The sequence below is a fragment of the Oryctolagus cuniculus genome, chromosome 5, assembly GCF_964237555.1.
Source record: "Oryctolagus cuniculus chromosome 5, mOryCun1.1, whole genome shotgun sequence".
Taxonomy (NCBI): domain Eukaryota; kingdom Metazoa; phylum Chordata; class Mammalia; order Lagomorpha; family Leporidae; genus Oryctolagus; species Oryctolagus cuniculus.
The window spans coordinates 63,477,104-63,548,152 of NC_091436.1; the positions used below are offsets into that span (position 1 = coordinate 63,477,104).

Sequence of the window (71,049 nt, forward strand, 5' to 3'; positions counted from 1 at the left end):
GGAGAGTGCTTACCTCACCTTCCAGATGGTTCCACCCACAGGTAATACATATGACAATAATAAGCTGACACATATGACAAGAACACTACAACACAACGAGAAAGGCTGACTTTGTGCCCTGCGCTTGCTGGGAGCTCGGAGGGCCCTGAGCGGAGGAAGACGGCTGTATGGATCCCATCGGGGATTTTTAATCAGGGGTCCTGGTAGTGTCTGTGCGGGGCAGTCGGGTGAGGCCTGCCTCTCACAGTGCACCCATGTGGGCTTCATTTCGGATCCCCGGCAGCCGTTCAGGGGCCTTGCCAGGGCAGGGGTCTGGCACAAGGGGAACATGAAGGAAGTAAGAGGAGGACGAGGAAGAAGGTGCTTGGTGCGCAGGCGTCCAGCGCTGATTAGCCGCTCGCTGTCAGCGCCCAGAGCCTTTGCCCGCGCCCCGGTGGAAGCAGAGGTGGACAGAAACGGACAGACCCCTTGCGTTTTTAAAAGGCTCCTCTTATTCTTCCTACCTTCTGTCATTTGGCTTGAAGACCACGAGAGAATAAAGATCATAAGTCAAAGGGGGAAAAAAAACCCGTTAGCATTCACAGCCCCTGAAATTTATGAGTGTTAAGTAGAAAAGGCTTAGGAACATTTCACCACGTAATTTTTCCGTCCCCTAAGACACGTTTGCATTCCTCCGTCTCCCTCCCCCAGTGCTGGGGGTCCTGGCTGCCAGCTCTGGAGTGCTGGGGAGCACCTGCCTGAGGGCGGCTGATTCTTTCCGCCTGCGGCCCCCAGCTTGGCCCAGCTGCAGCACCACGTGGGCGAAGGGCCAAGAACGCTTGGTCTGCAGTGCAGCCAGGGGAGTGGCTGCGTCCATCATCTCTGGGGCTCAGTCCCCTGTCTCTTTTGCCTTCAGTCCTGGGACTGGAAGCAGGAGCTGGGCCAGTGTGAGATGGTGGGCTAATTGGGGGCCGGGGCACCTGGCCAGGCAGGGCGAGGACGGAATGCTCAGAGCTAGGTATTTCTGCGGTGGTTCAGGGAGGTGAGTGCTGACTTTGGCAGCCCAGTGTTGACTCCAGAAAGGCCTGGTACAGAGGAGTGGGCCCACCAGACTGGTGTCCAGGAGCAGAGCCCCTAATTTGCTATGGGTGGTGGTTAGTGCATCCCACACCTCCATGTCAGTGGAGAGGAGCGCTGGCGCTGTTTGTCTTTATTGGTTAGTTAATGAGCTTAGTAAATTGTTATGCGGGGGAGGAGGGCTGGCGCTGTGGTGTAGTGGGTTAAACCTCTGCCTGCAGCACCGGCATCCCATATGGGCGCTGGTTTGAGTCCTGGCTGCTCCACTTCCGATCCAGCCCTCTGCTATGGCCTGGTAAAGCAGTAGAAGATGGCCCAAGTGCTTGGGCCCCTGCACCTGCGTGGAAGCCCTGGAAGAAGCTCCTGGCTCCTGGCTCAGATCAGCACAGCTCCAGCCATTGCAGCCATCTGGGGAGTGAACCAGCTGATGGAAGACCTCTCTCTCTCTGCCTCTCCTCTCTCTGTGTAACTCTGAATTTCAAATAAACAAATCTTTAAAAAAAAAAAAAAAAAAAGAAGTGGGCCTCCTGCCCCTCAAGGCTCACCTCCTCTGGGAAGCCCCTGCCCTGCTTCAGCCACGTGCTTACTCCTAGAAGGCCGCTCAGGTCCACACCTTAATCCCTGCTCCTTTAGGTTGGGCTTTAACTATTTTGTGTGTATGAATGAGCATGTGTGCATGCGTGTGTGTGCATGTGTGTGCATGCGTGTGTGTGCGTGTGCATGTTCTCCCCACTTAGGGTAACTCTGAGGACAGCTTCTGCCTCCCCTCCTCACATACCGAGGCTCTGTGGATCAGCCTTAATGATGGGAGCTTGGAACTGCAGCTCTGCCACTGCTAAGTGAGCAACTGACTTCATTTCATCTCTCGGAGCGCCAGCTTTCTCACCTGTAAGGTGGAGATAACAGGGCCAGGCATTGTGAAGGGCTCACGCCACCATTTGGGATGCCCACTTCCCATAGGGCAGTGCTACTTGGAGCCCCAGCTCCTCTAATTCCAGTCTGATTTCTTGCTAATGGACCTGAGAAGCAGCGGATGATGGCCCAAGTACATGGGTCCCTGTCATCCATGGGAGACCCAGATTGAGTTGTGGTTTCCTAGCTTCAGCTTGTCTAAGTCCTGGCTATTGCAGGCAATTGGAGAGTGAATCAGTGCATTGAAGGTCTGGTTATGTCTGTCTGTCTCTGGTGCTCTGCCTCCTAAGTGGATGAAAATAAAAAAATAAAGAAAATGAAGATAAGAAACTTCTATCATAGGGTGCTGTGAGGAACAAATGAGTTATATGAGGGGACTTCGAAAGTTCATGGAAAAATGGAATTTAAATATGTTTATGATCCAGCATTGTAGCACAATAGGTTAAGCCACTGCCTGGGTGTGCCATCTGAATGCAGGTTCGAGTCCTGGCTGATCCACTTCCCATCCAATTCTGGGCTAATGTGCCTGGGAAAGCAGCAAAAGATAACCCAAGTGCTTGGGCCCCTGCACCCATGTGGGAGACCTAGATGGAATTCCTGACTCCTGGTTTCTACTTGGCCCAGCCTCAGCCATTTGGGGAGTGAACAAGCAGATGGAAGATTCTCTTTCTCCCTCTCCCCCACCCTCTTTCCCTCCCTCCCTAACTCTGCTTTTTCAAATTAATTAAATAAATCTTTAAAAACAAAACAAAAAAGGGGTAAGTTATTTTGGTGCAAAAAATATTGAAATCTACACAGTTTCTTTCAGAATGCACATTTTCCATGCATTTTTTTGAAGACCTCTTAGATGCATGGATTTCAAAACTTTTTTTGTGCCAAAATTAATTTATCTTCTAATTCCACCTCCAGGAACTCAAAGTCTGTTCAGGCTGTCTCCTTCCCGAGTGAAGAAGGGAGCTGCCTGCACCCTCCCCACGTGGGCAAAGCCAAGAAGGCTGCAGGCCTGAGCATCTCTGTGGCACCATCTGGCCCCAGGCTAAAGCCCTGTATCCAGTGAGGAAAGAACTGGAAGGAAGGGGCCTCCCCCGAGACACCCTCCCCAGGCTGACCAAGAACTCATCAGTGGGGTGGGCACAGGGCCCATGGCGGCTAAGACTCCACTCGGGAGGCCTGAACCCCACACCATTGTAGGGGGTTCACATTCCAGCTCCACTCCCTACTCCAGTTTTCTTCTAATGCAAGACACAGGGAGGTAGTGGTGATGGCTCAGCTAGCTGGGCCCTACCACCCACCTAAGGGACCAGGATTGAATTCCTGTTTCCTGGCTTTGGCCCAGCCCAGCCCAGGACCAACCATGAGTGCATCTGGGGAGTGAATCAGTGGATGAGAGATCTCCCTTTGGCTGTCTGTCTCTGTCTCTGTCTCTCGCTCTCTCTTTGCCTTTTAAATTAATAAGGTAAATGAATTAAAGATTTCAAGAGGAAACAAGGAACTCATAACCACGGCCTTCTGTACATGAGGCTCTCAGCGCCTGTGTCCCTCCACCCCCACTGGTCCCGGTTCTTCCCCCAGTGGATGCAGATCCCAGTGCCATTGTCCTGTGGTATAGAAGACTCAGGCTGCTTGCTCACCAGGCCTCCTTGCCAGCGTTAGAGCTGTGCTGCTGGGCCCTGGGCTGATTAAAGCGCTCTTCCCTTATGGGAAGCTTGATGTCAGACTTTGCTAAGTTGGAAAATGCATCGTTTATAGGAACGCAGAATCCAGTGGTTGATGTGGCCCTGGCTGGGCCTGGGCAGCAGGGGGCTTTCAGGTGCAGCTGGACGGCTGTCCTCTCCCAGGACCATCAGGGACAGGGAAATCCCACGGTGTCGTGGGGCGGGTTCTTGCCATGGCTGTGCCCCTCACCCATCTTTCCCCGGGAGCATGAGAGTGGCGGCGGGTGCTGCTTTAGACGGGCTGTGGCCTCAGTCTCCCCCACCCCTGGTGAGAATCAGCACGTTCTTGGGACAGGCGGTGCCTGGTGTTTCTGTTTTACACCCATTTTCTTGATGTCTGTCACCACCCCCGTCTTGGGGGCACCGTCCTGGAACAGAAAACAAGCTGGCCGCAGCCTTTGTGGAGCCGACTCAGCTCTTTTCTTGGACATTTGGTTGTCCCCTCTGCCTTGTTACACAGTAAGGTCTCCTCTGTCTCAGAGGGAGCGGGAGGAGGAGGAAGAGGAGGAGGAGGAAGCACCCACGCCCCTATTTGACTGGCTTTGACCTAGCTCAGTCAGTCCTGGCTGCTACATGCATTTGGGATGTGAACCAGTGGATAGAAGATCTCTCTCTTTCTCACTCTGCCTTTCCAATAAACTAACAAAAATTAAAAAATAACACACACACCAAGTGTATTTAAAAAACCTCAATTCCCAGTAAGGCACCTCTTTTTCTGAATTTTGCTGGGAAACCCACCGGGGGAGGGGTTGGTAGAGAAAAATCAGCTTGTTTCCAACATTTTACTAGATTCTGGGATCCTGTAGGAGGTGAATTCAGAAGTAACAGAGAAAAGACGAAACTGATTGGGCGAGAGCAAATGACAGGTCAATGAAATCTAAAGATCGGCACAGCTCAGCACCAGCTCAACTCCAACGCAGGCAAATCCGAGGGACTGCCGGAGGGGAGGGCTTGCAATTCTGGAAAATAAATAAGCGAAGCGAAAGTTGCTGTGTTCCATTTTCCCTAATTTCTGAGCAAAATACTCTTAAGGATAAACTTAACAAAATATATGCAAGAGAGCTACACCAAAATTATAGAACCATTTCCGAGAGAGACTAAGGAAGTCCTAAACACCGAGAGAGCTGTGCTGTGTTCATGGACTGCAAGTCATGATGTGGCTGAAATTCCAGTGCTCCCCACACTGACTTACAGATTCAAGAACTTCCCAAAGTGCCAGCAGATTGTTCTGTACTGCATGGAAATCCAGAAGTAAACTGCAAAATAATCTTGAAAAAGGAAAATAAATTTTTTTTAAAAGATTTACTTTATTTGAAAAACAGAGTTACAGAGAGAGAGGTAGAGACAGAGAGAGCTCTTCCATCCACTGGTTCTCTCCCCAGATGGCTGCAATGGCTGGAGCTGCGCCCACCTGAAGCCAGGAGCCAGGAGCTTCTTCCGGGTCTCCCATGTGGGTGCAGGGGCCCAAGGACCCAGGCCATCCTCACTGCTATCCCAGGCCATAGCAGAGAGCTGGATCAGAAGAGGAGCAGCTGGGACTAGAACCGGCACCCATATGGGATGCCGGCGCTTCAGGCCATGGTGTTAACCTGTTGAGCCACAGTGCCGGCCCCAGGAAAATAAATTTGGAGAATTCCCACCACCTGACTCTAAGACTTACTATCAAGCGAAATTAACCAAAAGAATTCAGTATCAGCATAACAATAGTTAAATATGTCTTTGAAATAGAATCAAGTGTTCAGAAATGACTGAAAGTCAGGTAGTTAATTGATTTTGCCAAAGGTGCCAGAGCAAATGAGTGGGGAGAGGGAAGCTTTTCCCAGCAGTTGTATCAGGATGATTGCATGCCTGAATGGAAGAAGAATGGAACCCGAATCGCACCTAACATCATACACGCTCATTAATTTGTATCATGAATCTCAAACTGTAATAGCTGAGCTCACCAAGCTTCTAAGGTAGAAGGAAACACTAGCAATCATCTTCCTGGTCTTGGAGTAGGAAATTTTTCTAGAAAGGACACAGAAACTATGAATTGTAAACAAGAGGTTGCAAATTGGACTTCATCAAAATTCAAAAGTGCCCATTACCAGACGCTACTTGGAGAGTGACTGGGCAAAGCGCAGAATGGGAGAGAAATGCTGCAGTACATGTATCTGACAAAGGACTTGTCTCCAGAACATAAAAGAACTCCAGTGTTCAATGAGTTCAACAACAATTCAATCCAGTTCGGGCGAAAGGCACGCACAGGCAGTTTAAACAGAATATATGTGAATGGCCAGCACACACATAGAAAGGTGCTCAGCATCTCCACTCATGAATAAAACGCAAATTCAATTCCACCTGCAAGAATGGCTCAGATGAGAGAGTGACAGCCTCAGTGTTGTGAGATTGTGGACAACTGGTCCTCTCTCACACTGCTCGGGAGTGAAGATGGTGCCACCATCGAACAGCCTCGGCAGTTCCTTATAAAGTGAAGCATAAACCGATCTGCTGCCCCAAGACTCTTGGGAAATGAAGACATATGCTCCCAAAATACCTGCATGGGAATGTTTTTGACAGATTCTTTTTCAAAATAGCTTAGACATGGAAACAGTCCAAATGTCCAGCATTGGGTTAACTGAGGAATGGGTTATGGTATAGTCACACAGTAGGATACCACTCAGCAGTGAAAAGAAGTGGGCTACTGATATACTCTAAAACACTTGAGTACGAGCTAACAGAGCCAGAAACAAACCCGGACATACGGTCTGGGTCCACTTATGTGGACCTGAAGAACATGAAAACTAACCCACAGGGATAGGAAGTAGAACAGAGGATGCCGTGGAGTAGAATTGACTGGAAAGAGGCTTGAAGAAATTCCTAAGGAATGAAAATGTCCAATCTTCTGATTGATCCACACTTAGTGTACACACTGGTGTATACATTTGTCAAAAAAAAATGGTAGGGGCTGATGTTGTGGTGTAGCAGGTTAATGACCGTCTGCGCCTCTGGCATCCCATACGGGTGCTTGTTCGTGTCTCAGTTGCTCTGCTTCCAGTTCAGCTCCCCGCTAATGTGTGTTGGGACTTGAACTTAGGCATTCTGATGCGGAGTGAGACCGACACCCCCAAAATGCCTTTAAATGCTAACAGAACATTTCTATAAAAATCCACGTGTGAGTTAATTAACACACAACTATACCTGTTAAGATAAAGGGCAGTATTTCCCTCAACTGAAAGGCTGACGCATTCTGTCTGTGCCAGGTTCAAGAGTGCAAGCCTTGCTTTCCAATATGGATCCACCTTGAGCCTCAAAATATGAACTTACTTGGAAGTAGCGTATTTTCAGATAGAATTAGGCAAGGTGAAGTTGGGGGCTGTATACCCAACAGTTAGTGTCATAATAAAAAGGCCACGTGCAGACACAGAGACACAGACAGAGGGCAGGCCACGTGGCCATGGGAGTGAAAGAGCAAATTTCTGACCTCCTGTGTGAGAAGACATTTCTGTTCATCAAAGTCACCCCATTCGTAGTCGTGAATTCTGACAGTGCTGGGGACCCACACACTACCCAGCTGGGTGAGCAAAGAATAAAGTCTACATATTCAACCCTCTGTCTGGTACGCTCGGATACATTTGAATCAATAAAGCACGGATGCGCTCTAAAAATATTCACATACGAGTATAGACAGATAGCAACTTCCCCTGTTGCTCAAGTCCCTTATATAAACTGGCAGAGTCTTTGCACCTCCTGCTTCCTTTACATCACCTCTAGATCGATCACCTGTAATATTTAGTGCAATGTAGATACTATATAAATTGCTGTTATACCGAGCTGTTTAGCAAATCATGACCAGAAAAATAAAATGTGTGCATGTTCAGTGCAGATGCTACTCTTCAAAAACATTTTCTATCCCAGCCTGTGTGAATCTGCAGAAGAGAGACCTGTGGATACAGACAGCTGCCTGCCTGGATCGAGGTGTGTGCCTTTCCTGTGTACGTTTTGAATAACATGCCAGGGAGGCAACATGTCCAGGCCTGTGTGCTGCTCCTTACTGTTGATTGCTGACAGAGTGAGAAATCCTGAGGACGGTTCCCTGTTAGCACGCGGAGGAGCCTGACTGGTTTCCCTCTGGCTGCCTTGAGACCCGGGAGATGATCACTCCTGAAGGAGGTATGGTGTTCCAGGGTATAGATTTATCATGATTTATCTTGGCAGCACAGTTCAATTAGACGAAGGGTTATTAAATGCCTCGCCCTGAGCATTTCAATTTAAATCTGCTCAATTCAATCCAAGCCAGTGCAAACCCCTTCAACCAAGATCCAGGGAGCCCCTTCTTTGTGAGCCTCACTCTGCTGTGATCACATCTTTTGGTTTCATTTTAATCAACCACACTGCCCCTGAGGTGTCACGGCAAAGGCACGTTTGGAAAGCCCATTATGAAAATGAACACGAGACTGATGACAAGACCGTAAGAAGAGACTGATGCTTGGGATGAAGGAAATATTTTTCTTCTCCTGTCCTCACCTCCTTGTTTTAATAGACTCTGGTATCCTTCCTAAAGCGTGCTTCTTAGCCTTGGAGATGTGTCCTCACACAGAAAGGGACAACTCCCACCATGGAAAGAAGTGACAGAGGGAAATGGCGCAGTCCCCACTGAGAAGTGTGCGCTCCTAACAGCATGGGGGAAGTCCAGCGTCCTGCGCGCTGCGGTGATGCGCAGGGTTGGTCGGTCCTGCACCTTGGCGTGGCGGGTCCACGTGGCGTGTCTCCGGCCTGCCGTTCTGCACAGTGAATGCCCTGGGCTGCGTGGACCCCGCTCTCTCGTCTCAATCTTGCTGCCGAGATGCGGAAGCCTTATCAGCCGCTGCTTTCCCACTTGGGAGTTAGCATCCCAGGGGGAGCTCTGAGAATCATCCTGTTACTTACCAAGTTTTACATTCTTGGTAGATCGGCGGTGGGGATCCTTGGCAGCTTCTGTGTGTGTGTGTGTGTGTGTGTGTGTGTGTGTGTGTGGAGGGAAGGGCGGCTAGCATACTGCGGTTCTACTTCGTGGGGCCACGTGGAGCAGTCTCTGGCTCTCCAAGCTAAATGACCTCAGCCATCTCGACTGTTCCACGAAGGGAAGTTCCAATGCCCTGCTCTTCCCTCCTTTTGGATTCAATATTCGTTTTGATTCTCGCCCCCAGAAACAAGTGTAAAGTGGCAGATGTTCGGTGGACAATGGAGCTGCTGTTCCCTTTGATCTAGACAACACACAGTCAGTGGTCACATGAGCTTCTTGACGAAATGACCCTCACACCATCTAAATAAGGCTTGTCCTTAACGCCAACTCCTAAATCTTTTTCACACAGGAGATTTTTCATGCCGAGTCTCTCCTACGTTTGTGAATGATACTTTCGGTATTTTATCTTTCTGAAATCTCCCTGGATTGATTCGGCCTGCTCGCCTGCATTGTTTTGAATCTCAATTCTGTAACCTGGAGCATTAGCTGTTCCTGCATCATCTGCTTATCTGATCGGCCTGCTTTGCTGATCTTCATCTATGTCTTCCAGGCAAATGTTAACTAAAGCCAGAGACCTACGGATTGCTGCTAGACAATCTGCAAACTGGCACCATTGTTAAAAAGGCATCTTGTGAGGGCTGGCGCTGTGGTGCAGCGGGTAAAGGGCCCGGCCTGCAGTGCTGGCATCTCATGTGGGGGCTGGTTGGAGTCCCAGACGATCCACTTCCAATCCAGCTCTCTGCTAGTGCGCCTGGGAAAGCAACAGAAGATGGTTCAAGTCCTTGGTCCCCTGTACCTACGTGGGAGACCCAAAAGAAGCTCCTGGCTCCAGGCTTCAGATTGGCCCAGCTCCTACCGTTATGGCCATTTGGGGGGGGGGGGTGAACCAGAGGATAGAAGACCTCTCTCACTCTCTCTGTGTCTCTACCTTTCACTGTAACTCTTGTCTTTCAAATAAATAAAATAAACTTGATCTTGAACTTGGGTGGTGTCTTGTGTTACGATTCTACCCAAGGTATCATCTCTTCCCGTGTTACTCTCTGATCCTGAAACCGCCTTTTGAAAACGTGTCAAATACTTTGTGATAACTAAGATGGCCCATGGTTGTAAAATTTCTCTGATTTCCAAACTAAATATCTTCAAACCCCAATAAACTTAGTTAGATTAACACATAAACTTTAAGGGAATTTGCTCGTAGGGAGACATTGTCCCAATAAAAGTGATGATCCCATTCTTTTATAGCTCGTTTAGTGATCAGTTCTGTAACCGATTAGTCATGTCCACCACCCGAAGTATTTTGAAAACTGGGATAAACTATGCTTCTCTCTGCTTTCCTGGAGTTTCTGCTCTCTCCTTTTCTCCTTCCCTCCTTCCCTCCTATTTATTTATTTATTTGAAAGTCAGTTACTTGGGGCCAGTGCTGTGACACAGCAGGTTAACGCCCTGACCTGAAGCGCCGGCATCCCATATGGGTGCCGGTTCTAGTCCCAGCTGCTCCTCTTCCGATCCAGCTCTCTTCTATGGCCTGGGAAAGCAGTAGAAGATGGCCCAAGTGCTTGGGCCCCTGCACCCACGTGGGAGACCCTGAAGAAGCTCCTGGCTCCTGGCTTCAGATAGGTGCAGCTCCAGCCATTGCAGCCATTTCATTAATTAAATCAACTAATTTAGTTTTAAATTAATTTAAAAAGGCTTTATTTCTTTTTCTAAATTTATTTATTTATTTGAAAGTCAGAGTTACACAGAGAGAGGAGAGGCAGAGAGAGAGAGAGAGGTCTTCCATCTGCTGGTTCACTCTCCAATTGGCCGCAATGGCTGGAGCTGCACTGATCCGAAGCCAGGAGCCAGGAGCTTCTTCCAGGTCTCCTATGCGGGTGCAGGATCCAAAGGACTTACGCCGTCTTCTGCTGCTTTCCCAGGCCACTTGGACACCAAAACTCGGGGTCGCTCTTTGCTCTGACTGAAAGCCAACTCTACTGGTCCTGGCAGAATCAGAGTCCTCGTCTCGCAGAGAAGCAAAGATTTTGGCTACCAAGTAGGGAGAAGCGAATAAATCTGTTTCAAGGTAACTTTGCATTGCTCATTCCTTTCACCTTAAAAATGCCTCTTTCTTTGCTGGCACAAGAGGCGAGGGCCTGGGTGTTGGTGTAGTTTTCATGACTGCTTTCTGCTGCCTGCTGTGTCCCGCTCCCCTGGGCCCAAGGTGGTGGATCTCTCAGGCAGTGAGCTCTGCAAGGACAACAGCTCATCCGATAGCCCTAACAAAGTGCCGTGGGTTCTTCAGTGCTGCCTGAAGAGCATCCTGATGAAGATGGCACGGTAACACGTGTTGTGTTGGAAAGATTGGCGTCTAACGGATGCTTGTCCCCGAACAATTCACAGACCCCCAAGGCTGGTGAATAGATTCCTACACGGTGACACGCTGACATGAAGAACTGTAATTACTGTCATTTGGATCTTGTTGCCCTGTTTTTGAACTTGTAAGGATTTTTATTAGCAAAATATTTGAAAGCAATGTTGGTCTATAGTTGGTTTATATTACCAAAAAAAAAAAAAAAAACCCATCTTGAAAAGAGAGTTTGCTTTATAGGCAAAGATTGACCTAGAGATAACCCAAACACAGAACCACCAGTGCTTTCTCAAAACTAAATGTAAAGTATAAATAGAGAGCAAAACAGGAATTAGTGGTTTACAGAGAAAGAAAGATTTGTGGCTTGTAGCTGCTCGGCCAAGTGCTTTTCCTCACCCTGTAGGATGCAAACTCAGAGTCAGTGACAGAGATGCAGCCGGCTGCTGCCTCCGTAGCGGAGACAGGTGACTTCCAGCAAACGCTGCCTGCAATGACGCATTCACAGTCCTCGTGCACTGTCTGGGCGCTTCTGAAAGCTGTAGGCACTGACTATGCGGCTGTACTCTCCATCTACCCGTTGCCGTGTGGGTTACCTCGCGCCACGTAGGCTTTCCCCTAGTGTCAGTGCATTTCATTACATCCCACAGAGACATGTGGATGTGGTTTAGGGGGTCAGGTTCTCCTCCCATCCCCCTGGTCAGCTCCATTGTTGCCGACCTGAATTCTACCCAAGGCAGACCCAGGAGGACAGGTGTAGGGAATTGTGTAAAAGCCTTGGGTGGGACCTGAGTGGGTGACCTCACACAATCTCTCTGGGCCTCAGCTCCTCACCTGTGAATCTGAGGATGCCAGCACTTACCTCTGACTCATGGTGAAAATTGGGAGAGAAACTGAGGACAGTCCCAGCTAAGCAGTACATGATGCACTAAGACTTGCTGGGGTGGTCTTGTTGAAAGGTGGTTGTTGTGTGCTCCACGGGAACAGTTCTGAGTCTGATAGCCACTATTATAAAGTAAAAGGCCATGGGGCCAGTGCTGTGGAGAAGCGGATAAAGCCTCCACCTGTAGTGCTGGCATCCCATATGGGTGCTGGTTCAAGTCCTGGGTGCTCCACTTCCAATCCAGCTCCATTTAGTATGCCTGGGAGAGCAACAAAGGATGGCCTAAGCCCTTGGGCCCCTCCACCCATGTGGGAGACCAGATGAAGCTCCTGACTCCTGGATTCGTTCTGGCCCAGCCTGGGCAGTTGCAGCCATCTGGGGAGTGAACAAGTGGAGGGAAGATCTCTCTCTCTCTCTCTCTCTCTCTCTCTCTCTGCCTCTCCTTCTTTTATAACTCTGACTTTCAAGTAAATAAATAAATCTAAAAATAAAATAACAAGAGGCCAGTGCCTGGGCTGGATGACTCAGAGCTGGAGAGTGGGAGGAGTCCTGGAAGAAGGGCTGGTTACTGATTGTTTATTCATTTGCTCATCAGTTATTCAATAAACATTCATGAAATCCCCATGATGATCCCCAAGACAGTAAATTAGGTGGGGATACATGGATCAAGACACAGAGTCCCCTTCAAGGCACTAAAGTACGTCAGGAACGAGACATGGATGGGAAGAGACGGAGTACCATGTTGTAGGAGCTGTGTCAGAAATGGTTCAGGCCAGCCGCAGGAAAGGCAGTAGAACAGACCAATCCCGTCAGAGTAGCAGCTTCCAGGCAGAGATGTGGGGAGGAGACTTTGGAAAGCCACCCCTTAAAAGGCAGGAGGTTCTGCAGGTGGCTCTTGTGCCGCTAGCCAGGGCCGAATGCCTCTCTCACACCCCAGGCAGACGCTGGCGCGTGTAGGAGAGCGGGACAGCTTCTGTCTTGAAAAGCTGAGCAGAAACCTTGCAATGCCACACCTCTGCAGCCTCAGACTGCACCGAGCGCCTTCTGCAACCTGCCATGAGCCGAATCTCACCTTGCGTTTTCCTTCCACCTTTGGTTGCACCTGGAAGCGGACCAGTTTCATTATTAAGTCCAAGTCCTTGAAAGGCTTCTGAAGCGAGCTGATAGTGGGGGACTTAGGGGCTGGATCTGGGGGAGCCTTCTGTTTAGGTGTCCTGTAGGGTCAACAGCACAGAGGGAGCGGCCAGAGGCTCCCTTGGCGCCCCAGGCGACAAGGGCTTTGGAGGTTTTGTGGCCCTGGGAAAGCTCAGCCCCTGGGGACCCTTTTCCCCTAGCATCCTGGGCTCCCTGGCCCTTATCCTTAAGATCCAAGATGCTCCAGAACTGTCCACCTGCCACGGCGTGGAGACAGGTCTCTCTTCCCCTTCCCGAAGGCAGGAGGGGAATGCAGGGGACCAGCTCCACCGTGTCATCCCAGCAATCTCGCACAGGCCATGTAAACCAGCCCGACCACAGCTAATCTGAGTCTGGCCAGAAACCCTGGGACCCTCCTGGGAGGCTTGTGGGAGCTGCCCTGAGGCCCTGTGCCTCTCGCCTCCCTCTCTGCCTGGGAGGCTGTGGCTAGGCAGGGTCTTGTGAGCTCCTGGGTGCTAGGAGAGGGGAACCTTCTGCCTGCCCTGTCCTAGCACACAGCTGCCAGCCGTGGATATGCAGAGCTGCCGCAGGAAACCACTCCTCAGCCACTCCTTTGCTTCAGTGTTGTTCTGTGGGAGACATGGTGGAGTGGAGCCCTTTTTTGCTTTTGTTGTGTACATGAGAAATCGGGTCTGAAAAAGGTTTATTTAAAAAGTGAAATAGGCTGCTCACTAGGCTAATTCTCTGCCTGTGGCGCCAGCACACCAGGTTCTAGTCCCGGTTGGGGTGCCGGTTCTGTCCCGGTTGCCCCTCTTCCAGGCCAGCTCTCTGCTATGGCCCGGGAGTGCAGAGGAGGATGGCCCAGGTCCTTGGGCCCTGCACCCGCATGGGAGACCAGGAGAAGCACCTGGCTCCTGGCTTCGGATTGGCGCAGCGCCTGTCGTGGCGGCCATTAGGGGAGTGAACCAACGGAAGGAAGACCTTTCTCTCTGTCTCTCCCTCTCACTGTCTAACTCTGCCTGTCAAAAAAAAAAAAAAAAAAAGTGAAATAAAAATCAGAAGTGTGTTGTCTCTCTATTGGTCTGATCGGTCATGGGATCCAAACCTGCACAGGCAGGGGCTGAAGCCTGGAATAGTGGGGTCACTGTCTCCACCTCCTAGCCAGTTAGGGGCAGAGTCAGCTCTGGAGCCTGGCTTTCTCGTGTCCAAGGTCATTTCACCAGCACCAGTACTGAGTCTCACGTGCCGTAGACTGAAGTGGTTACGGTACAGCCAGCCAGACCCTGGGGTCATTAGCATCTGAGTCAGCACAGCTGCACCTCGTGCAGGGTGTGATGGCTGTGGCACCCACATACAAGCTTGAGATTGACAGGCTGTGGGGGGCCCAGAGCACCTGCCCCAGCCCATCTCCCACACACTAGTGCAGCCAGTCCTGGCTGGCCCATGGCTGTGGACATCGCATCTGCTCACTTGTTTCCATTAAATTTATTATGTTTTTTTGAGTACATATAAAATTCAGAAGGTAGAAAACAATGTGCAGAGAGTTCTTTCATCTCTCAGCCCTTGAATCCCCAGTTCCCCTTCCCACCCTAGCAGGAGACAATTGCCACCATCTTTAAAACACTTTCAGAGATGTTTTATGCATGGTAAACATCTAGGCATTCATATATATAAATATATATATTTATGTGTTTCTTCCTCACCTACCATATGATAGCACATCATACATGCCGCCATGTAAATTTAATCATCTATCTCAAATATTATTCCCTCTCATTCTTTTTCTCCCATGGTTCAGTTGATTACATCAATAGCAGAGAGCCATATTCTCTCTCCTTCAAGTTCCTTCTCATCACCCATGGGTTTGCCTGTAAACCTGTCTCCAGGTGGGGCCACAGACACGATCCCTAGAAATATCAGGGAAGATGGGCAATTCTCCCAAAGAGCCTTTCTTCCAAGGTCTCCCATTCACTAACTCACCTGTCTAAGGAGAAGGCAGATGCTATTCTTTTCATGCGTGCCTCTTGGGGTCCACGTAGGAAATCTTTCAAGTATTTAAGGCGTTTGGATATTTTGTGCAGGAGGATGGGAGAAACAAACAGGAGACGGGGCCCTGTGCTATAGTCCCTGCACTTGCAACCACCCTAGGCTTGAGGGAGAGGGAAGGTGGCAGAAAACAGGACAAGGTCACCCAGGAGACCCAGAAGACTCAGAAGAGATGGCAAGCACATGGCCTTTGTCCCAGATGACCAAGAATTGGCCAAGAGTTAAATCTGGTGAACTCCAAATATCTCACATAATAACCAGGGAGAAACAGAGTTCTAAAGAGTGTCCAGCCTTGTTCTGATAATAATGTGATGTTGTAAGCTAATCCTGACCCTTCTCTGTTCCCCAAATACAGAATCAGTTGTGTCCTGGGTTTATTTGCAGTGTAGGATAGTAAATGAGAGCATATGTGACTGCTGGCTTTGGCTTGCGTTGATCAAATTTTAGTGTCAGACTTGGAGGAAACTGTGCATGGAAGGAATTCATTTCCCGAGGTTGACATTATACTGCTCTCCTGACTGTTCTTATGGTCTGAACATACTGCTGGTGGTGAAAGCATTCTATTATATTGTATAGACTTCTAGCCAAATGTATTGAATCCATGTCTATCCAAAATCTAAGAATATCAAGGCATGTCTCTGAGGTCAGCGGTGGGGAGATGGCTGGACTCCAGGGTGAATAGTGTCACCATGGGCACAGGTGCCAGGTGCATTGTATGGGTGCAGTATTGTACTAAGGTTCTGTGATGAGCACAGCGACGTGAAACATGGCCTCTGGCCCCCAGGAATGCAGAGAAACCATTTCTGCGCACGAAACAATGAGAAAACAATATGAATCTTCATTTAATTAGGACCTGATGGACAGGTGGTAAAGAAGCTAAGAGATCAATGTGTGGTGGAGGAGAGGTTTTGAGGCAGGAAGGCTTGGGACACCTTGGAGAATCATTGACTTTTATTTTATTATTTTTTTAAAGATTGATTTATTTATTTGAAATGCAGTTACAGAGAGAGAGGTGAGACAGAGTTCTTCCAACCACTGGTTTATTCTCCAAATGGAAGCAAAGGCCAGGCCTGGGCCAGGCTGAAGCAAGGAGCCAGGTGCTTCTTCTGGGTCTCCACGTGGGTGTCAGGGGCCCAAGCATTTGGACCAGCCTCTGATGTTTTCCCAGGTGCATTAGCAGGGAGTTGGATTAGAAGTGGAGCAGCTGGGACTTTAACCAGTGCTCTTATGGGATGCCAGTATTGCAAGAGGTGGCTTAATTGGCTACACCACAATGCTGAGGCCAGTTTAGACAGATGCCAAGGTGCAACTTCATCACTGGGCACCACCTCGCATTCAGCCCTAATCGCCCACAGAGCCAGAGGGTTAGGGTACGTGTGACGCTGCTGGCAGGAGAATGGCACCAAACATTGGCTCACCATGAGCCCAATGTGGTGCGTCAGAACAGGAGAAAGTAGGATTCTGGATGTGTTTTGGAAATGGCAAAGAGAAAGAACATTATAGTGAAGTCAGTCACCCATTCCATGCTGTTACTAGAAGGAAATCATTTAGGGGCCAGTGGAGACCAGAGCGCCTTGTGACTCCCTGCCCTCGGTGCTTGTAGGGACACCGGAAAGTCTCGGGGCCTGCTCCCAGCCAGGCCGGCCGGCTCCTTCACACACTGCCACGCAGCCCTGCTCCCACCTGCGCTACTACCCGCGCCAGGCATTTAGCTCGCTCTGCTCTGCAGGGGAAAACCCTGGCTCGGATGTCACCCTCTTGTACATTTCCAGTCCCCTCGCCTCCTGTTCCTGCCAAAGGAGCTGAGTTCTCTCTGCCGTGGAGTTTTCATGGCATTTCATAGAAAACTTCTGTTATGCCATCTATGTCAACAGATATTCTTTGGGTGAACCAGTAACTGACTGAGCGAATGAATGAGTGGATGTATGAGTAAATGCCTCATGATAACTCCAGGAGGACACAGTGGCCCCATGAGATGGGTGCATGCTTTGAAGGTCCCCATTTCTTTAGTTTTTCCAAGTATATTATTTATTTATTTGAAAGAGTTACAGAGAGAGAGAGAGAGAGAGAGAGAGAGAGAGAGAGAATCTTCCATCCACTGTTTCAATCTCCAAATGACTGCAATGGTCAGGGCTGGGCCAGGCTGAAGCCAGAAACCTGGAGCCAGGAGCTTCTTCCAGGTCTCTCATGCAGGTGCAGGGGCCCAAGCACTTGGGCCATCTTCCACTGCCTTCCCAGGATCATTAGCAAGAAGCTGGGTCGTAAGTAGAGCAACCGGGTCTTGAACTGGCAACCATATGGGATGCTGGCGCTGCAGGGGGCAGTTTTATCTGCTGTGCCACAGCGCCTGCCCCAAAGCACACCATTCCTTGACCTTTATCTTAGGAAGCACCATTCCTCAGGAGCTTGCTTTAGATCTGCAAGGCTGACAGGAAATCAGCCCCAAACCCGAAGCTGAGACGTTGCACTATTTCTAGCCAAGCCTGGGTTTGATAAGCAGCAGACTTAGGCCACCAAGGCAGCAGCTGACAACCCCTTAAAGGTTACAACTTGGAAACGTAGAGACAGGACGACTGGGCACTCTGGGGACAGCATGCTGTGATGTTTACTGGAGCTCTTTGCTCCAAGACCTGGCTCTCCAGCCTGACCTGCCCCAAGGCTGCCTGTGTTCCCTGCCATCCACAGCGGGGTGATTCAGAGGTGTCATATGTACCTCCAGGATTTTTAGGGTTCTCCAGGGAATTGTGTATTTGGTTGTATCAAATCATGGCTGTGGATGGGATGTCTCGGGACTGCCTTTGAGGCCTTTCGAGGTCTTTGGAGATGGAGGAAACCTTTAGGAGAGCGGAAGTCACCCAGGGCATCAAGGTAGCTGGTGTTAAGGAGGGTGAGGGCAGGGGCTGGTGCTGTGGCGTAGCAAGAGAAGCTGCCACCTGCAGCACCGGCCTCCTATATGGGCCCTGGTTCAAGTCCCGGCTGCTCTGCTTCTGATCCAGCTCCCTGCTAATGTGCCTGGGAAAGCAGTAGAAGATGGCCCACATGCTTGGGCCCCTGCACCCACATGGGAGACCCAGAAGAAGCTCCTAGCTCCTGGCTTCAGATCCTCCAGCTCTGTCCATTGCAGCCATTTGGAGAGTGAATCAGCGGTTGGAAGATCTCACTCTCTCTTTCTCTCTTGCCTTCTCTCTGTCTGTAACTCTGTCTCTCATATAAATCATAAATAAATCTAAAAAAAAAAAAAAAAAAAAGACAGTGAGTGGCCCAGGAGGAGCCCATGTCCACCATGTTCACAGACTACCACTCAGCTCAAAAAAACCTTCTGTGCTATTTTAGGGGATGACACCTCTCTTTGCCTTTCTGTTGTTTTGGTTCGGGCTGTTAGAGCCCTGGCCAGGGAAATACAGCAGCCCAGGAGTGGAAACCATTACCCAGGAAAACAAGAGGCGTCTACGGGAGCGAAGATTTTCCACAGACACCCTTGGGGGATAAGAACTGGCCACTCACTGTTTACTTCTTGTTCGTGTTCTTTTTCTACCTCTGATTTTAAAATGTCTAACTGATGCCAAATGGTATGAGGAAGAAAGAAAAAAATATGTGGGGAAAAATAAAAATACATGATGAGACACACTATTTATGCTGTTTCACAGTCTCCACATGGGTATGCATACGTCCAGATGCATACACGCACACTTAAAATTACAAAGTAATCTAATATATAAATTAAAATTAAATTTTAGATTAAAATTACAAAATAATCTAATATGTAAAATAATATATTAAACCAGGGCTGTTTGGAGGGATATTTCAATATCATGGTAACACTGCAAAGAATGCCCTTGGCCCCATATCTTTGTGCTTTTTCAGATTTTTTTTTTTTTTTTTACCATAAGCCCTAGGAGCAATAGAGCTGAATGGGAAAGTGTGTGCATGTGTTCAATTTTTAAGAGGTTTTCAAATTGTCCTTCAGAAAGCTAGCCAGTGTGTCTCTCTGCGCATTTCGGCACTCTCAGCCCCCAGTGTAGGGTCTGGTCAGGGCTTCTCACGTTTCTCCCTCTAATCATCCATACTTTTCTGAGGGCACTGGCAGGAAAGTTCAGAATCTTTCCTTATGATAATTGGTCATTTTTCCCCTTCTTCTCCTCACTTCCTTCCTCCTCTCTTCCTTTCTTTCCATGGTCTCTGTCCTTTGGCCATTTTTTTTTTTAATTGAGGAGGAGGAGTTTCCACTTTTATTTTAACCATTTGACTTGGTGCTAACCTTTTGCTGGTCCCCAAGGAGCAGCTGGCTTCCTTGGCTGACCTCCGTCTTCACTCACTGTCTTTCCTGGCGCCACAGGAAGGCGTGGAGATTCACGTAGTCACGTCTGCAGCCTTTCAAGTTCTCCTCCCGAGTCTTCTGTCCCACTTAGAAAGCCCACCCCATCCAGACAGCAGAAAAAGGTGCGCTTCTATTGTCTTCAATACATTGTAAAGTTTTTTTTTTTAAAAAAATGTTTATTTAGGTCTCTGATATCTCTAGAATATTGTGTTGAAATACACCTAAAATTTTCTTTGTTAAAGGAAAATTTATTTATTTTGAAAGTCAGAATTAGACACATACACACACACACACACACACACACACACAGGTCTTCCATGTGCTGGTTCACTCCCCAGATGACAGCAATGGGCAGGGCTGCACCAGGCCAAAACCAAGAGCCAGGAGCTTCATCTGCGTCTCCCATGTGGGTGGCAGGGATCCAAGCACTTGGGCCATCTTCCACCGCTTTCCCAGGTCACCAGCAGGGAACCGGATCAGAAGTGGAGCAGCCGGGACACGAACCAGCGCCCATATGGGATGCCGGTGCTGTAGCAGAGGCTTAACCTTCTACGCCACTGTGCCGGCCCCATAAGTAGAATTTTTTCAAATCTTCCTTTCTTCCTTTGAGATCTTCCACTTGTTAAATCTTTCTGAACAGCAGTGAAGGGTCCGAGATTTCTCTCCTCTGCAAGCAAACAAGGTGGCCGGGTGCAGGGTCGTGGGTGCCGGGAGAACACAGGGTGCAGCAGGCTGCGGAAACCTCAGGTTCCCGTGGGTTTCCTCGCTGTGTGCAATACACGTGGTGTGTGGCACCGTGCGGGGCTTTCTGTCACAGCTGACGCACTCCAAGTGAGGAAATCCTAATGAGTGATCAGGGCCAGCTTCCCTGAGCTAACTGATGGCGACCGAAAAGAGTAAATCAAGGGGCGGTGCCGCGGCTCACTAGGCTAATCCTTCGCCTTGTGGCACCGGCACAAGGGGTTCTAGTCCCGGTCGGGGCGCTGGATTCGGTCCTGGTTGCCCCTCTTCCAGGCCAGCTCTCTGCTGTGGCCAGGGAGTGCAGTGGAGGATGGCCCAAGTGCTTGGGCCCTGCACCCCATGGGAGACCAGGAGAAGCACCTGGCTCCTGGCTTCGGATCAGCACGATGTGCCAGCCGCAGCTACTGGCTGCGGTGGCCATTGGAGGGTGAACCAACGGCAAAAAAAGGAAGACCTTTCTCTCTGTCTCTCTCTCTCACTGTCCACTCTGTCTGTCAAATAAATAAATAAATAAATAAATAAAAAAGAGTAAATCATAGGAGGAACAAAGCATTCCAAGCAAACAAAACTATATGTGCAAAGGCCCTGTGGTGGGTAGAAATGTGACAACTACAATTAACTAAAAAATCAGCCAGTATACTGATGCTATCTTCTCTGGCTAACTGCACTGGAGAGAGTTCATCTGTTTATTTTCCCTACTGTGAATGACCCATTTGTTCTGTTTAAATGCTTATAGATGTTTTTTCCTTTGCCTTTAATTGAATGAATTTATCGTTCATTCTTAAATTTTCTTAAGACACTGAGAGCCTGTTTGTTCTGCATCTTACCACAAGAGGACTTCAAAAAGTTCATGGAAACTGCATGGATTTCAAAATTCCTTCCACCAGAATAAACTTATCTTTGAATTCCATTTTTTCCATGAATTTCTATTTGAGGCACCCTGGTATACACTTGGATACTCTCATTTTCTATTCATTTTTCACGATTCTTTCTACATCATCTACCGTCCCTAACTGCTCCTCCCTAAAAATATTCCCTCTGTGTTGGTACCACTCTGCTCCCAGGTCGAGACCCTTCCTTTATCTTCATATCTACCTTTGCTCTTTTCCTGGTTTTGTTCGTCTTGGTTTTAGAAAGGCAGATTTGGGGCCACTTGCCCTTTTGCAACATCTTTTCTCAGGTGTCAGGGTCTATTATCGAAAAAAAAATTTTTATTGTCCTTCCCCTCCTCCACCCCCCAATGCTTTAAAATTAGTCCAAGGAGACATACAAGGAATCCCCCTTGGTTAAGCGGACTCCTTCTCCAGGGCTGCCTCTGTGGCGTAGTAGGCTAAGTCGCCATCTGCAGTGCCGGCATCCCATATGGGCATCAGTTCCAGTCCCAGCTGCTCTTCTTCCAATCCATCTCTCTGCTGTGGCCTGGGAAAGCAGCAGAAGATGCCTCAAGTGCTTGGGCCCCTGCACCCACCTAGGAGACCTGGAAGAAGCTCCTGAGTCCTGGCTTTGGCCCCACACGGTCCTGGCTGTTGTGGCCACTTGGGAAATCAACCAGCAGATGGAAGATCTCTCTCTCTCTCTCTCTCTGCAACTCTGTCTTTCAAAGAAATTTTTAAAAACATCTAGAAAAGACAGTTTAAAATGGCTTTTTTTTTCTAGGGATTTTTTCTAACATCTTGAGAAATTTGGGGGAAGTTCAATGGATCCGAATGGTAGACATTGCCGGGATACTTACCGATTGCACTCCCTTTACTCTACAGAGCTCATTAACAAGTAAAGCCGGGTGAGGCGGTGTCTCCACCGGGATCACAGCTCCCCAGTAAAGGGATTCACCTTCCGGGACAGGAGGCTCATTCTTGAAAGAGCAGGAGGACAGCCAGTGCCTTCCCGGGGCGTGGGCTGTTTATTGCTGATTTTGATCTTGAGGGTAGTGGATGTGTGGCTGACCTCTTCGCTAAAGACAAAGTAGACAGGTAAAGAACCACATCCTAGACCAGAAAGATGCGTGTTTCCGAAATCTGTAAAAATAAGCCGACAAAGCAGACGTAGAAGCTGGATACTGGGAGGTCAAAAATGAAACTCACACCAGCTTGCACACAGCACAAATCTTGTTGAATAAATTTTTGGTGGTTTTTCAATGTTTTGGGAATTCTTTTTTGGGGAAAGCGAGTATCTTGGGTATTTGTTGGCACCATGCAGTGTAGACACTAAATCGAGAAATAGAATGATTTTTTTTTTTAGTTCATGCTCACTGATCAGAATTCATTGATTTTTTTTTTTAAAAGATTTGTTTTATTTACTTGCAAAACAGAGTTACAGAGAGAGGTAGAGACAGAGAGAGAGAGAGAGAGAGAGAGAGAGAGAGAGAGGTCTTCCATCTGCTGGTTCACTCCCTAGATGTCCACAAAGGCCAGAGCTGTGCCAATCTAAAGCCAGCCAGGTCTCCCATGCGGATGCAAGGGCCCAAGCACTTGGGCCATCCTCTGCTGCTTTCCCAGGCTATAGCAGAAAGCTGGATCGGAAGTTGAGCAGCTGGGACTTGAACTGGCGCCCAAATGGGATGGTGGTGCTGCAGACTGTGACTTTAATATGCTGTGTCACAGAGCTGGCCCCTAATTCATTGATTCTAAAATGCCTTTCATTCTATATAAAATCACTGCTATGCACTAGTAAGAAAATAAACTCTCCCCATGGAATTCAGACATTCTTAAAGTACTGTAGGTACAGCCTGGTTTCAGAGACGTTAAAGTGTGAAAAAATACATACCTTAGGATCAATAAGACAAGGTATTTTTCTTAAGCTCACAAAAAAACAGGGGAAATCAACATTCTCAACAGTTTGTCCATTCATTTGAAATGTGTAACAGTGCATTCAAGAAATAAATTTATACTATATGTGGCATTTGTAAGAACAACCAAGATTATTCATAGAACACTTATATGCAGAGATTTAAGGAAATTAAATCTATAAAGGATGCCCAGGATTTCTCCATTAGGTTTTTAAGTACTTTCCCTACTTTCTGTCTTCCTTCCTGGTCGAAGCACTCATTCCATAAGTCCCTGCAGCACTGGCCAGACCAGGCTGCAAGGGCCGCCCCCTGGCCTTTCCCCATTCCCTCTGCAGCTTTTGAGAGAAGCCTCTCATTGTCACCGGGAGGTCCCACTCACCTTTAGAATTGAATGCTATCACCCAACGGCCGCCCCTTCACTCCACTCCTCCGAAGATGGCAGGGCGTAACATCTACTCTGCCTCAGCGGGTTCTTTACCAGCAGTGAAGATCCCAAAGGAAAGCGGGCGCAGACCTGGGTTCAAGGTATGGCCCCACCATCTCCTTCTGCGCAGTGCTGCCTGGCTGGGGCAAGGTGCATGGGCAGAACATCATGGCAAAACACCATCAAAGGCTGGCCACTCAGCAAGGACAGCAAGAGAAATCAGTTGCTCTCAGTGAGGCATGAGACAGACAAGCTCCGTGTTCCACACAGCACACCATGCATGCTGTCGTGTGCATCTTTACAAGCGGAGAAAGCAAATGACAGCAGATGAGGAAAGCTGTTCGGTGAGCAAACGTGAGGATCGCGGCTAAACTACACATTTTTTTAAAAAGATTTATTTATTTATTTGAAAGTCAGAGTTACACAGAGAGAGAAGGAGAGGCAGAGAACGAGAGCGAGAGAGAGAGAGAGAGGTCTTCCACCTGCTGGTTCACTCCTCAATTGGCCACAACAGTCGGAGCTGTGCCAATCTGGAGCCAGGAGCCAGGAGCTTCTTCCCTGTCTCCCACACAGCTGCAGGGGCCCAAGGACTTGGGCCATCTTCTACTGCTTTCCCAGGCCGTAGCAGAGAGCTGGATCAGAAGTGGAGCAGCTGGGACTCAAATCAGCACCTATATGGGATGCTGGCACTACAGGCAGCAGCTTTACCTGCTATGCCACAGCACCAGCCCCATAAACATACATTATTAAACCTTGCCTCTGGATTCATGTTTCGGACAGTGACTGTTTCAAACTGGACGGGCCTCAGCCATTCTCCAAGACTCACCCGCCCTGGATTTCAGCAGAAGCAGAGTAGTTCCGCAGACATTGACACTAACAACTCGAGCAGCCCAGGGTAAAGGACACGGACGACTGTTCCCAAAGACAGCCTCATTACAGGCGCTCAGAATGCAGAGCCGGGGCGCTCCTGCAGAGTTTCCCGCTCTTAAACGGTGCCGATGTCAAGTTTGGCTACCAGGAGGCAAATCGGGCAAAATTTAAGCCCGGTGACCCTTTTAAGAACTACTAATTGGGCTGGCGCCGTGGCTCACTTGGTTAATCCTCCGCCTGCGGCGCTGGCATCCCATATCAGCACCGGTTCTAGTCCCGGCTGGCTGCTCCTCTTCCAATCCAGCTCTCTGCTGTGGCCCGAGAAGGCAGAGGAGGATGGCCCAAGTGCTTGGGTCCCTGCACCCGCATCGGAGACCAGGAGGAAGCACCTGGCTCCTGGCTTCGGATTGGCACAGCGCGCCGGCCGTGAACCAACAGAAGGAAGACCTCTCTCTCTCTCTCTCTCACTGTCTATAACTCTACCTGTCAAAAAAAAAAAAAAAAAAAAAAAAAAAACTACTAATGATTTAGAGAGGGTGGGAGTGGAGAATACATCCCCCGATACAACCACAATCACACAAACCAACCCAAACCCTAGGGAGAGCTCCTTCTCCAAGCTCCTGGGGAGACTACCGGAGAAGAAAGGATATTCAACTGGTTCCCCGCGAGCCTTTCGGGCATTAGAAAATGAACTTCAAAAGTTTTCCTTTGTTTCTTTTTCTTATAAGAAAAACTTAGGTTTCCATCTTGAGACCTGAATCCTGAAACCAGAAGGCAAATGGGCAACTAGCTCCCATATATTTAGGGAAACGTATGGAAATCATTTCAAGTCAGCAGAAAGAGCTTCTGGAAGAGTTGGTGACGGCTTCAGCCTTCATCCCTTTGGTTCTCCGTAGCTCTTCCAAATACTGGAAAATAAAAACAGCAGGTGGGGGAAGTTCCTTGAGGTCATTGGTTTTAGTAAAAGCAGCTCAGCCATCGCACAAGGTCAAGTCTTCTGTCCCTGGTTGTTTTGCTAACAGAGTGGGCCTCCTTTATCTTATGGGCATGCCAGGTTTTGCACGGGGGTCTCTGACAGGTGCCACCTGCTGTGGTACCTGTGCAGATGCTAGATTCCGGGAATGACTTCTGCAGGGCTGCAGCAGGGCAGCCCTCAGGTTCACAGAACCAGGGAGCAAGTCCAGGACTGGAGAAACCTAACAGAACACGTTTCTCTCCTATTGGGCCTTTTTCCTACTCCCCTAGGGGCTGTGACCCAAGAATGAAAATTACCAACACACACAGGGTTTCTGGGCCAGGAAGGATGGAAATTCACACCATGGAAGGAACCCAAGTTTGCAATTGTCCTGTCGCCCACAAGGGGCAGTTTTCAGCTCTCCTAACCCTCACAGGCTCCTCAGATGGCGACAGAAGCATTTGGGTTGGTCGGTTGCCCATACAGGCTCCGCACAAAGCAAGCAGGGCTATGCCCACTGCCTCACAGTTTCTTTTCTGGGGAGAACAGCCCACAGCTCTTTTCTGAATGCACTTCCTATATATTTAGGAAAATGAATGGAAATTATTTCAGGCCATCAGCTCCCAGGCAGCTGCCCAAGCCGTGGGCTTCGTGTTGTAGAAGAGCAGCTCCATCCCAGGTGCCGGTCCGCACCGACTCCCCACCCATCCATGATGACGAGAGGAAAATAAGAATAATTTGAGTCTTCAGAAAGCTAAAACGATTCCCCTTAAAGGACTGCCCTCTGTTCGGAAGCACCTGTTTCCTGTTATTTTGGTGATAAGATGTTCCTTGTTGGGGCAGGCTCTTAGACTCACAGCTCAGATGCCTCTGTCCCTGTTGGAGTGCTTGGTTCGATTCCTCACTCTGCCTCCTGACTCCAGTTTCCTGCTAATGCAGACTCTGGGAGGCAGCTAGGATGGTTCAAGTAATAGCTTCCGGCCACCTACATGGGAGACCTGAATTGTATTCCCAGCTCCTGGGTTTGGCCTAACCCAGCTCCAGCCATTGCATGCATTTGGGAAGTGAACCAGTAGATGGGAGATCTCTCTCTTTCTTTCTTTCTTTTTTTATTTTATTTTTATTTTTTCTCTCTCTTTCCTTTCTCTTTTTCTCTTTCTGTCTGCCTCTCAAATAAACTTAAAAAATAGCATCATGTAAACTTTTTTCTTGGTTTAGCTAAATGTTGTAGGCTGATATGGTGTGGTAGCTTTAAGAAGTATCCTTAGTTGGCAAAATAAAGTTGGCACCTTATTAAATCTCCTGTTTTGACAACTTCCTAGACCCTGGCACCCCATTTTACCATTAATGAAAGGACTGTGATGGTGGAGATGCCAGTAAGGAATGTACCGTTTCACTCCATTTACCCAGTGACCAATAATGTGACAATTTTAACTCTTTGGGACATAGCTGGAGAGGCAGAAGTTGTTAAAAAACATCCTGATCCAGCAAGATTAGATATCACATGGGTGGTGGGTGGCTGGGCATTGTGGCGCACCCCATTAAGCCACCTCTCAGGACACCCGTGTCCCATATCAGAGTGCCCATGGGAGCGCTGGTGCCTCTGCTCCCTATCATGCTTCCTACGCATGCGCCCAGGAAGGCACAGATGATGACGCAACTATTTGGGTTCCTGCCTCGACTGAGTTCCTGGCTCCTGGTCTTGTCCTGGTCCAGCCTCAGCTGTTGTGGGCAACTAGGGCGTGAAACAGCAGATCCAAGATCTTCTCCGTCTCCTGCTGCTCTCTTTGTCACTCTGCCTTTCAAGTAAACCTTCTTTAAAAAAAAATCACTGACCTCAAAGATTCTGTATTTTACTATAAGAAAACGCTGCTGGAGCCAGCGTTGTGGCACAGTAGGTAAACCTCTGACGCTGGTATCCCACAAGGGCACTGGTTTGTGTCCCGGCCGCTCCATTTCCAATATAGCTCCCTGCTAATGGCCTGGGAACAGCAGTGGAAGATGGTTCCTGCCACCCAAGTAGGAGACCTGGAAGAAGCTCCTGGCTCCTGGCTTTGGCCTGGCCGAGCCCTGGCCATTGCAGCCATCTGGGGAGTGAACCAGCAGATGGAAGATCTCTCGCTGCCTCTCTGTCTCTCCCTCTTTCTCTGTAACTCCTTCAAAATAAATGAATCTTTGAAAAACAACGACTCTGCCAAGCCCTGCACCAAAGTCCATTGGCCTTGATTATAAACATAGACCTTGCAAGCTCAATTATAGCCATTTCCAGCCTTACACTTGAAGGGGAAGGAGCTTGGGGGAGAAGGCCGCACATACAGCTGCCCTGAGCTGCTTTGTCACCCAGCTCAGGGCACAGGGAGGGACTCTCTCTGACCTGGGGATGGACGCAGGCCACTGCCTTCAAGACCCAAGCCGGTATATAGAGGCTGTAGCATGTAACTGCATCTCCAGGTCTGCAGGCTAAGAGGAGTGAATTGTAGGCAGAAAAGAAAGCATTCAACTGGCAGTCGGAGGTCAGCCCTCTGAAGTTCATAGGTCATAGGCTTACAGTTCATAGGTCAAATAGAGTCACCATTGTATTTTCTGCCGTGAACCCTACTCCAGTTGCCCCAAATGTGCCTCTTCATTATCAGGCAACATTTCTCTCTCAGTTTGCAGTGTCTGCCGTTAATAGTAAGTATTACAGGTTGTGGAGGGGAGGGCGGTTGCCAGAGCAAGTTTCATGGGTTCTTTTCCTCAGCTCAGTATAGAAATAAAAAGCCAGGAAGCAATTTGCAAAGCAGCAGAAACTTTTATTTGATAAAAAAAGTGTCTGGTCCAAGAGGAGAGTAGGCAGAGTGCCCTAATGGACCCTGGCTTGAGAAAGTGCCCAGGGTTTTTAAGGCATCCTATGGGGGTGCCCATCAGACGGGGGGTTTCACGTACTGTATGTTGATGGCTTAGGGCTCATGAAGATTGTGGGGGTCTCTTGGGGACAGCCCACCTCCTTAGGGGCTCAGCCCCCTCCTCTGCCAGCTCTGGGTGAGAGATTGCATCCACCCTGAAGGTGTGATTTAAAGCCGTAAGGTCACATATGCAGCACAAGAAAGCTACGAGTGGGGGAGATGCCAGTTGACCTGGAGACAAACTTTCCAGCCCCAGTGGCAGCCTGCTTGTGAAGGACATTCTACCCACGTCCGAGGGGCCCATCCAGCCCCAGTGGACGGCCTGAGTATATCCTGGGTTCAAAGTCATCCCAAGATGAACAGGTAGACTTTCCTTAAATTTCATGACCAAAAAGACAACTGAGGACCTTTTTAGAGAGACCCCAAAGATTGGCGCCGAGGTCAGATCCTAGCTTTGACTGTATGGATGCAGCTGATGATGCAGTCTCCAAATAGTGGGGATTCCAGCTTGTGTGTCTTCCTGGTTGGGATTCTGATTGAAGCAGGAAGAACAACGTGCCAGGTTTAAAGACAGCCATTTGTCCTTAATAGACAGTAGTCATAATGTATACTAATAGCAGTCAGAGCTTTTCTGCCTGCCTTCATTTCTTATGATTTCATTTCTTCCTTTCCCACACACTAGAAGTACAACACTTTGCTTTGAGTAGTATTAACAATTGCTGTGGGATAACAGCATCCTTAGGTGAGAGTCCTGGCGTTAGTCAGATGACGAGGCCAAGGCAACTTCGGCTGGCTGACAAGGTCACAGCAGAAGGTCTGTCTCAGCAAGGCATGAGAAGGACAGCTGTGGTCCTCTTGGTGGTTTTAGGTTTGATGAGAACTACAAGCCGGAGCTTCCTGGTGGTCCTGCTAATGATTGCTGTATTCCTAATTTTAGGGAAGAGCACTTAGTCTCATAACCTCCAAAATATCCATTGCTTCGTAGAATTTTAATCAAGCAGAATGTTGGTGTAGGAGGAAGGGTTAATGCTTTATGCAAGGTTGAGCTATTTGTGGAAAAGAATTAAAAGGCAACAGGCTCTCTGGTATATACTTCCCACTAGAATAAAATAGATGTTAATAAAGCTTTAATTCACTATATGCTACAACTACTATAATGGTTAGGATGTCAAAACTGTAGAATAGAGCTAAGTGAACCTTTAAATAAGTGCAATAAAGAAATTAAAGAATTGGAGAAAGAACTGCAAAGAGGAGATACATTTTAAAAAGGGTCTACTTTGAACTTGGGGCTTCTAGTAAAGATTAGATTAGAAAGGTACTATTCTAGCTTGTGTAGCCAATTTCTGCATAGTTCAGCAGCACTCGAGGCCTTGGCTTGTGTGGGCAGCCTGCTATCTCACACCTGTCTGTGATTGTAACCCGTGCTCTAAATATGCCCTTGAAAATCAAAGAAATTGTAAGTAGAAAAAATGGACAACAGGCTTTTCATTGTAGGAAGAAAGAATCATTATGTGGCTTATGATATAAAAATAAAGTCTGGTGCTGGCGAGCCAGAGCCCTGCCATCAGCCTTGCTGTGAGTGTCTCTCATTTCTTTGAGCGCCAGCACCTCTCACACCCTGGGGCCCCTGGACTGGCTGGAGCTGGTCTCCGGCAGTCAGCCATACCTTCACTCTGCAAGGAGCTTGGTGCACTTTAACACCACTTATCTCCCTACTATACATTACTGTTGTGATACATTTTACTTCTTTCTGGCTTCTTTAGTCCCTTCAAGGCATAATTATTATTGTTTTATACAGTCACTCTTATTTACCTTTAGATGCACTTAATCAGTTACCACTTTTTAAAAAGTCTTCATTTTTTCATATCAGACCCTCTAACTAGGGTCACTTACCTTTTGCCTGAAGTCCATCTGTTAGCAGTCCTTTTGATATAGGTCCTCTCCTAATGAATTCTTAGTATTGTTGTCTCGAAGTGTTTTTGTCTAATCTTAATGTATGGAAAAAAATGTGCTGAGGGTAGAATTCTATTTTTAATATTTATTTATTTACTTACTTATTTGAAAGGCAGAGTTTCAGAGAGGCAGAGGCAGAGAGAGAGAGAATCTTCCATTCACTGGTTCACTGCCCAAATGGCTACAAATGGCTGGACCTGCACCGATCCGAAGCCAGGAACCCAGAGCTTCTTCCAGGTCTCCCACATGGGTGCAGGGGCCCAAGGACTTGGTCCATCTTCCACTGCTTTCCCAGGCACATTAGCAGGGAGCTGAATCAGAAGTGGAGCAGCCGGGACTCAAATGGGCATATGGGATGCTGGTACTGCAGGAGGCGGCTTGACCTGCTATGCCACAGTGCCGCCCCAGTCCCTCAACACAGGGTATAATTCTAGGTTGTCAATTATTAATTATTTTGGTGCAGCACAGTGGAGGTATTACATTTGTCTTCTGGTCCATTGTTGAAGAGAACTCAGTTACCCATGTTGCTTATTTGCCATTCTTTGGAAGGTAACTTACAGGTTTTCAGCTAATTTTGAGATCTTGGTCTTGGTGTTCTACATTTCACTCCGTCTACACATGGATTTCTTTTCTATTCATCCCATTTGGATTTGTTGGGCCTCTTCAATCTAGGGGTTAGAATCTTTCGTGAGCTCTGTAAAATTCTCAGCCATTATTTTTTCAAATATATCCCATGTCCAGTCTCTACAACTTTTCCGTCTGAAACTTGCCTGCTAAAGCTTTTCGTATTCTCCGTGTGTTGTAACCTCTTCTACAATTTGCATTTGTGTCTGTGCTGCTTTGTGAATAACTTCCCCTGGCACAGCTTCCAGTTCACTAATTCTTTTTTTGGTTATATTGCCTTTACTATTAAATTTGTCTGTAACTTTTAGTTTTTGTTATTGTGCTTTTCATTTGTAAAAGTTGAACTTTAATCTTGGTCAAAATTGTTGGGGTTTGTTTTTACACAACTTTCTGCTCCCTAGAGACACTTTCAGACTTGTCCCTTATATTTTTACATATAGCACTCTGATTATTTTAATAGTCTACATATTAACTGAAATATCTTAAGTACTTGTGAGATTTTATTACTGTGGGTTTTTATTTCTCATTCTGTCTTTAGATCCTTGCTTCCCTGAGTACTTTGGTGTTTTGGATTATTTTTAGGACTTCTTCGAGGACTTTCTACAGAAATTATTGCTTTCCCAGGCAACTGGGTATTGCCTTGTGGGGTAATTTTTGAACTAAATTCACAGCCTGGAATTTTCTCGATAACCTAAGTCCCACGATTTTGGGCTGTAAATCCTGGTGAAGTCTGGCTTGTGGGCCCATCTTCTCTGGGCTTCTGCACGCCCCTCCCCTAGTGTCAAGACGACGTTCCCTCTCACCAGGTGAAGGCGGGGAAGGTATGCAAGGAGTGCACAGTTGGCTCACCCTTCCCTGAGGTTACAGCCCTGCGGGTGAGCCCTAGGCTCCATAGCGACGCCCAAGGGCTCAGATTTCACTAATATTTGGCATAATTAGTTTTTATGTATTATCAGCTCTTCCGTACTTCCATTTTTCTAACATTTTATCCATTATTTTTTGATATTTCAGTTGAGCCAAAAGACTGTGCTTTCTCTGTTACTAGAAGCAGAACTCCAAGAGCGTTTAGGATGCCGCATTGCTTGTGACTAGCATCCAGAACACGGCACAGACTCTGGTATGGTCTCCAGTTCTTCATGTTTTCAAAAGCAGTCTGATGTCAGGTGTATTCACAGCATAGGAGGTGGAGGAGCCGTACGTCTGGCAACTCTAACCCACCTAATGGTTTCGGAAGGTGAAGCTCAGAAGCCTGGCACGCATTGCTGACTCCCACAGAGGACTGGAGTTAGTTACTGTCTGGGTCCTGTGTTCTCGCCACTCCCCTGCTGTGCAATGGGCAGTATGGAGCTGAGGACCTAAACCACACCTGTTCTCCGTGGCCGCTCCCCAGACAAGGAAACGTGGGTGCTCGCCTTCTCTTCCTGTCCTCTCCCGCAAGTTCTGCACAGAAATTTTCCTGTCCCATCCTGAAGCTTTACCACTTGAGCTCCAGAGGAGGTGGTGACACCTTATTGGCTCAGCCAGTGTTACTTTTTTATAAGAGATTTTTAAAATTTGTTCTTTTTGAAAGTCAGAGTTACAGAGAGAGTGAAGGGGAGAGGGAATGAAACAGAGATCTTCCATTTCCTGGTTCACTCCCCAAATGGCCACAGTGGCCAGGGCTGGGCCAGGCCGAAGCCAGGAGCCAGGCTGCTTTCCCAGGCGCCTTAGCAGAGAGCTGGACAGGAAGAGGAGCAGCCGGGACTCACCAGCACCCGCAAGGGATGCCGGCATCCCATGCTACACACAATGCCGCCCCAAAGTATTACTTTATAAAGCAAAAACTAGGTGTGTGTTTCTCTGCTTAAACTCCTCCAATTATTTCTATAACTCACACAGTGGAATTCAGACTCCTTATCCTGACTGTATTTGTTTACCTGGGTGTCTGTTAAAAAGTCTTCCAAACCGATTGGCTTAAAACACCGGACATCCAAAATCAAGGCATCAGCAGGGCTCTCCCCCGAGGCTCCGACCCCTCCCTGCCCCTTCCTAGCTTCGGGTGTGTGCCGATAACCCTGCTTCCCGTGGCTGTCTCATACTGGTCTCTGCCTCTGTCGTCACGTGGCACTCCCTCTGACTGTGTCAGCTTTCCCTGCTGAAAGGACACCTGTCACTGAGTAAGGACCCACCCTGCTCTAGCGTCCCCTCGCTTTGCCTTGATGTCATCCACCAAGACCCTGGAGGTTAGGACTTGAACATAGGAGTTCTTAGGGTGACTCAGTTCAAGCCCCAGCACTGACTTCAGATGCGCTCACCATGGACCCTGACCACCCGGCTGACCTCAGCTTGCACTTTCTGCCTCTTGCCCACAGTTCCAGTCGCCCTGGTTTCTCGGTGCCTTCAGGATGTTGACAGGAGCCACTGTGTCAGGCTGGAAAGCTATGCCTCCAGTCACCACAGGCTACAGCTCGCCATTCAGATCCTGATCGAAATGTCACCTCGCGGGCCCACCCTGGCCACCTGGTTGTCTCACTGTGATTTCTGCTCTATTGCTTAACCCTCTGTGATGTGCAGGCTGCCTCTGTAGATCCTCATACTTCCCCAGGCACATTCTCCACCCTCAGATACCAGCCTTTCCCTGCCAGTTGTCAAATACTGTAAGTAGGAATTCCATTACTGCTGAACTCACTTATTTCCAGAAAAAAAGAAGAAAAAAAATCGGATTTGACATCCACTGACTGTTTCCAGTGTAGACTCCCCCTAAGCACACATTCAGTCTGCAAATCCTTTGCAGTGATTCCCAGAAAATTCTTAGAGAAGTTTCTCTCTTGAAAGACAATTGGAGGGGCTGGTTCCAGCGCGGTAGGTTAATCCTCCACCTGGGGCATCGGCATCCCCTATGGGCGCCGGTTCTAGTCCCAGCTGCTCCTCTTCCAGTCCAGCTCTCTGCTATGGCCTGGGAAAGCAGTAGAAGATGGCCCAAGTCCTTGGGTCCTTGCACCCACGTGGGAGACCTGGAAGAGGCACCTGGCTCCTGGCTTCAGATCAGCGCAGCTCCGCCGTTGCGGCCGTTTGGGGAGTGAACCAATAGACGGAAGACCTCTCTCTCTGTCTCTCCTTCTCACTGTCTATAACTCTACCTCTCAAATAAATAAATAAATAAATAAAATCTTTAAAAAAAAAAGACAACTGGAGTGAGAAATCCCTCTGCCCCTTACTTTGGACTTCTACATGGAAAAGAAAGATGAGCCGATCCCAGGGTGCCAGCCCCTTGGTGGAGACCCCCGCTGGCAAGGATGGACACTGTGCCCTCTGCTGTGCCTACTGGTGCTTTAACAGGACAAAGTGCAGCAGCTCCAGCAGCACTGACAGCCATGCTCTGGGTGAGGAGTGTGACTGAGGTTTTACCTTTCAGTGGAAGGTGCCAGCTGTGCTAACATCTGTCCAGGGTTGCTAGCTTAGAAGGTCAAAGATTAACTCCTGTATGTCAGAGCAAAGCCTCCTGGAAGCAAGTCTTCTGGTCTTACGCTATCAAGACAAGGTCTCACTTCTCCTCTCCATGTACCCAGCTTATTCTACCAGATCCTGTTTTTAATATTTTTTTTTTAAAAATCTACATTAGAATAGTTTTGGATTTGCTGAAAACTTGCAAAGACAAAACAGAGAATTCTTATAAAGCCTCACCTTCCTGTTGTTAACGTCTTACTATTGGACATTTGTCGCAACTAGTAAACGGATAACATTATATGATTATTTAATACAATCCATGTTTTGCTCCTGTTTCATTGGCTTTTGCCTATTCTTTAGAGAGCCCCACCCAGCATGCCCTACTGCGCTTAGTCGTCTGGTTTCCTTAAGCTCCCCTGGGCTGGGGAAGTTGCCTGGACTGTCCTTGTTCTTGATGACGTGGGCATTTTGTGTGTGTGCGTGTGTGTGTGTGTTTTTTTTTTTTTTTTTTTTTTTTTTTTTTTTTTTTTGACAGGGAGAGTGGGCAGTGAGAGAGAGAGACAGAGAGAAAGGTCTTCCTTTGCCATTGGTTCACCCTCCAGTGGCCGCCACAGCCGGCACGCTGCGGCCGGCACACCGCGCTGATCCGAAGGCAGGAGCCAGGTGCTTATCCTGGTCTCCCATGGGGTACAGGGCCCAAGCACTTGGGCCATCCTCCACTGCACTCCCTGGCCACAGCAGAGAGCTGGCCTGGAAGAGGGGCAACCGGGACAGAATCTGGCGCCCCGACCGGGACTAGAACCCAGTGTGCCAGCGCTGCAAGGTGGAGGATTAGCCTATTGAGCCACGGCGCCGGCCCATGGGCAGTTTTGAGGAGCACTGGTCAGTGACTTTGTAGAATTTCTGCAGCGTGGGTGTGTCTACTGTTTTCTCAGTATGAGCCTGGGGTTATGGGCTTGGGGAGGAAGCTCTGAGAGGTACTGTGCTATTTTCACCATGCCTCATCGAGAGTGTATGCAGTCAACTTCGTTGTTGATGTCGACGTTGACCACGGATTTGTTGAGCTTCCTCACTGTACACTTGCTTCTCCCCCCATTTCTATAACATGCTCCCTGGGAGGGGCCACCGTGCACACGGCCCACACCTAAGGAATGGGGAGTTGCGCCTCACCTACTTCAGAGTGGAGATTACAGAAGTTAGAATTTTGTGCATGGGAGATTTTTCTAGTCTTTTCCATTCATTTACTTAGTTAACCTTTTATATCAGTATAGACTCTTGGGTTTCTAGTATATTCTTTGAGTTATGATCCATTACTACATGATTCATTTGTTGCTTATATTGGTCTGGATCTGGCCTTTGGAAGCTCTTTCAGGTGGCACCAGGACCTGTGGCCTACCTCCATTGCTAGTTGTTCCTGAGTATTTTATTACTGTCGGGGGCTACAGGAGACTCCAGGCCCCTTTTGTGTATTCCCAGCTATTTCTCCACGGAGCCCTGGCCCAGCAGCCCCACTGCCTTGCCCAGCCCTCCCACCCTTTGGCTCATTAACACGCCCACTCCCTCATCCTGCTTGGCTTCCTGGATCACTGGGAAATGAGAAGCCACCAGAAGAGACCTTCTGCTAGCTCCCACTTCTGCATCCACCCACCGTGGCATTCAGACCTTTCTGTTTTGACTTCCTTCCTGTTGATAGATGGTCACTGCCCAGACGCCTGCCCACTAAATCCCTCCTCCTCGCACCTACTCCAAGCCCCGATGCCAGCAGCCTCCAACTCTCCCCTGGGGCATCAGTTTTTCTCTCTTGACTGCATTATTGCTCTCAGCATCAAGACACTGTTATTTCTCTCATCTCAACAAATGTAAATTGTGGTTAAAAACCCATAAAACTTACCATTGCAACCATCTGTAAATTCAGTAGTGTTCTGCATATTCCCATTGTTGTACAACTCATCTCCAGGACTTTTTCAAACCTGAAACTCTGAACCCATTGAACAATAACTCCCCAATCTCCCCTCCTCCCGGTCCTGACACCACCCTCTACTCTGGCTCTGTGACTCTGACCTTTAGCTGCTGTACATAGCACTGCTATGAACATGAACATACAAATAGCTCTTTGAAACCCTGTTTTCAATTCTTTGGGATATATGAGGGTACTTCAAGAAGTTAGTGGGAAAATAGAATTAAAAGATAAGTTGATTTGGGTGCAAAAGTTTTGCAAGACATGCATAGTTTTTTCACAATACACATTTTCCATGATTTTTTTGATTCCTTTGTATGCTCAAAAGTGGAGTTGCTGGGTTGTACCATACTCCTATTTTTGATTCTTTGAGATACTGCCACACTGTTTTCCACGGTGGCTGCCACCACTGAGCATTCCCACCAGTAGTGCACGAGGACACCGGTTTCCCTACCTTACCAGCATCTGCTATTTTCTATTTTGTTGATAGCAGCTATCTTCATGGGTGAGGAGGTATCTCCCTGCAAGGTTAAAAAATCTTTTCTTTGTATTTGATAGGGGGGTGGGGTGCAGGACTGGGGTCAGGCTGAGGCTGAAGTCGGGAATGGGGAACTCATTCCAGGTTGCCCGCGTGAGTGACAAGAACCCAGTGACTTGAGACAGCCCTGCTACTTCCCAGTCTGCGTTGGCAGGAGCTGGAGTCAGGAGTTGGAACCAGGAGTTCAACCCAGGCACTGCAGTATGGGACATCAGCGACTTAGCCACTGGGCTAAGTGCCTGCTCCCTAAAAAGTCTCTTAATCCCACTTTTCCCTCTGGCTAACGCTGTTCTTTGCTATTCTCTATGACAAAACCCCTTGAAAGAGTTAACTTTATTTTCCAATCCCACTGCCTTCTTCCCGTTATTGCCAAACTTTCTTCCAACCAGGAAGAAGTAAGTTTTAAGATTTCATCACAAAGTACAACTCCTCGATTGCACTTCCAGGCTCCTTTCCTCCTTATCTTCACCAGCAGCTCTGACCACCGTCTAACATTTCCTCATCCGGCTGTTTCTTGTCTGACTTCCCCCATTAGAGCGTCAGTTCCAACAGGGCAGAGATGGAAAGCTTGTCTCTGTACTCCACTTGTTGGTATTGCTACCACCCACTAGTCGTCTCCGCCTTGTTCCACAGAAGTAACTTTCAGCTCTTCGTTTGTGATTTCAGGTGGGATCTTCAAGGTGCCTGCTGCTCCCCTCCACCTGCAGGCTGGCTTGGGCAGTGCCTTCTGCAGGAAATAACTGTAGACAGCAGGCAGTGCCGGGAGGGATGGCCACTGCTCTGTTTTCTGGCAGGATCGTGAGATCCCTGTGGCAGAGAGCTCAGCAGAGAGTGAGCAGGGCTTTAGGGTCAGTCTCTAGGTGGGTGGAGGGCAAGCTCTGTCCACAGGATCCCAGGGAGCACAGGGATGCAGGCAGGGAACTGTCTCTTCCAACCTGCACTAAAGGGCTCATGGATTTCAACTATTCACGCCTCTGTGTTCTCTTACACCCACTGCCTGACGCTGTTTTTTCCTGGGGGCTCCACTGTAGGGGGCAAAGCTGACCTCTGAGTGTGACCTCAAATACAAATCTTGAGCATGAACTTGAAACTGAAGCTCAACCCCCAAAGCCACCCAACAGAAAGGCGTGGAGGCATGATAGAGTGGCAATGGTAGCTGACACTCAGCAGAGAGCCGCTGAGTGTGTAGAGTATTTCTCATTGATTTTCATTGACCAGGCGGGCTCTCTCTTGCAGCTCAAGTCTCAGGTTCTCCTGACTCCTCTAGCCTGTCACCTCCGCCAAGGACCCTAGAGCCCGACCTCAGCTCCATCCCTCAGGACACAGCCACCATCCCCAACCTGGCAGTCCCACAGGTTCTCACAGGTAGGTCAACAGAGTGAACGCCAAGTGGCAATGGGGAAGCTCACCAGTGAAGAGCTACTTTGTGAGCTTGAGGGATTCATTTAGATCCCGGAGGGGATGAGCAGATTCGCTGACAATAGCAGCTTAATGTCTTGCAGCCTGAAAGTTGTGGAACTTGGTTTTCAGTGTATCTTGAGTTTAGTTGGTTGCCTGGGGTGGGACAAGAGTGGCCAAGGTCAGGTGTTATTTTTTTTTTCCCACAGCCAGAGTTCCTTTGCAGCAATGGAAGCCTGCCCACCTGAAGAGTATTTCCATTCCTCCGTAGGTGTTTCTGGATCTCTTCTGGATCCCTTGGCCCCTCCAATCCAGGCAGGGAAGAGAAATTCCACCTCTGTCTCTGCTGGGGCATCCACCAACCATTTTGACATAGCAGTGACAGCAATCTGACAGTGTGGCGTGCGCACGCACATGCATTCAGACATACATAAGAGCCCCTCCATCCCCCACTCCTGTCTCACTGAGATCCCTTCAGCCCTGTCTCACTGTTCTTAAGTAAAAGCCAAGCTTGTTAGAGTGGCTGACAAGGCCTTGCAGGCGCCATGCCCCTGCGGTCCAGCCCTCTGTCCCTAGCAGCAGCCATAGGGTCTTGGCCTTCCCTTTGGGTCACCCTATTCGTGCATTGTATCTCATCCCAGGCATGCCACTCTCCAGGAAGCCCCCACTGCCTTTCCTGCCAGGGCCCCCGAACGGACTCCCCTAGCACCTCCCTAATGAGCCCACAGCCGTGGATTCACACTCAGTCTCTCCAGCTCAGAGATGCTCTGATTACACCTGCTGCCCCCAGTGGGCCATAAGCTCTGTGGAGGCAGGGGCATGGGTTTGTCCACTGTTCCTCCACAGGGGCAGCCTAGGCGTGAAGGTCCCTTGTTCATTGGGCTTTCCTTATCATCTGCCCTGAGCGCCAGAGAAGGCAGCCTGGGAGAGTGAAAAGGGCCCTCATCATGAGAAAGGTAGGAGTTCGAGTCCCTCTTGCACCCAGGCTAGACTCTGGGCAGTCCTCTGAGCACCAAAGACTCAGTTTCCTGGTAGGGCAGTAATAATAATCATAGTAACATGAAAACTCAACTCCCAGGCTTGCTTTGAGAAGCAAACAAGATAAAGCACCTGGCATACAGCAGGTACTCAACAAAAACCAAGGTTCTTTACCTTTTTATTACTACTGAATGTCTTGAAAATCCTGTTGCTTTGCTCTTAAAGTCCCTCTCCACTTTGCACCGGTGATCTCCAAGGTAAGATGCTCATAGAATGTGGGGGCTGGGTGGGGAGGGGAATGGATGAAGTTCCATTTCTTGAGTACGTTTTGTTAGCGCTTTACCATATCGGTGGACGGACGGGAAATAACTTCTCTACCTTCGATCCAAATTTGGGGTAGTTTTTCTTGAGGGGAAGGCTAGGGCACTCTTCGTTTGTTAAGGCACCTGGCTTGATGTCCAGGGTAACTGAAAATCCTAAGCGAGGTCACAATAACATCAGGGTTATTTTCAAATCTTAACTACGCTGACAGTGGGGATAGGATGAAGTGTATGGAGTACAATGTACTGGGGCGGACCAGTTAGGCAACTGTTGGCAAATTACAGATGAGATAGCTGGGAGTGGGAATGTATGTCCTTGTCATAGGGCAGAATTAAATCAAACTTGTGTCAATCAGCCAACTGACTAAACCAATTATATTGATGACAATTAACTCATTAATTAGTCTTCTCAATACACAGTTCTCTACTAACAGGATTTATGAAATATTTCATTTTCTTTTGAATGATAAAACTCACAAAGATCTCCCCAGGACTTAGTAAAATCTATTACATTTGGTAAGCAACCTTTGTGACATTCTAACATCTTTCTGAAGACCTATAGTACCGAAATGTGATGCTTTTCCAATAAAAATGTATGTGCAATATATTAACACAGTTAAGAATGCATATGCTCTAAAAAATATATACACTTAAGGACATATGTTAAATTTTTTTACCGATGGGGTGCAATAGAAGTGTGGGGTCCATTGGCCAGGCTCACCTAAGGAAGGGGTAGAACACTCATTTTCACTTACGTTTTGAGTACTGCGTACAGTCTCTGGAGTGATCGGCTCATGGTCTTTAAGTCATAGGAGGTTAAAGGGGTGGCAAGCTTTAGGTGTAGGAGGGCAGTCCCTCTGGGTGGGGGGCAGGTCTGTTTGTACACTTGCCTGGCACAGAAACACCTCCGTATACACATGGGCCACCTGGGCCACCATAACTGTCCCCCGTTCAGCTTTAAGAGCAGAGCCACCTGGCAGCTGGAGTATGTGCGTCAGACACTGAGGGCCTTGTGGTCTGTTCCCACAGTCTGCCTCTACATCAACAAGCAGACAATGCAGGGCCCTACCTGGAGAGGAGGAAGGTGCAGCGGTTGCCCCCGCACTTCAGGCCTGAGGGCTGTCGGCCGTCCTGCAGCAGGCCGTCCAGGCGTGCCCACCAGCAGAAGTTCGTCTTCCCCCCGGGTCAGGCAGGGCTATGGGGGCGAGGTGGTGTCAGGTAAGGCCCCGGGGCAGGCTGTATGAAGGGGGCCCTGGGTGTCTCCGAGGAGGACAGCAGCCATCCTCAGGCTTAGGGACAGTGGGAGTGGCCAAGGTCTGTCCACCTGCTGGGCTCTGGCGCCTTGATGAGCCTGTGTGCTCAGGCCTCTGTCGGGACTCCAGGGGATCATGCTTGCAGACCTAGACAAGAAGACCGGACATCTGAATCCTCACCCTTGAACCTTCTGTTCGTCTCCTCTTCACTGCCAACCATCAGTGAATCCCATTGCCCAGCCTTCAAAATTCACCAGAATCCAACACTTGTCATCCCCCATAGTGACTATGCTGGCTCTTTCCAAATCGAAGTCTTAACCCTCCAGTGGCTCCCATGTCATTCAGAGGAAAAGCCCAAGTCCCTGCAAAGGCCACAGACCTGTATGAACTGCCTCTGGCTGCTGCCGCTGCCTGCTGCTGGCCTCTCTCTGGCCCCTACTCTGCTGCTGCCACAGTGGCCTTCTTGATGTTCTCCTTGCAGCCCTCCTCTGGGCTCCTGCCTCAGCTCCATTGCACCTGCTCTGCTCTCTTTCTGGAATGTTCTTCCCTCAGCTGTCTACATGGCTTGCTCCTGGAAATCCCTTGTGTTTCTACTCAAATCCCATCTTATCCAAGAGTCATTTTCCCCATATCTGAAATGCCAGCCCCTGTCTCTCTGTTCTTCCTTACTTTGCTTCATTCTTTTTTTTTCTTTTTCTTTCTTTTTATAAAAGATTTATTTATCAGTTTGAAAGGACGAGTCACAGAGGGAGAAGGAAAAACGGGGGAGGAGGAGAGAGAGAGAGAGAGAGAGCGCTCTTCTATCTGCTGGTTCACTCTCCAAGTGCCCACAATGGCCGGGACTGGACCAGGCTGAAGTCAGGAGCCAGGAACTCCATCTGTGTCTCCCACTTGAGTGACATGGATCCAAGCACTTGGGCCATCTTCCACTGCTTTCTCAGATGCATTAACAGGGAGCTGGATCAGAAATGGAGCAGCTGGGACTTAAACCGGTGCCCACATGGGATGCTGGCTTTGCAGGTGGTGGCTCAACCCACTGTGCCACCATGCTGACCCCCTCCATTCCTTTTGCTTGCACTTCTGACTTGCAGGGAAGTGCCATGGAGAAAGCTCGTGCCTTCAATCTCATCTCAGGGGGGCTGAATTATTTTAACAAGGCCCTTTGTCCAGGGTCACAGCCCCCTGCCAGGTTCAGCCCCAATGCAACTGTTTTCAGAGGGATCCTGTTCTCCCCTCTTAGGGGGAGGGGGCAGAACAGGGAGCTCCAGCCCCTTCATGCATTTTCCTGCAGAGGCTCCTGCTTTATTCCAGGCTCTCTGCACAGTGGTGCTCACTGCCTGCCCTTAGTTCCTGGACCACCAGGCCTTGCAGAGGTCTCAACTCCAAGGGGGGAAGGCCTGGTGTCTCCTCTGGCCCAGCGCCATGGACCTGGCCCTCCATATCGCCAGGGAAGAGAGAGGAGATCCCCCAGCAATGGGGCCATGCAGGTGATCCTGCTGGCTGGCTAAGAAAGAGTCAGGGAGAGAGGGGCCCTTAAGGTGACTGCAGGGGCATCCTCTGACTCCACTTCCGCTTCCCCAGCTCTGAGCAGGCCTGGCTCTCACCTGCTGGGGACCGATTCAACTAGAACTTGGCGAGGCTCAGGTGTGCGAGTCTGACCCTCAGTGATCTCTAAGAGACCTCAGCAGGTGCGAGCAGAGATAGGAGGGAGGGAGAGCAGTGGACTGTCCTGTTGTCAGCCCCCCTTGGCTCCCCTGACTTCTAGAAGGAAGCCGCGTTCTCCATCCCTGGCTGCCTCTGAGGTTGAAGTCCTTGTCCTTTCCCTTGCTAAATAGCAGGGCTCAAGGCACAGACCTAAGAGAAATTCTGCTCGTGCACTTGGCAGCCACACCAAGCAGACTCCATTCCATTAAGTTCTGCAGGGCTCCTAGCCGTAGCCTTCCTACTCGCCCCTCCCTCTGTGGCCTCCCAGGCCTGGGCACTGGGGAGGAGGCTCCGTGTGCCTGGCAGGTATGCCAGGGTGATGACATTTTTCCCAAGTTAGAGAGAATTCCCAGGAAGGCCAGAGTGGAGCCCTTTTTCTTAATGTCTTGGAAAATGCTGGAGCTTGGAGCTGATGCCTCCTGCTATAGCTCTGAGCTAACTCCCATTGCTGCCACCTTGAGGTCGCTAAGTGGTGAGGTGGCTTCTCACCTTACAGGTGCTGCTGTGGGACAGCTGCAAGGCTGGTGACCGGCACCCGGCTGTGTGTGTGTGTGTGTGTGTGTGTGTGTGTGAGGGGTGTGGGGGTGGTGTTAGGGAGCAGAGGGGAATCAAGGAGAAACTGTGAGACTCTCACTCTCCACATCAGAGCTCATCCTTTGGGCACAGATTTCCAAGTATTGAACAAAGTAACCAGGGGTTGGCTGTTTCACTTAGTGGGAAAGACGCTGGTAAGATGCCCACATCCCATATCGGATTCCCTGCATTTGAGTGCTGGGTCCACTTCTCGTCCAGCATCTTGCTAATGTGTGCCCCGGAAGGCAGCAGGTGATGGCCCAAGTACATGGGTCCCTGCTGTCTGCATGAGAGACCTGGATTGAATTCTGGGCTCCTGGTGTTGTCCTGGTCCAGCTTCACACATACTCACTCTCTCTCGCTCTCTCTCTCAAATAAATAAAATTTTTAAAGAGAGAGAGGGAATTTACCATCACTGCAAAAATGTTATTTTCCTCATAAAGGCTCTCCCTGCAGGCTTCTGAGAGTCACCCCCTGAATTTCGTGGTGCTGGCTTAGAGTTGGTGACATTAGTGTGAATCCAGGTTGGTTTGACTGTATCTGTGTTTCTCTCTGCAGACTTAGCTACAGAGGCAGACCTAGATAGGTCTGGGGTGGGGGGCGGAAGAGAGAGAGAGAGAGAGAAGCCATAACAGCATAGTATACATGCATGCATCTCTCAGCTCTGTCCAGAGTGGATGTAGAGCTGTTCACACACCAGGAGCAGTGAGCACACCCAGGGCCTTGATGTTGGTGTCTATGCATCACTCTTCATCAGGAGACAGGACTGTTGCCAGAATAGCTGATTCTAGGACCAGAGCAGGGAGAATACAAGCTGAACCTTGGTGGGGCTGGCACTGTGGCACAGTGAGTTAAACCACCACCTGTGATGGCAGCATTGTATATGGGTGCTGGTTTAAGTCCCGGTTGCTCCACTTCCCATCCAGCTCCCTGCTAATGCACCTGGGAAAGTAGCCAAAGATGGCTGAATACTTGGGCCCCTACACTCACGTGGGAGACCCGGATGGAGTTTCAGATTTCCGGCTTTGGCCTGGCCCAGATGGAAGATCTCTTTCTGCATCTCTCCTTTTCTCTTTGTAACTCTGTCTTCCAAATAAACAAATAAATATTTAAAAAACAAAAAAGGTAAGCCTTGGAGCATACTGAAATGCCAGAAATGCTGATAAATAAATTCCAGAAACGCTAAAATAAAGGTGGGGGCACATATCACAGATGTAGGAGTCAAGCTGAATGAGATTCTAAGGACAAAAACTGGGACAGTTTGAGCAGCAAATTAAACAGGAAGCACTTCAAAAAGTTCATGAAAAATGGAGCTAAAAACTAAGTTTATTTTGATGCAAACCAATTTTAAAATTCATACTTCTTTTGTAATATGCATTTTTAAAAAATTTATTTATTTTATTTGAATGTCAGAGTTACACAGAGAGGAGAGACAGAGAGAGGGAGAGAGAGAGAGAGAGAGAGAGAGAGAGAGAGATATGTCTTCCATCTGATGGTTCACTCCTCAATTGGCCACAACAGCCGGAGCTGTGCCAATCTGAAGCCAGGAGCCAGGAGCTTCTTCCCTGTCTCCCACACAGCTGCAGGGGCCCAAGGACTTGGGCCATCTATTACTGCTTCCCAGGCCATAGCAGAGAGCTGGATTGGAAGTGGAGCAGCCGGGTCTCAAACCTGCACCCATATGGGATACTGCCGGCGCTTCAGGCCAGGCCGTTAACCTACTGCGTCACAGTGCCGGCCCTTGGAATATGCATTTTTGAAGACATGGACTTCAAAATTTTTTAAGATTTATTCATTGGGGCCAGTGCTGTGGCACGGTGGGTTAATGCCCTGGCCTGAAGCACCAGTATCCCATATGGATGCCGGTTCAAGACGTGGCTGCTCCACTTTTCATCCAGCTCCCTGCTAAAGGCCTGGGAAAGCAGTAGAAGATGGCCCAAGTTCTTGGGCCCCTGCACCCATGTGGGAGACCCAGAAGAAGTTCCTGGCTCCTGGCTCCTGGCTTCGGATGGGCGCAGCTCCAGCCGTTGCGGCCAATTGGGGAGTGAACCATCGGATGGAAGAGTTCTCTCTCTCTCTCACTCTCTCTCTCTCGCTCTGTGTAACTCTGCCTTTCAAATAAATAAATAAAAAGATTTATTTACTTATTTGAGAGGCAGAGTAACAAACAGAGAGAGGGAGAGACAGTAGGAAAGAGGTCTTTCCATCCATTGGTTCACTTCCCCAAATGTCTGTAACAGCCGGAACTGGACCAACTCAAAGCCAGGAGCCAAGAGCTTTTTCCGGGTCTAACACATGGGTGCAGGGGCCCAAGCAGTTGGGCCATCTTCCACTGCTTTCCCAGGCCATAGCAGAGAGCTGGATGAAAAGTGGAGCAGCCAGGTTGCCATAGGCACCCATATAGGATGTCGACGCTGCAGGCAGAGGCTTTACCTACTATGCCACAGTGCTGGCCATGATATCAAATTTTTTGCAGCAAAATAAACTGATCTTCTAATTCCATTTTCCACAAACTTTATGAAGTCCTCGTAGTGTGGTGTTAGATAACCCACAGTACAGAATAGATGTATTGAGACCGTACGGAGGTGAGAAAATAACTGAATAAGGAAACGCAGAAGAAGGGGCGAGTCTTCCTCAGGAAGAATTCCAAATGCTAAGTAGACCTGCCCCCTGGAGAAGGCGGAGCTTAATTTCCACAGTGCCCTTGAGTGGACTTGTTTCCAACGAATAGAAATTGGAGAAGAGGGGTCAGTGTTGTGGCACAATGGGTAAAGCTTCTGCTTGCAATGCTGGCATCCCATATTGGAGTGCTAGTTTGAGTCCCGGCTGCTCCACTTCCCATCCAGCTCCCTGCTAATGCCCCTGGGAAGGCAGTAGAGGAAGATGGCCTAAGTTTTTGATTCCCTGCACCCATGTGAACCTGGCTTTAGTCTGGGCCTTTGGGTAATAAACCAGCAGATGGAAAATTCTCTCTCTCTCTCTCTCACACACACACATTGTCACTCTGCCTTTCAAATAAATAAATGCATCCTTAAAAAAAATGGAGAGCGGAGGCCAGAGTTGTGGCATAGTGGGTAGAGCTGCAGCCTGTGATGCCAGCATCCCATATGGGTACCAGTTTGAGTCCTGGCTGCTCCAATTTCCAATCCAGCTCCCCAATAATAGCCTGGGAAAAGCAGCATAAAATGGCCCAAGTGCTTGGGTCCCTGCCACCCAAGTGGGAGACCCAGATGAAGCTCCTGGCTCCTGGCTTTGGCCTGGCCCAACCCTGGCCATTGCAGCCATTTGGGAGTGAACCAGCAGATGGAGGATCTCTGTGTCTCTCCCTCTCCCTCTCCCTCTGTAACTGACTTTGAAATAAACAAATTAATCTTAAACAATAAAGGAAAGTGCAATGGAGGAATGCCACCTTTCCTGCTGAGGCTGACATCCCCAGCAAGGTCAAGTGCATATCCCATGCTTCTGATCTGACGTGATAGGAAGGACCCTGCACCTCTCTGGTTCTTTGCCCCCACAAGCTCCCTGACCCCCATATAACCATGAGAAAAACTCAGACACACCTGAACCGCGGGACACTTTACACAGTATCTGCCTAGTATATTCTTCAAAATTGCCAAGGTCGTGAGAAACTGTCACAGGCCAAGGAGATGAAGGAGACATGACAATTGCATGCAATGTGGTGTCCTGGATGGGACCTGGAGAACAGAGACCGGGCATTACTGGGAAGACAGGTGAAAGCCCAATAAATCCTAGGTAAAAACAAAACCAAAGCGAGCAGACAAAATTCCCTGCCTCGGGGTGGATTACCTTCCCAACCCCCTCCCCCAACACCGCCCCAGCTCTGAGTTGCCGTGTGTGTGTGTGTGTGTGTGTGTGTGTGTGTGTTTTCTAGTCTCAGCCTGCTTTGATGGTAAACAGCACCTACGCGTTCTGCCCGTGGTCAACAGCGTGGGCTACGTCCTCCGCTTCCTCGCCAAGTTCAGCCAGAGTCTCCTGTGTGAAGACCTCTTCAGCCACCAGTCATTCCCGGGGGGCTCCAGTGCCTCTGGGGAGGCCCAGGAGAGAGAGGACTGGCCGATGGGGCCAGGTGGGCTGGGCCCTGCTTCCCCACACCTTCCTGGTGGCAGGTGCAGTGGCTGCTATTGCCGTGGCTGGGAGTTCCCACGTGGGGGCCTTCGAGCTGTCTGTCTGGGTGCCTGGGGTGGGCTGGGACTAAGGGGTGCTCAGACAGTCCCCACCGGGGGCTGCAGGGGGAAATAGCCACACCAGCTACCAAGCGCGGACATTCTAGCCTTTCGGCCAATGTCACGAACGTGTACAGGGGGACAGCAGGGCACACTCGAGGCAGGTTTCTACACCGTCCATTAGTGGAACCCGGGCATTTGTCATTCTTGGTGAGTATTTGAAGAACTTGAAACTGAGAAACTCAGAAATCCCCAAGAACCTGGACCTGAAGAATCTTTGACATTGGTCCTGCCTCGGCGTCTTAGATCCTCCCCATGTGAAGAACACATATAACCGAAGTGACTGCAGGCATTTGGTCGGGCTGTACATCAAATATGTCATCTGGTGAGAGTTTGGGCTGCTCTCTCCTCACAGGGTGGCAAACCCGGGGGCTGAGGTCCTATCGTCCTGCCAGCCACTGAGCCGCTCAGGATGGGAGAGCAGCCTGAGGACAGGGCGTGGGGCCATGTGGGCAACCTGGCCATAGTGTCACCTGCCCAAGGGGCCAGATGCCCATGGCAGGTGCTCCTTCCCGACCTTGCAGCTCTGCTTTGTGGATTAGCAGAGACTGCAGCATGAGTGTCAGGATGCACGGGAAATGCACCTGTGCACGTGCTCACACGCTCACGTGCTCGCTCTCTCTCTTTCTCTCTCTCTCTCTCTCTTTCTCTCGGAAAGTTGTGCTGCTGGTGTGTGGAAAGCGCAGGGGCAGTGAGAGGGGCGCCCTGTGATTACGCTGTTCTGCAAACAGCTGCCGGAGCCTCTTTTCTTCCAGGCGCTGCCTGAGAGCCTGTCTCGGACAAGACACATGCCTGAGCTTAGGACAGATTTCAAGGACCAGGGCGAGCCCTCTAACTAATGAGAACCCGACACATCCGCAGGGCTGCGCTCCCAGGCAGGGACCGAGGGCTCTAAGGCTAAGCGAGGCTCTGTCTCAAGCCCAGATGACAGCAGAGGAGGACACATTTGGATTTTAGGCACAGCTTTTCTCAGATATTATCAAAATCCTTGCTTACAATTTTGCTTCAACCTCTTTGAGACCTAGGAAACAGGAAGAGATTCGGCTTTTATAAAGGAAGGTACTTGCTGCAAGCGGACTTCGAAATTTCTATGGAAACTGGAATTAAAAGATCAATTTATTTTGGTTAAAAAACTTCAAAAGCCGTTCATAGCTTTATCACAATATGCGTTTTCCATGAACATTTTGAAGACCCCTTATATAACTAAGTGCACAGGAAGGTACCTAATTAAGCACGGTCAGTGTGAGCAGATGCCGTACATTTCTGTTTTTCTTTTATTTTTCTTTTTTAGATTTACCTTGTTTATGTTAAAGTCAGAGTTACAGAGGAAGAGAGGGAGAGACAGAGATCTTCCTTCTGCTGGTTGACTCCCCAATGGCAGAGCTGCGCCAATCTGAAGCCAGGAGCCAGGAGCTTTTTCCAGGTCTCCAACATGAGTGCAGGGGCCCAAGCACTTGGGCCATCTTCCACTGCTTTCCCAGGTATTAGCAGGGAGCTGAATGGGAAATGGTGCAACCCGTACTTGAACCGTCTCCTGTATGGGATACTGGCGTCGTAGGTAGTCAAACGCCACCCCCACACTTCTGCTTTTTCTCGACGTCTCTATACTAAGAGCTTAGAAAAGTCTTCTGGTCTCCCCGAGCCTCAGTTGCCTGTGTTGAATGAGAGGCCGGGTTGCTGCTGTGGAAAGTTCCTTCTGGTCCTGCCATCTGCAGACCTGGTCTCTCCTGGAAACCGGAGCTGACTCAGAAACACATCCTTGAGTTAATTTATCGCCGAGCGAATCTTGCAATGAGAACAGCAGAAGGGTCTGATTTCACTTCTCAGGCTCCTGCAGCATCATTACGTTGAACAAATGATGGCTGATGGGCCACTGGTCCTCATAAAGCCACGCAACTCATGTCTCCCGCTGGCCTGGAAATCCGTCCTGTGGAACTAGTTCTTCCAAGCCCCTGGATGAAGATCGTAACTCCTGTGATGTTTCTGGTTCCTTAGATTGCAAAATGTCCTTCAGGCCATCAACATACCCAGGTCTGTGCGATGATCGCCATTTAAATTCCACTCCTAGATCCAACCACTGCCCATCCCCAGCTCCGGCTTGCTTCAGGCCAATGGCCCACAGCAGTCAGGAAGGGCACAGTCAGTTTATCCGCCCATGCCAGCCCCCGATGGTGCTCCTCCCACGTGGAACTAATCTTGAGTTCAGAATCCTTTGTGGTAAAGTGGGCGAAGGGAGGAGAGGCCAGAGGCAGCCGGGTGCTTACCCCAGGAATGCTGCTGCGAGTTCCCGTCGCACCTGCCTGGTTCTGGCAGCCTTGCAAAGCTGATTCTTCACCCCAAAGGCTCTTGTGTGGGTTCTTCAGCGATGCCACCACCTCTGACCTGCACTGTCCTTGACGCGGATCCGTGGAGAGAAATCCCGAGGCTCTTCCCGCGGGAGCCCCCCGTGCCTGCAGAAGGGATCTAAGGTACTCCCATGGCAGGTGTCTCTTCTGACGGCCCGCACCTGGTCCTGAGAGACACGCACACATCCTCTGCCCAGACAGACCCTGGGGGTGCAGGCCCATCCGGGCAGGCCCCTGTCCTTTGTTCTGCCAGCCAATTGCAGCCTCTCAGATGTCCCACGGGCATCTAACAATACTCCTCTGTGTCTCCCACGCAAGGACAAATGCCAAGCTGTCCGCACGCCACATTGAAGCAATTGGGAAAACACTGGCCACGATTTGTCCTGTGTTCAACCCCTGTTTCTCAGCCTTTGCAGGCTAGATGTGTGTGTGGGGGGGGGCTTTCCACCACCTCCTTCAGCAAGACCTGCACGGTGGTGTCACCCCTCACCCCGGAAAGTGACAAAACTGAAACACAGGTAGTGTCGTGTTCACGGCTTCTCCCCACAGAACGGCAGCCAGCCTCACAGCCGGCGTCTGCAGCCCTAAGCTGCTTTCCCGTCATCGGCTGGGGAAGCTTGGAAGTCACAGCCCCATCATCCTCCTGAGCCCTGCCCCAGCACCTGACTACTTTGCAAGTCTGAGTCACTGGCACCAGCGCTGTGGCGTGCTAGGTTAAGCCTGTGGCGCCAGCATCTCATATGGGCGCCAGTTCGAGTCCCAGCTACTCCTCTTCATATCCAGCTCCCTGCTATGGCTTGAGAAATCAGTAGAAGATGGCCCAAGTCCTTGGGCCCCTGCACCTTCATGGAAGACCCAGAAAAAGCTCCAGGCTCCTGGGTTCAGACCGGCACAGCTCCAGCCGTTGCGGCCATTTGGGGGAGTGAACCAGCAGACAGAAGACCTCTCTCTCTCTCTCTCTCTGTCTATAACACTGCCTCTCAAATAAATAAATAAATCTTAAATTAAAAAAAAATCACTGCAAATCAACCAACCACAGAGCTGTGGGCGCCCGTGCCCTGGGTATCACAGAACCCAGTGCTGTGTGTTTTATTTGCCAAGGAGCTTGGTGGAGAGTGGGGGAGGCCGTGATGGCACTGTGTCCTCCGAATGGGGTCCCTGTCCCACTAGTCTGCCTTGAACCCTAAAATGACACCGTTAGGGCATCTGCCTTCACAGTAAGACATTATTGCCACTTCAGGCGCACCTTGTCGAAGTTCTTTTAGAGGGTGACACAGCATGTGACTAGTATTTTGGAGGAGAACTTTGCTACCCACTCTCTCCACTTTGCTACCCACTGCCATGAGAAAGGCTCGTACGTGTGTGAGTGTTTGCAAAGGCAGGTGGGACCCCCCCCCCCCCCCACCGCATGTACTTTCTTTTTCTTAGGCCCCAAGCCTACCCACATGGTCCCCAGGCAAGACTGTGAGCCTGAGCTGGTCTGAACCAGGGCAAGGCCTGGTTCTGCTCTGCTCTAAGGTTGCTCTATGCAAGGGGAATGTTACAAACCTGGTGCCCCATGCTTGGGGGGTCTGCGGCATTCACTGGAATGTTTGCAAGGACAGCTAGTCAGATGATAGGAGCTGCTGAGACGAAGTCACCAGAAGCTAGTGTTAATTAAATCCAAGCTCTGGCCTCTTAAACCCTGGCCAGGGCCATTGTCATCAGCTGGGAAAGTAAGTCTCGGTGGCCCTCTTGGAACTTTTTTTTGAGAAAGAGATAGATACACAGAGAGAGCATCAGACAGACAGGAAAGGGAGCTCCCCTCCTCTGGGTCACTCCACAGATGCCTGTGATGACCAGGGCTCAGCTAGGGCCCAGAGCCAAGAGATAGGAACCCAAACCAGGTCTCCCACTTACTTCAGCCTTGACTGTTGCCTCCTGGAGTGGGAATTGGAGCTGAGGTGGGAATCAAACCCAGGCCCTCACGTGGGACCTGGGACATGAGTGCCCTAACCATTGGGCCGAATGCCTGTCCCCACTCCCAGACCTCGTAACTGTAGATTGCCAGGTGTTCTGAAGACACAGAGGGCCAACGCTGTGGCATAACGGGTAAAGCCACCACCTGCAGTGCCGGTATCCCATATGGATGCCAGCTCGAGTCCTGGCTGCTCCACTTCCGATCCAGCTCTCTGCTATGGCCTGGGAAAGTAGTGGAAGATGGCCTAAGTCCTTGGGTCCCTGCACACCCTTCTGGTTCCTGGCTTTGGAATGGCGCAGCTCCAGCCGTTGCAGTCAATTGAGGAGTGAACCAGTGGATGGAAGACTTTCTCTCTCTCTCTCTCTCTCTGCCTCTCCTTCTCTCTGTATGTAACTCTTTCAAATAAGTAAAATAAATTTTAAAAAGTAAGAATATTTCCCCACATAGAGAACCTGGCAGCTAAATAACCAGGCAGAGCTCCCAGGAGCTAGGAGGCAGGTGGAGTGGACAAGGTAAGGAGCTCTGACAAGTCAAAGCCAAGTTCAGGAGGGGCTGCTTGGCTGGCAGGTGGAACCCATTTCCCCATTACTGGGGCCCATACATGCCATGCCCACCTGTTAGGAGCACTGGAAGGGATCTCAGCCACTCCGAGGACCAGGAGCAAGATGCCCTCTTGGGTGCCTGCCAGGCCGAGCCCAGAGCAGGTGGCAGCCGAGGACAGTCTGCACAGCAGGAGGACAGATGCCCATGGGCCTCGGGGCAAGAACAAGACCCTCGGGGAGGGTCTCCCAGGGTGAAGCTGGGGACAGCAAGATGAAGTGGTTCCCATAGACACAACACCCACCTCTTCCCTTGGGGTGGAGCGAGGGCCTCCTCCAAGTCTCCTCCCCCAACCTCTGAGGTATAAACTCCCTGTCTGAATGATCTGTTTCCTGTGTCTGGGAAAACCGTGGTTTGGGCGGACTGAGCTGCCTGCGCCCAGCCTGGGGGTTAGAGTTCTTGGCTTGAGGCCCCGGGACTCCAGTCCTTTCTCTCTAATTCTGCATATCAGCATGCAAACCCAGCTCATGGTTTAAGGAGGGCGAGTGGTGGTCTGGGGGCTTTAGGAGCATGGAAACAGAACACTGCATTTAATCCATCAGTGTTTCTGTCCAAGGTCATGGTGTCAGGGGAAATGTTTTCTTATCTTTAAAAAAAAAGTCTCAAATGTAAATATAAGGCTACTTTAAAAAGTTTACTTTGGTACAAAAATATTGAAATCCATGCATGATTTTTTTATAGTACACATTTTTCATGAACTTTCTGATGATCCCTTGTGTAGATTTTGAAGACCCCTATGCGTGGATTTCATAATTTTTTGCATATCAAGATAATATTTTTAAATTCCATTTGCTGATGGTTTCAATGGTTTGAAGTAGCTCCTCATGTTTTAGCCGGTGCTTCTCAAACTTTAAGGTGCACAGGAGCCATCTGGCATCTTGCTAAATTGCAGACTGTAATTTAGTAGGCCTGGGGTGTTCCTCACATGCACCCTGAGTGAACTGTGGGCAAACAGGTTCCTGCTCATGTAGGTTTTCTGTCTATCTGCTCTAAGGTGGTTCCTCTCTTGCACACGTAAAGGTGGCTGAGGTGCAGGGAACGTGTTCCCTAGACTAGAGAGCAGAAGAGGGGCATCACGGGGCAGAGCAGTAGGGCCTGACTGGCATACACACGAATCCAGGTGAGAAAAAGAAACAGCTTTGGCAGGGGCTCGGGTGCCCTTTAACCCTGAGAAGGTGCCCACCTGTTCTCCCCAGCCCCCGGCTTCCTTGTCCACAATGGAATTTAACTCGGCACCCAGATCTCTGCTCCCCTGCTACACAGGGCAGGGAGCGGGGTGACGCCAGCCCCAGCAGAGTTTGAAACAGAACAAGAACCCAGTAAGTATTTACTGACTTGAACTGTAGGCCACAGGACAGAACACACAGTCTGTTCACCAAGAGAAGGGGATCTTCTCTGGAAACCACAAATGTGGTCGCCGAAGTCTTGTGCAAGATCTAATTGGGGAGCTGGCTTCCTGCCTTTTGAAGGTGCAGCATGACGGGAACGAGTTGTTCATTTTTCGCTGAGTAGCGGCTCTCACACGCAGGTGGTAGGGGAGGAAGGTGAACAGGGTCCTTTACTCTTGAGGCCTGCCATTTTCTTCCTTGGCTGGTGGTCCTTGAACCAGGCACCGGGAAATCGTCACTCACGGTGTGACCCCTTATGGTTGGTCCTGCTATACACCCTGCGTTTAGCGATCAAATCCGCTTCCTGGGCAACAACACATCTGTCCACTGCAGAAACACCACAGAAGGAGACTCTAAGGAGGATGCTTCCTCTTCTCCAGAGATCTTTCCCTTCTAAAAGGGAAGCGGATTTGTCAAGGGCGTGAGTTTAGAGCTGCCCCTCTTTTTAAATTTATCGATTTTTTTCATTTTATCTGAAAGCGAGAGAGAGGGAGATCTACCATGTGCTGGTTCACTTCCCAAATGCCGGCAGCAGCCAGGGCTGAACCAAGCAGGAGCCAGGAACCAGGAACTCAACCTGGGTTGGTCTCCCACGTGGACGGCAGGGTCGCAAGGACTTGAGCCATCAGCGGCTGCCTCTCAGGGTGTACATTAGCAGAACTTTTTTTTTTTTTAAGATTTATTTATTTATTTACTTGAAAGGCAGAGTTACAGAGAAAGAGAGAGAGAAAGAGAGAGATATCTTCCATCCTCTGGTTCACTCCCCACATTACCCAAATGGCCAGACTTGGGCCGGGTCGGGGCCAGACTGGACCCAAGAGCCAGGAGCTTCCTCGGGGTCTCCCACATGGATGCAAGGGCACAAGCACTTGGCCATCCTCCGCTGCTTTCCCAGATGCATTAGCAGGGAGCTGAATCAGAAGTGGAGCAGCTGGGACTTGAACCAGAGCCCATATGGGATGCTGGTGCTTCAGGCTGCGACTTTAATCCACTGAGCCAATCGCTGGCCCCATATGCAGGCATCTTAACTGCTAGACAAAATGTCCATCCCTGCCTTGATATTTTAAATAATATAAGAAAAGAAGAAGAAAAGAAAAAAAAGAAATAATGGAGGAGTTATTGATTCATAGGTACAGAGTTTCAGTTTTATGAGCTGGAAAGAGTTACGGATATAGATGGTGGTGATAGTTGTAAATCATGAAAATATTTAACATGACATAATGGTATGCTTAAACGTGGTTAGAATAGAGGCTGGCCTTGGGTACAGCCTCCGCCCGCGACTCCAGCATCCCAAATGGGCACTGGTTCAAGTCTGGGCTGTTCTACTTCTGATCAAGTTCCTTGCTAATGGCCTGGGAAAGCAGTGGGAGATGGTCCAAGTGCTTGGGCCCCTGCACCTACATGGGGGACCCAGAAAAAGCCCCTGGGTTTGGTCTGGTCCAGCCCTGGCCATGCGGCCATTTGGGGAGTGAACCAGTGGATGGAAGATGTCTTTCCCTCTTTCTCTGTAACTGACTTTTAAATAAATATAATAAACCTTTTTTTTTTAAAAAAAAAGTGGTTAAGATGGAAAATTTATGTTAAGTGTATTTTACCACAATAAAAATAATGAGGGGGTGGGGCAAGGAACCGGAACCCCACCACCACGCTGCAAGGAGGAGGGCGTGGTACTCCAGACTTCGGTAGTGGCTGTCTCCCACTGCGCAGCACAGGACTGGATACCATGGAGCTGTGTGCGTTCTGGCCCAGCCGTGGGCCACGGACACAGAATGAGCTGTGTGGACCTCTGGCTGAGCACTGGAAATGGATGGTCTGGAAGGAGAATAAACCATCGTGGAGAGCGCGGGTTGAGGATCCATCCTTGCAGAAGGTTTTGGTGGAAAGGTCAAGAGCACTCACAGGTTCCGTAGCAAATCCCAAAACTTTCATGCATTTCCCACACCGAGGGCCAGGAGAAGCCCGGCTGGAGCCCCCACCACATGGAACGCGGAGTGTTTTCCCGCGCACGACTTCCATTGCCACCTCCCGCTGTGTGCCAATGTTAAGTCCATTTAGAAATACCTGCTTGTTATCTTTTCAGTTATTTCTTTTATTAAACTATGGTATCTGTACCGAATTTAAAATAGTGAGCTATAAGAAAAAACATAATTTCTTTTTAATAAAAGCACCTCTGGAGAAGGCTGGCTTTTGGCAAAGTTAGAGTGGATTTATAGAGTAACTCACCGCCTCTGTGCATCGCAAGGTGTAGGTTCTCTCTCAGGTACTGCAGATACGGAGGAAGTTGCTCCGTCACTGCTGATTGAATGAACGAGTATCCCAGTGCAGCTGTTGTAATGACCCGAGGCACTTTTTTTTTTTTTGGACAGGCAGAATTAGACAGTGATAGAGAAAGAGAGAGAGAGAGAGAGAGAGAGAGAGAGAAAGGTCTTCCTTCCGTTGGTTCACCCCCCAAGTGGCCGCTACGGCTGGCGCACTGCGCCAATCTGAAGCCAGGAGCCAGGTGCTTCTCCTGGTCTCCCATGGGGTGCAGGGCCTAAGGATTTGGGCCATCCTCCACTGCACTCCCTGGCCACAGCAGAGAGCTGGACTGGAAGAGGGGCAACCTGAACAGAATCTGGCGCCCCAACTGGGACTAGAACCCAGGGTGCCGGTGCCTCAGGTGGAGGATTAGCCTAGTGAGCCATGGCACCAGCCTACCCAATGCACTTTAAATGTGAACAAGGGATAAATAGTGTGAGGGCACTTTTAAAAGTTCATGGAAATGGGGCCGGCACCGCGGCTCAATAGGCTAATCCTCCGCCTTGCGGCGCTGGCACACCGGGTTCTAGTCCCAGTCAGGGCGCCGGATTCTATCCCGGTTGCCCCTCTTCCAGGCCAGCTCTCTGCTGTGGCCCGGGAGTGCAGTGGAGGATGGCCCAAGTGCTTGGGCCCTGCACCCCATGGGAGACCAGGATAAGTACCTGGCTCCTGCCATTGGATCAGCGCGGTGCGCTGGCTGCAGCGCACCGGCCGCGGCGGCCATTGGAGGGTGAACCAACGGCAAAAGGAAGACCTTTCTCTCTGTCTCTCTCTCTCACTATCCACTCTGCCTGTCAAAAAAATAAATAAATAAAAATTTAAAAAATAAAAAAAAGAATCCCTTAAAAAAAGTTCATGGAAATGGAATTTTTAAAAATATTTATTTTTATTCATTTGAAAGGCAGAGTTACAGAGAGAGAAACAGAGACAGAGAGAGGTCTTCCATCCGCTGGTTTGCTCCCCAAATGGCTGCAACAGCTGGAGCTGCACTGATCCGAAGCCAGGAGCCAGGAGCTTCCTCTGGGTCTCCCACATGGGTGCAGGGGCACAAGCACTCGGCCATCTTCTACTGCTTTCCCAGGTGCATTAGCAGGGAGCCGGGTTGGAAGCAGAGCACCTTTGACTTGAACCAGCGCCCGTATGGGATGCCGGCACTGCACGTAGCAGCTTTACCTGCTAAGCCACAGTACGGGCCCTCACGCTTCAATTCTCTGTGAGCCCCTGGAGCTGGCAGGCGGTGCGAGGAAGCCTGGCCTCTCTGCTGAACCCTGGAGACTAGGACCTTTGCGGAGGCTGTCTGCAACGATGGCAGCCCTGTATGTAATTAGGAGGCCCAGAGCAGGGATCTCAGTGGGCTCAAGGGGACGGCATCAAGCTCTCTGGTTCCTTCATCAGAACACAGACAGCGTGACGTGGGGAAACCAAGGGACCAAGGATTTGAGAGGTCGCCGTCCCCAAGCCTCTTGGCCCCAACTGGTATCTGCTGTCTGCTGGCCAAACAACAGGACCACGGTTAAAATGGCAAACCATGCCGGGAGGAACTGAGGCAGCTTAGCAAGTCCGTAGTTAGCTTTCTAAGATTCACGCCTCACTCTCTTCTATCAGTGAGGTGCTTTCTGAATCTCACACAAAAACAATAAACCACTGGTGTGAGAATAGAGCCGTAGACTTCCCGGCACAGAATGGACCTACAGAATTGGATCTGCGGCAGATACACCCCGCTGCAAGTGAATTAATAATTGCAGCTTCCAGCCCGGGAGGGCAGAGTCAGGAGCGATGAAGCAAATCCCCCTATTCCATCTGCATTGGCTACCTGTGACGGTGTAACAAGTTACCCCCCAACACTTTGTGGCCTCAAATAGCATTTATCTTCTCAGAGTTTCGGGGGGTCAGAAGTTCAGGTGCAGCTTGGAGTCTCTCATAAGACAGCAAGCATCTCAAAGCACAACCAAGGTGGGCTCACTCACGTGGGTGTTGGCAGATCAGGTTCCCTGGAGCTGCTGGTGCACTGCCAGGTGGGCCTCTCCGCAGGACTTCTCACAGCAGGGCAGCTGGCTGTGGCACAGAGAGCATTACCCTGGTCCTCCCTTCTGCACGGTTTCAGTTACCTGCTGTCATCCTCCATCAGCAAAGGTCCCATAGAAAATTCTAGAAACAACAAACTGCCAAGTTTGAAATGGTGAGCTGTTTTGAGTAACATCTTGCACCCTCCTGCTCAGGATGCAAGTCATCTCCTTGTCCAGCGTATGCACACAGTATACGCCACCCATCTGTCAGTCCCTTGGTGGCCAGCTCAGTTACCAGATTGGCTGCTCTCACACGTGTGTCAGGCCTTTCAGGGTGGTCTAACACTGCATCCCAACCGCCTATGTCACTCACTTCATTTCATCATGTAGGTACTGTGTCATCTCACATGATTACAAGAAAGCTAAATACAGAACAACAAAATATTTTGAGAGAGCCCACGTGAATAATTACGTGAATCATTGTTTTTATACCATATTGTTATATTTGATTTTTTTAAAGATTTATTTTATTTATTTGAAAGACAGAGTTACAGAGAGAGGTAGAGACAGAGAGAGAGGTCTTCCATCTGCTGGTTAACTCCCCAGATGGCTGCAATGGCTAAAACTGCGACTATCCGAAGCCAAGAGCCAGGCGCTTCTTCCAGGTCTCCTACATGGGTGCAGGGCCCAAGGACTTGGGCCATCTCCTACTGCTTTCCCAGGCCACAGCAGAGAGCTGGATCGGAAGAGGAGCAGCCAAGACTAGAACCAGCGCCTATATGGGATGCTGGCACCTCAGGCCAAGGCTTTACCCACTGCGCCACAGGGCCGGCCCCTGTTGTACTTATTCTGCTTTATTGCTATTGTTAATCGCTGCAGCTAATGTATAAGTTAAACTTCATCGTAGGGGTGTCTGTGCAGGGAGACACAGAATATATAGAAGTCAGCACTCGCCACGGTTTCAGGCATCTGCTGGGGATCTTAGAACCCATCCCCCATGGACAAAGCGGCACAGCTGTGCTAGAAAGAATGGGAAAGCCCCTCAGACTGGAGATGTCTGTTCTGAACTGAAACCTGCCAGGCGGCCTCGATTCCAGTAACTGCACCATCTTCCTGATTCAGGAGCATTTGTTGCATTCTTGTAAGGCTTTATGAAAGAGAAAAAAGTGTGGGGGCTGTAGAGGAAACAAGGCCAAGACCGCCAGTGATCCCACCCACCTGGGCCTTCCCCAGCCGGGTGGCGAAGCTGCCAGACCCTCCAGAGGGTGGTTATGGAACCTGCTCTGCCCTGGAGACCCAAAGGCATTCATTACGCCAAACAGCTGCCTGTGGTCAAAACTCCCCAAGGAAGAAAGCACCCCGTAGGTTTAGAACACAGACAGGCACACCGGAAACCTCCGGGAGGATGAAAGAAGTCCGGGTGTCAGGCACCAAAGTGATGGGTGGTTTTCTGTGCATCTCATTAGGGCAGGAAAAAAAAAAACCCAAATGCACTTAACTGGGCCCGAGGGGACTCAAGGTTGAGTCCCAGGCTGAGTGATCTGAATGACAGAGACAGGCCTTAGGAGAAAATCCATACTGGCCAGAGACCAAGGTAATGGAAAATGTAATTGAGGCAAATGAAATGCTCAGCCCCATAGGTGGTGTGGCTGGTGCCCTTTGAACCAGGAAGGCTGGGCGGAGAGGCCACAGAGGGCCTCAGGGAAAACATGATGAGCTTATCTGTGAGAACAAGAGGGCGGGACTGAGCCTGAGCAGAAGCCTGCAAACCTCCCCCAGCCCGCACAGCAGAGAAACGGCTGCACCAGGGCAGGCAGGAAATCTGGTTCCTGCATCAAGAAGGCGCTCCGAGGTCCACAGCAGAAGACCCCTCTGCGTCTCACAGCCCCGGCAGAGGAGCGTGGGGGAGGCAGCCGGGTGCAGCCCCGGCCACCCAGGTAGGGACCGAGGCACCCACAGACGGGCTGAGTGGAAGACGGGCTGAGTGGAAGACGGGCAAGCCCCACGTGCACCTGCTGCGGCTTCCTGGGCCTGCCCCTTCTTCCCCTGCCCCATTCTCTGCCCCGTCCAGGTGGTGGCACCTGGCTAAGTGTCAGATGGCAGTCGGTCCTCAGCGCTTCCAGTTTCTGATCTGGGCTTTAAGGCTGGGGACTTATGGGGCTGCCGTCTCTTTAAGCAACTGAGCAGAGCCCAGGCAGGAGGTGGCTGCTCCTGGAGACTGACAAGTTATGGTTGATGGTGTGGGGGAGGCAGGGGTGGGGACCGGGTGGGGGGTGGGGATGGGGACAGGGAGCTTGAGTGCGAGAGACCGACAGACAGCTGCTCAGAGATGAGACAGAGGAGTGTCTCAGACTCTGGCCTGTTTTGGTGCCTGGAGTAGAGAGGTCCAATGTGGGAGTAGTCGGGCCGAAGGTGGTACTGCAGCTTCTTGGGGCTTGCTCTGGTTGGAGAATGCAGGTAAAGGGCCAGATGAACTTTTTAAAATAAAAGCAATGGTCCATGCTGCCCTCTGAGTCTGGTGTTCTGCCCATGCACAGCACCAGGCTAGGTCCATAGCAGGAGACACAGCGCTCCTTCCGCCCTCTCTGCTGCTCTCCACTCGGAATTTCTTGCCTTCTCTCTGGCTTTCTCCTTCCTGCCCCTGTCTTTGGAGGTTGTGCACACTGCAGACCCTCCAGGACTGCCCTTGTGGGGTGCGGGTAGGGGGCCTGGAAGCCAAGGAGGGAGGAAGCAGCATACCCCTCTGATCCCACCTTGTAGCCCAGGCCCCAGCCAGCAGGGAGGGAGGCGGGTGGGGTCCATGCACTATGGACTCGGAATCCCAGAGCTCTGTTTGCCAATCCGAGTGGCTTAGACAGTGTTCAGATTAGACAGCAAACTGGTGTCCACTGAGTCCTGAGTGGGCTGGAACTCTTCTAGAATGTTCTTTGGGCCTCACTAATAGGCAGGCTTTGTCCACAGTGGCTGGAGGAAATTGTATCCACAAACAGATTAGCGAGAGTTTAAAGAGGAATGTTAGGCTCTCCTGAAAGTTCCCAAGACACGAAGCCCTGGAAATGCGGCAGATGTCTGTGCAACCTGTGCCTTTGTGCATCTGCCTTGCTACATAAAGCGTGCTTTTGTGATTGTAGGAAAAGTAGTTTTTTTTTGTTTTTTTTTTTCTGGAGGAAAGCTTTAGTGGTTTGCATTGTTGGTCTCTCAGATAGATGCAGGGGGTTATAGAAGTGCATGAAAAGGCGCTCAGCGTCCCGGCTTTGTTTCGCTGATAAACTGCATCGACGAAACAGCCTCGCCAGGAGACTGGGCTGGGACCTTTTGTTTATGAGCCGTGCCAGGGTGACAAGACAGCTCATTTCAGATGGGAAGGGGTTTTGTGAGAATCCAGGAGGAAACGACTGCAGGTCTGTAGCCTTCCCGGCCTGGTTGCCAGGAGTCTGAGTACAGGAGTTGGATCCACCAGGGGGCACTGCTGGCCCCACCTGGTGTCCACTCAGCAGTCGGCCACAACACTCTGGAACAGCGTGGTTCTCTCTCTCTCCCTTCTCTCTCCGCTCTCGCTCTCGCTCTTATACAGCTTTGCTCCTTTCTCTTCCCCAGCTTGTACACAGTGAATTTAGGTAGCAAATGTACGTCCCAGTTCAATTAAATTCTTAAGCTACTAGAGGATCTGCCCATGGATGGAGACTTCATCTACCCGAGTGCTGGATGGCTTAATGTCAACAGCAAAAATTGTGTGTACCCAGTAGTCATCTTTTTAACCAAAGCGAGGAGGACCATGGGGGTTAGATGCAAGGAAGAATTTCAGGCAATGAAAAGTACATGTGGCACAACGGCCTCACTGTGAGGAAGATTACAAAAGGTCTTTGGGACTCTTTTCAGGAAGAGGCTGGGTTACCCACCTTGGTTTCCCCGCTGGACACCATCTGCCTGAAGACAGGGGCTGGGGCTGGCTCCACGCTCAGGAGCCACCCCCACAGTGTCCACTCTGAACAGCAGCTACAGCACCTTTGACTCAAGGTCATCCCTTTAAATGGGCTCATGTCTCTTAACTGTAGCCTTTAGTCAGCAGAAGCAATGATATTGCATGAGTGAAATAATTATGTCATATGCCAAATATATTTCTTTGATGCCCATTAAGATCTATGCTATAAAAAATAACGTTTTCCTGTTATCGTAAAGTGAAATTGTATCCTCCAAAAATATGTTTGTGTTCATGATCAAATCCAGGTCTCTGGGACCTTAATCAGGGACAGGGTCTTTGCAGAGGCAATGAAGGTGAGGGCCTGGGGCTGACTTTCTGGTGCAGTGGTAAGTGTGTGGGCCTCTGCTACCCACGTGGGGCACCCGGAAGAAGCTCCTGGCTCCTGGCTTCAGCCTGGCCCAGCCCCAGCTGTTGTGGCTATCTAGGGAATGACTCAGCAAATGGAAAATCTCTCTCTCTCTCTCTCTCTCAAATGAGTAAATAATTAAAAAAAAATAAGGTCCTGTGGATTAAGGGGGCCTAAATCTAAAGCCCAGGATGGGGGTAGAATTGGCAGTCATGTATTTGCACTCTGAGAAGACACAGGAGTGTCAGCAATGCCAGGACCAGGCAGTGGTGAGAAGGGACCCTCCTCCCCTGGAGCTGTGAGTAGGTGCGTGGCCCCACAGACTCCACAGTTTCAGAACAGTGAGAAAGGAGACGTCTGTTGTTTGTGGTCATTTCCCCAGCCCTGGGTCAGGAACACACCAATGCTCCACCTAACATGGTCTCCTGCCCCACCAGTGGGACCCATTTAACATGGGAAATGCTGGATCCCCTGTTCAGTCCTGTGGTTGGATAGTGATGGCCGCCAGCGGATCAGTCCTTGCTACCCGTGGGTAGATGCACCTGCACCCCTATTGACAAACGCAAGGAGGACGCTGTTTCCATCAGACTAGAAACGACTCTGAAAGCCACCTCGATCTCTGCCTCTGACTGTTGCCGGGTGCTCTCTGAAGTTGGTTTTACCTTCGGATTAACTCACTTGGATCATGGCCCAGACACTGGTTTTTATGGCCTTTGGTCCCACCTGTGGTGGTTGGCAGTTTTTAAATCAGCAAAGTGCATGTTCCCACGTTCCCCATTCTCTGTACTCAGTCAAAAGAGAATGAGCCTCCACCTGCATCCGGACTTTGCAACTGTGGTGCACATTAGGGAATTTTCTGCATGCTCTGCCTGAAGCTAACAGCATGAGGGAGGCATACTTACTCTAGATGCAAAATACTTAAATCAAATAAGTGCTTTGTCATATCTTTTTTCATTGTTTGCCCCATGTCTACATGAAAAATTATCTGTGAGCCGTTTGTAATACGAATTTTAATGCATCTTCTGTGTAACTGCAGCCTTACCACTAACACTGGCCCAAATGTTTACTCAATAAATATATTTGTTTTTTTTGACAGGCAGAGTTAGATAGTGAGAGAGAGAGAGACAGACAGACAGAGAGAAAGGTCTTCCTTCCGTTGGTTCACCCCCCAAATGGCCGCTACGGCCAGCACTGTGCTGATCTGAAGCCAGGAGCCAAGTGCTTCTTCCTGGTCTCCCACGTGGGTGTAGGTGCCCAAGCACTTGGGCCATCCTCCACTGCCCTCCTGGGCCACAGCAGAGAGCTGGACTGGAAGAGGAGCAACCGGGACTAGAACCTGGTGCCCATATGGGATTCTGGGGCTGCAGGCGGAGGATTAGCCAAGTCAGCCACAGTGCCTGCCCCGCTGAATAGTATTCTATAGTGTGTGTGTATACCACATTTTCTCCATCTAGTCATCAGATGATGGGCATCTGGGTTGATTTCATATCTTAGCTATTGTGAATTGAGCTGCAATAAACATGGGGGTACAGATAACTCTTTCATATAGTCATTTCATTTCATTTCATTTGGGTAAACTTCCAGGAGTAGGATGGCTGGGTCATATGGTAGGTCTGTATTCAGCTTTTTGAGGAATCTCCCTACTGTCTTCCACAGTGGCTATGCTAGTTTACATACCCACCAAGAGTAGATTAGGGAACTTTTCCCCCACATCCTCACCAGCATTTATTGTTTTTTGATTTCTGTATGACAGCCATTCTAATTAGGGTGAGGTGAAATTTTATTGAGGCTTTGACTTGCATTTCCCTGCATATTTTTTCATGTGTCTGTTGGCCATTTGAATTTCATCTGTTGAAAAATGTCTGTTCAAGTCCTTTTCCTATTTTTTAAAATACTTTATTTATTATTTATTTGAGAGGTAGAGTTACAGAGAGAGGGAGAGACAGAGAGAAAGGTCTTCCATCTGCCGGCTCACTCTTGAGATAGCCACAATGGCCAGAGCTACGCTGATTGGAAGTCAGGAGCCAGGAGCTTCTTTGGGGTTTCCCTCACAGGTGCAGGGGCCCAAGTACCTGGGCCATCTGCAACTGCTTTTCCAGGCCATAGCAGAGAGCTGGATTGGAAGAGGAGCAGCCAGGACTTAAACCAGCATCTGTATGGTATTCTGGTGCCGCAGGCAGAGGCTTAGCCCACTATGCCACAGCACTGGACCTTACCTATTTCTTAACTAGATTGTTTATTTTGTTGTTGTTGAGTTTTTTGAACTCTTTATAAATTCTATATATTAATCCTTTATCATTTGCATAGTTTCCAAATATTTTCTCCTATTCTGTTCATTGCCTGCTGATGTTTGCTGAGTATTTCCTTTGCAGTGCAGAAGCTTCTTAGCCTGATGTAATCCTATTTGTCGATTTTTGCTTTGGTTGCCTATTCTTCTTGGATCTTTTCCAAGAAGACTTTTCTTACACCAGTGTCTTGCAGAGTTTCCCCAATGTTCTTCCCCAATAATTTGATGGTATCAGGTTGTGGATTTAGATCCTTGATCCCTTTTGTGCCAATTGTTGTATAAGGTAAGGGTCTTATTCATACTTCTTCAGGTGGAGATCCAATATTCCCAGCACCATTTGTTGAAGAGATTTTCTTTTCTCCTGGGATTGATTTTAGCTCCTTTGTCAAAGATTAGTTGGTTGTAGATGCATGAATTTATTTCTGGGGATTCTAATTTGCTCCACTGGTCTATGTGTCTATTTTTGTGCCTAGGACCAGGCTGTTTTGATTAACTACCATGTAGTATGTCTTGAAATCTGGTATTTCGATGCCTCCAGCTTTGTTTTTGTTAAGATTGCTTTAGATATTCAGTGTTCTTTTGTGTTTCCATATGAATTTTAACATTGCTTTTTCTAGATCTGAGAAGAATGTCATTGGCATTTGTTTGGGATCATGTTGAACCCATAAATTGCTTTCCATAGGATGGACATTTTGATGCATTAATTCTTCCAATCCACAAACATGGAAGATTTTTCCATTTTTTTTGTTTCTTCTTCTATTTCTTTCTTTAATGTTTTGAAATTTTCATTGTAGAGATCTTTCACTGCCGTGGTTAAATTTATTCCAAGGCATTTAAATTTTTTTTGTAGCTATTATGAATGAGACTGATTGAAGTTCTTTCTCAGCCATGGCATTGTCTTTTGTATAAAAGGCTATTGAGTTTTGTGTGTGAATTTTATATCCTGCAACTTTACCAAACTCTCTTACGAGTGCCAATAGTGTCTTAGTGAAGTCTTTTGATTCCCCCTACATATAGAGTCATATCATCTGCAAACAGGGATAATTTTACTTCCTCCTTTCCAATTTGTATCCCTTTGATTTCTTTTTCCTGCCTAATGGTTCTGGCTAAAACTTCCAGGTTTATATGGAACGGCAATGGTGAAAGTGGGCATCTTTGTCAGGTTCTCTGAATCTTAGTGGAAATGCTTTCACCAATATTTCCCCTATTCAATATGATGCTGGCTGTGGATTTGGCATATGTTGCTTTGATTTGTGTTGAGGAATGTTCCTTCTATACCCAATTTACTTACGATTTTTATCTTAAAAAGGATGTTACATTTCATCAAATGCTTTCTCTGCATCTATTGAGATAATCATATGATTTTTATCCTTCAATTCATTAATGTGCTGTATCACCTTTATTGATTTGCATATGTTGAACCATCCCTGCATACCAGTGAAAAATCCCACTTGTTCCAGGTGAATGATCTTTCTGATGTGTTGTTGGATTTGATTAGCTAGTATTTTGTTGATGATTTTTGTGTCTATGTTCATCAGTGATACTGTTCTATAATTCTCTTTCTTTCTTTTTTCTTTTTTCCTGGTTTTGGAATTAAGGTGATACTGGCCTCATATAAAGAGTTTGGGAGAATTCACACCCTTTCAGTTGTTTTGAATAGCTTGAGAAGAATGGGAATTAGTTCTTCTTTAGAAGTCTGGTAGAATTCAGCAGTGAAGCCATCTGGTCCTGGGCTTTTCTTTGTTGGTAGGGTCTTTATTACTGATTCAATTTCTGTCTTGTTTATTGGTCTGTTTAGAACTATAATTCTATTCCCTTGATACATACGTCTGTCCTTATGCTAGTATCATACTGTCTTGATTACCATTGTTTTGCAGTACATTTTGAAATTGAGAGGTAAGAATCCTTTATGTTGAATATTCATGTGAGTTTTAGAATCAGTTTCTTCATTTCTATAAGAAATTAGCCAAGGGGCCAGGATTGTGGTGTAGTGAGTAAAGCCACTGCCTATGATGCCAGCATCCCATATGGGTGCTAATTCAAGTCCTGGCTCCCTCCTAATGCACCTGGGAAATCAAAGGAGGATGACCCAAGAGGTTGGGCCCCTGTACCCACATGGGAGACCTGGAGGAAGTTCCTGACTCCTGGCTTTGCAGACATTTGGGGAGTGAACCAGCAGATGAAAGATCTCTCTCTCTCTCTCTCTCTCTCTCTCTCTCCCCTCTCTCTGTAACTCTGCCTTTCAAATAAAATAAATCTTAAAATAATAATAATAATAATAATCTCTATTTTAAAAAGGAATTAGCTAAGATTTCTGACAGAAATTGTACTAAATCCATACATAAATTTTGTGGAGTATTGCTATCTTAACAGTGTTAACTCTTGAGATCCATGAACAGAATTTTTTTCATTTTGTTTTATTTTCTTTAATTCCTTTCAACATGTTTCATAGTTTTCAAAATATAAATTTCTACTTCCCTTATTAAATTTTTCCTAAGTATGTTATTCTTTTGACTGTTATTATAAATCAAGTTTTTTAATTCTATTTTCAGATTGTTCAATGCAAGTGTTTATGAATACAATTGATACGCTTGCATATTGGTTTTGTATTCTGCAACCTTGCTGAACTCATTATTAGTTCTGATAGTGGATTCCTTAGGGGTTCGTACCTATAAAAGACAGCTTTATGTCTTCATTCCTAATCCAGATGCTTTATTCTGGCCTAATTGCCCTGGTTGTAACTGTCCATCCAATGTCCAGTAGAAGGGTGAGCGTGAACATCCTTGCTTTGCTTATGTTCTTAGGAGGCAGCATCCAGACTGCCACCATTAATTACAGATGGTAGATGTGGCTTTTTGTAGATGGCCCTTGTCAGGTTAAGGAATTTTCTTTCTCCCGGTTCGAATGTTTTTATCATGAAAAGGTGTTGATTTTGTCAAATGCTTTTCCTGCACCTGTTGAAATGTTTTTGTGGACTTTGTTTTTTGTTTGATTGATTTGCTGTATTATATTAATGAGTTTTACATGTTGTGGGATCCAGTTATTTGCTGGGTTTTTTTTTTGATGATTTCTATATCCATATTAGCTAGAGTCATGGTTCTGCAGTCTTTTCTTGTGACGTCTCTGGTTTTGGTATCATAGCATGAGTTGGGCTTCCCTCCTCTTCTATTTCTTGGAAGAGGTTTTGAAGAGTTTGGATGATTTTTTTTCTTTCTCTTTTTTAAGAGGTCTACAAAGATTGTCTATTTTTTTAAAAGATTATTTATTTGAAAGGTAGAGTTACGCAGAGAGAGGGAGAGACAGAGACAGAGAGATCTTCCATCCACTGTTCACTCCCCAAATGGCTGCAACTGCTGGAGATGGGTCAGGCTGAAGCCAGGAACAGGAGCCAGGAGTTTCTTCCAGGTCTCCCATGGGGGCTTAGGGGCCTAAGGACTAGGGCCATCTTCCACTGCTTTCCCAGGCACATTAGCAGGGAGCTGGACTGGAAATGGAGAATTAGGACGTGAGCCAGTGCCCATACAGGATGCTGGCATCACAGGTGGCAGCTATACCTGCTACACCACCAGCCCGGTCTATTTCTTTTTGAGTCAGCTCCAGCAGTTTCTCCATTTCACTTAAGCTACCTAATTTACTTTAAGTTTGGCGGTTATGATCCCTCTTCACTTCTGATTTTGGTAATTTGAGCTTGCTCTCTTTCTCTCTCTCTAGTCAATGCAGCTAAAGTTTTGCCAACTTTGTTGAATTTTTTTGCAGATTTATTTTATTTTATTTGAAAGGTAGAGTTACAGAGAGAGGTGAAGAGACAGAGAGAAAATCTCTCACCCGCTGTTCACTCCCCAAATGGCTGTAGTGGCCAGAGCTGGGCCAGGCCAAAGCCAGGAGTGTCTTCCAGGTCTCCCATGTGGATGCAGGGGCCCAAGCACTTGGGCCATCCTCCACTGCTTTCTCAGGTGCATTAGCAGGAAGCTGGATCAGAAGTAGAGCAGCCAAGACCTGAACTGGCACCCATAGGGATGCTGGCACTGCAGGCAGTGGCTTTACCTGCTATGCCACAGTGTGAGCCCCTTTGCTGATATTTTGAAAAGAACCAGCTTTTGAGTTCATTTATTATTTTTTAGTTCTCCACCGAATTAATGTCTGCTTGAATTTATTATTTCATGCCTTCTGCTTGCTTGAAGTTTAGTTTGCTCTTTTTCTCTAGAAAATTTTTTTATTTGACAGGTAGAGTTATAGACAGTTAGAGAGAGAGACAGAAAGCTCTTCCTTCCGTTGGTTCACCCCCAAATGGCCGCAATGGCCAGGGCTGCACCAATCCGAAGCCAGGAGCCAGGTGCTTCTTCCTGGTCTCCCAGTGCGGGTGCAGAAGCCCAAGCACTTGGGTCATCCTCCATTGCCTTTCCGGGCCACAGCAGAGAGCTAGCCTGGAAGAGGAGCAGCCAGGACTAGAACCCGTAGCCATATGGAATGCTGGTGCCACAGGCGGAGGATTAACCAAGTGAGCCACTGCGCTGGACCCACTCTAGAATCTTAAGATGGGAGGTTAAATTATTTAATGTAGATCTTTTTTCCTTTTTAAAATAAATATTCACAACTGTTGGGGATGGCATTGTGGTGTAACAGGTTAAGCCACCACCTGCAACACCAGTATCCCATATGGGTGCCAGTTTGAGGCTGCTCTGCTTTTGATCCAGCTCTCTGCTGTAGCCTGGGAAAGCAGCAGAAGATGGCCAAGTGCTTGGGCCCCTGCTCACATGTGGGAGACCTGGAAGAAGCTCTTGGATCCTGGCTTCAGCCTGACCCAGCTCTGGCCATTGCGATCATTTGGGGAGTGAACCAACAGATGGAAGACAACCCCCTCCCCCATCACCCCTTCTTTTCCTTTCCCCCTCTTCCCCCCTCTCCCTCTCACTCCTCCTTCTCTCTGTAACTCTGCCCTTCAAATAAATTAAAAAAAAACTTTAAAAATAAGTGAATAAATATATATTTGCAACTATAAATTCACACCACTTCAGTTGCATCCCATCTGCGTGACTCATTCCCAGGTAGGCTCCGTGTGTATCCCCAACAGCAAGATCTGTGAGCTCCTCTGAAAATCCAGGTCTGAATCTTGCAGTGCCTACATTGTGGGAGGAGCCCATACATGGAGACGGTCTCGTGGCCCAAATGCGTTTCCCCAGCGCCAGTTTTGGAGGATCCATTTTATTTTGTTACTTATTGCATTTTCTTTGGGGATGGCCATGTCTGTCTCACGGTGTCTAATATGCAGGTCATCGTTGATGGGGCCGGGCCGATGTGATCTTATCTACAGCGGGAGGACTAGAAGAGTCTCATTTTTCTTCCTATTTTCGTATTTCCTTTGGATTTTGTTAAAAAAAAATGAAAACAAAATTGTTCAGGAAACACCACCCCTCTTGGCCACAGGTGCAGCTCCTGGCAGAGCTTTCCGCATGTGGGAGGTCCTGGGTTACTTGTGGCGAGTGGATGAGGAGGTTGGACTCTTCAGGGCCTCTATGCCCCTGTCTTTAGCTCTCTCGTGCAAGGTTTGGGGGAATCACGGGTCTGTGCAGCCAGCACTGGTGTCCCCGGTGGTTAGTTCTGCAGACAGTGGCCAGCCCTATGCGTCTGGGGACTCAAAGAGTGGGGAGGAAGCACCACCCTGCCTGGGTCACCACCCAGGCTAAAGTTGCATCTCCTAACTCTGGGACGCTGGGACTGCTGCTTGATCTTTGCCAGGAATCCCGGGCTGGGAGAGGGAGAAAGGCAGCCATGGTGGACAAGCTGGTGGGGTAGGGGGAGGAGAGCAGGGAGGGTCCCACAAGCCCACTGAGACGACTGGAAGGCAGAGCCACTGGCCTCAGTCGGCTTGGTTTTGTTTGTGAGTTCTCTATGGCCGAGAGCATCACTTTATCACATCTGCTGAGGGCTGTACTATCGGGAAGCAGACCGTGGGCTTCTCTTCTCGATTTCCATCCTCACACACAGTGGTGACCAGGGGGCAGGCAGCTTCCTGAGCACCTCGCTCTCACTCTGCTTCTCTGCACTGCTTTCTCGCTTAGCCGAGACCGTCGCCCTGGAAGAGTGCCTGGTGAGCGCTGTGGGCATGAGCCGCTACGGCCTGGACGCCTCCAGCTCCGCCTGCAGCCACAGGGGCTCCTTGCCGCCCTCCTCCTTGCTCTACTGCAAGAGGCAGAACTCCGGAGATGGCCACCTCGCGGGAGGCCCTGCCACCGCTGCCAGTGGGCCCCGCACCAGCCCTGTGCCCTCGGGAGGCCCCTCGGCACCTACACTGAGGCCCCCAGCCTCCAGCCCCAGGAGAAACGGGACGTTCGTGGAAGGAAACAGATGTGGTAAATGCAATGCATGCCTTGGCTTCCCAGCGACACAGCTTCCTCTGTGTTGCCCTGAGGACCCGGCCTGGGGGAGGCGGGAGGCCTGGCAGGCTGAACCTGGTGCCACTGGAAATCAGAAGTGGCCACAAGCCCTTTCATGGATTTGTATTGTGCTCAAAGGCAGCAAACCTTGACCTTTGGCCACAAGCAAAGAAAATGGCATATTAAGGTAGAGCAGGCTTTAGGAACAAGTAGACTCTGCAATGTATGTACGCTGGCTCCAGTCCCGTAAGAGTTTTTGCTCACAAGTCCAAGGTGAGTGTTGCTTGTTGGTGGGCACATCTCCCTGCAGGGACCCAGGCTGTGTCTGTTTTGTGGCCCTGCCATCCCCCATAGCCACCACGTCCCGTGCATCCTGCAGGTAGAGTGGGGCAAAGGCACAGCCACTTTCCTGGAGCCTGGAAGGGGTGCGCGTCACGTCCACT

The 71,049-nt window shown here is 49.1% G+C and overlaps 1 protein-coding gene and 1 pseudogene across 1 annotated transcript in view; both read left to right on the forward strand.

Annotated features, from left to right (window-relative positions):
- Positions 1 to 17,897: 17,897 nt before the first annotated feature.
- Positions 17,898 to 49,487, forward strand: LOC138849862 (sex comb on midleg-like protein 4; annotated as a pseudogene).
- Positions 49,488 to 59,407: 9,920 nt separating this feature from the next.
- The window catches only part of LOC100344072 (Scm polycomb group protein like 4), a 25,680-nt gene continuing 14,038 nt past the window's right edge, over positions 59,408 to 71,049 (forward strand). The window contains exons 1-2 of the mRNA XM_070073734.1: positions 59,408 to 59,554; positions 70,292 to 70,582. Of these exons, the coding sequence (XP_069929835.1) occupies positions 70,336 to 70,582 (247 nt within the window). The 5' untranslated portion in view covers positions 59,408 to 59,554; positions 70,292 to 70,335. The remainder of the gene's footprint in view (positions 59,555 to 70,291; positions 70,583 to 71,049) is intronic.